The sequence below is a fragment of the Solea solea genome, chromosome 13, assembly GCF_958295425.1.
Source record: "Solea solea chromosome 13, fSolSol10.1, whole genome shotgun sequence".
In the NCBI taxonomy this organism is placed as follows: Eukaryota; Metazoa; Chordata; class Actinopteri; order Pleuronectiformes; family Soleidae; genus Solea; species Solea solea.
Window position 1 is genome coordinate 17,612,574 of NC_081146.1, and position 60,948 is coordinate 17,673,521.

General features: G+C 40.1%; 3 protein-coding genes across 4 annotated transcripts; 1 reads left to right on the forward strand and 2 right to left on the reverse strand.

The window, feature by feature from the left end:
• Positions 1–13,439: 13,439 nt before the first annotated feature.
• On the reverse strand, positions 13,440–18,618 carry tent5aa (terminal nucleotidyltransferase 5Aa). Its single transcript, XM_058648442.1, has 2 exons — positions 17,371–18,618; positions 13,440–16,938 (listed from the first exon to the last, which is right to left on the reverse strand). The coding sequence occupies exons 1-2, from the start codon at positions 17,794–17,796 to the stop codon at positions 16,159–16,161; spliced, it is 1,206 nt and encodes a 401-aa protein (XP_058504425.1). The 5' UTR covers positions 17,797–18,618; the 3' UTR covers positions 13,440–16,158.
• Positions 18,619–26,995: 8,377 nt separating this feature from the next.
• On the reverse strand, positions 26,996–46,505 carry ibtk (inhibitor of Bruton agammaglobulinemia tyrosine kinase). Of its 2 annotated transcripts, none has more exons than XM_058648085.1 (29): positions 46,331–46,505; positions 44,391–45,270; positions 44,065–44,161; positions 42,722–42,846; positions 41,170–41,280; positions 40,038–40,208; positions 39,731–39,848; positions 39,278–39,458; positions 38,491–38,614; positions 38,089–38,266; positions 37,646–37,799; positions 36,611–36,995; positions 36,213–36,472; positions 36,037–36,123; positions 35,840–35,922; positions 35,088–35,125; positions 34,843–34,939; positions 34,638–34,739; positions 34,279–34,396; positions 33,514–33,574; positions 32,901–33,028; positions 32,635–32,747; positions 32,366–32,508; positions 32,077–32,195; positions 31,660–31,758; positions 31,327–31,476; positions 30,806–31,000; positions 28,485–28,617; positions 26,996–28,036 (listed from the first exon to the last, which is right to left on the reverse strand). In XM_058648085.1, exons 2-29 carry the CDS (start codon positions 44,712–44,714, stop codon positions 27,911–27,913), a joined length of 4,020 nt encoding a protein of 1,339 aa, XP_058504068.1. In that variant the 5' UTR covers positions 44,715–45,270; positions 46,331–46,505; the 3' UTR covers positions 26,996–27,910. The 2 variants fall into 2 exon arrangements, with proteins under 2 accessions (XP_058504068.1, XP_058504067.1); XM_058648084.1 differs by having other exon boundaries at positions 32,366–32,511; positions 46,331–46,504.
• Positions 46,506–49,187: 2,682 nt separating this feature from the next.
• tpbgb (trophoblast glycoprotein b) lies at positions 49,188–51,331 on the forward strand. The gene has a single exon (XM_058646730.1). It carries the CDS (start codon positions 49,669–49,671, stop codon positions 50,806–50,808), a length of 1,140 nt encoding a protein of 379 aa, XP_058502713.1. The 5' UTR covers positions 49,188–49,668; the 3' UTR covers positions 50,809–51,331.
• The last annotated feature ends 9,617 nt before the right edge of the window (positions 51,332–60,948 follow it).

Here is a 60,948-nt window from a genome sequence, read left to right on the forward strand (position 1 = left end):
TGACTTTTTTGTCACATTTTGAACGACATACTATAGTATGACTTTTTTTCACATTTTGGACGACATACTAACCTATGACTTTTTTGCCTGTTTTTGGACGACATACTAACCTATGACTTTTTTGTCACATTTTGGACGACATACTAACCTATGACTTTTTTTTCACTTTTTGGACGACATACTAAAGTATGACTTTTTTGTCACATTTTGGACGACATACTAACCTATGACTCTTTTGTCACTTTTTGGATGACATACTAAAGTATGACTTTTTTGTTACATTTTGAACGACATACTATAGTATGACTTTTTTTTCACATTTTGGACGACATACTAACCTATGACCTTTTTGTCACATTTTGGACGACATACTAACCTATGACTTTTTTGTCACATTTTGGACGACATACAAACCTATGACTTTTTTGTCACTTTTTGGACGACATACTAACCTATGACTTTTTTGTCATATTTTGGACGACATACTAACCTATGACCTTTTTGTCACATTTTGGACGACATACTAACCTATGACCTTTTTGTCACATTTTGGACGACATACTAACCTATGACTCTTTTGTCACTTTTTGGATGACATACTAAAGTATGACTTTTTTGTTACATTTTGAACGACATACTATAGTATGACTTTTTTTTCACATTTTGGACGACATACTAACCTAGGACCTTTTTGTCACATTTTGGACGACATACTAACCTATGACTTTTTTGTCACATTTTGGACGACATACTAACCTATGACTTTTTTGTCCCTTTTTGGATGACATACTAAAGTATGACTTTTTTGTCACATTTTGAACGACATACTATAGTATGACTTTTTTGTCACGTTTTGGACAACATACTAACCTATGACTTTTTTGTCACATTTTGGACGACATACTAACCTATGACCTTTTTGTCACATTTTGGACGACATACTAACCTATGACTTTTTGTCACATTTTGGACGACATACTAACCTATGACTTTTTTGTCACATTTTGGACGACATACTAACCTATGACTTTTTTGTCACATTTTGGACGACATACTAACCTATGACTTTTTTGTCACATTTTGGACGACATACTAAAGTATGACTTTTTTGTCCCTTTTTGGACGACATACTAACCTATGACTTTTTTGTCCTGTTTTTGACGTTTTGTGACTTTTGTGTCCCGTTTTGGACGACATACTAACCGATGACTTTTTTGTCACATTTTGGACGTCATACTAACCTATGACTTTTTTGTCTCATTTTGGACGACATACTAACCTAAGACTTTTTTGTCACATTTTGGACGACATACTAACCTAAGACTTTTTTGTCACATTTTGGACGACATACTAACTTATGACTTTTTTGTCACGTTTTGGACGACATACTATAGTATGACTTTTTTTCACTTTTTGGACGACATACTAACCTATGACTTTTTTGTCACATTTTGGACGACATACTAACCTAAGACTTTTTTGTCACATTTTGGACGACATACTAACCTATGACCTTTTTGTCACATTTTGGACGACATACTAACCTATGACTTTTTTGTCACGTTTTGGACGACATACTAACCTATGACCTTTTTGTCACGTTTTGGACGACATACTAACCTATGACTTTTTTGTCACATTTTGGATGACATACTAACCTATGACCTTTTTGTCACGTTTTGGACGACATACTAACCTATGACTTTTTTGTCACATTTTGGACGACATACTAACCTATGACTTTTTTGTCACGTTTTGGACGACATACTAACCTAGGACTTTTTTGTCACATTTTGGACGACATACTAACCTATGACTTTTTTGTCACGTTTTGGACGACATACTAAAGTATGACTTTTTTGTCACATTTTGAACGACATACTATAGTATGACTTTTTTGTCACATTTTGGACGACATACTAACCTATGACTTTTTTGTCACATTTTGGACGACATACTAACCTAAGACTTTTTTGTCACATTTTGGACGACATACTAACCTATGACTTTTTTGTCCTGTTTTTGACGTTTTGTGACTTTTGTGTCCCGTTTTGGACGACATACTAACCTATGACTTTTTTGTCACATTTTGGACGTCATACTAACCTATGACTTTTTTGTCTCATTTTGGACGACATACTAACCTAAGACTTTTTTGTCACATTTTGGACGACATACTAACCTAAGACTTTTTTGTCACATTTTGGACGACATACTAACTTATGACTTTTTTGTCACGTTTTGGACGACATACTATAGTATGACTTTTTTTCACTTTTTGGACGACATACTAACCTATGACTTTTTTGTCACATTTTGGACGACATACTAACCTAAGACTTTTTTGTCACATTTTGGACGACATACTAACCTATGACCTTTTTGTCACATTTTGGACGACATACTAACCTATGACTTTTTTGTCACGTTTTGGACGACATACTAACCTATGACCTTTTTGTCACATTTTGGACGACATACTAACCTATGACTTTTTTGTCACATTTTGGATGACATACTAACCTATGACCTTTTTGTCACGGTTTGGACGACATACTAACCTATGACTTTTTTGTCACGTTTTGGACGACATACTAACCTAGGACTTTTTTGTCACGTTTTGGACGACATACTAACCTAGGACTTTTTTGTCACATTTTGGACGACATACTAACCTATGACTTTTTTGTCACATTTTGGACGACATACTATAGTATGACGTTTTTGTCACATTTTGGACAAAGTACTATAGTATGACTTTTTTGTCACATTTTGGACAAAGTACTAAAGTATGACTTTTTTTTCACATTTTGGACAAAGTACTAAAGTATGACATTTTTTTCACTTTTTGGACGACATACTATAGTATGACTTTTTTGTCACATTTTGGACGACATACTAACCTATGACTCTTTTGTCACTTTTTGGATGACATACTAAAGTATGACTTTTTTGTTACATTTTGGACGACATACAAACCTATGACTTTTTGTCACTTTTTGGACGACATACTAACCTATGACCTTTTTGTCACATTTTGGACGACATACTAACCTATGACTCTTTTGTCACTTTTTGGATGACATACTAAAGTATGACTTTTTTGTTACATTTTGAACGACATACTAACCTATGACCTTTTTGTCACATTTTGGACGACATACTAACCTATGACTTTTTTGTCACATTTTGGACAAAGTACTAAAGTATGACTTTTTTTTCACATTTTGGACGACATACTAAAGTATGACTTTTTTTTCACATTTTGGACGACATACTAACCTATGACCTTTTTGTCAAATTTTGGACGACATACTAACCTATGACTTTTTTGTCACATTTTGGACGACATACAAACCTATGACTTTTTTGTCACTTTTTGGACGACATACTAACCTATGACTTTTTTGTCATATTTTGGACGACATACTAACCTATGACCTTTTTGTCACATTTTGGACGACATACTAACCTATGACCTTTTTGTCACATTTTGGACGACATACTAACCTATGACTCTTTTGTCACTTTTTGGATGACATACTAAAGTATGACTTTTTTGTCACGTTTTGGACGACATACTAACCTATGACCTTTTTGTCACATTTTGGACGACATACTAACCTATGACTTTTTTGTCACATTTTGGATGACATACTAACCTATGACCTTTTTGTCACGGTTTGGACGACATACTAACCTATGACTTTTTTGTCACATTTTGGACGACATACTAACCTATGACTTTTTTGTCACGTTTTGGACGACATACTAACCTAGGACTTTTTTGTCACATTTTGGACGACATACTAACCTATGACTTTTTTGTCACATTTTGGACGACATACTATAGTATGACGTTTTTGTCACATTTTGGACAAAGTACTATAGTATGACTTTTTTGTCACATTTTGGACAAAGTACTAAAGTATGACTTTTTTTTCACATTTTGGACGACATACTAAAGTATGACATTTTTTTCACTTTTTGGACGACATACTATAGTATGACTTTTTTGTCACATTTTGGACGACATACTAACCTATGACTCTTTTGTCACTTTTTGGATGACATACTAAAGTATGACTTTTTTGTTACATTTTGGACGACATACAAACCTATGACTTTTTGTCACTTTTTGGACGACATACTAACCTATGACCTTTTTGTCACATTTTGGACGACATACTAACCTATGACCTTTTTGTCACATTTTGGACGACATACTAACCTATGACTCTTTTGTCACTTTTTGGATGACATACTAAAGTATGACTTTTTTGTCACGTTTTGGACGACATACTAACCTATGACCTTTTTGTCACATTTTGGACGACATACTAACCTATGACTTTTTTGTCACATTTTGGATGACATACTAACCTATGACCTTTTTGTCACGGTTTGGACGACATACTAACCTATGACTTTTTTGTCACGTTTTGGACGACATACTAACCTATGACTTTTTTGTCACGTTTTGGACGACATACTAACCTAGGACTTTTTTGTCACATTTTGGACGACATACTAACCTATGACTTTTTTGTCACATTTTGGACGACATACTATAGTATGACGTTTTTGTCACATTTTGGACAAAGTACTATAGTATGACTTTTTTGTCACATTTTGGACAAAGTACTAAAGTATGACTTTTTTTTCACATTTTGGACGACATACTAAAGTATGACATTTTTTTCACTTTTTGGACGACATACTATAGTATGACTTTTTTGTCACATTTTGGACGACATACTAACCTATGACTCTTTTGTCACTTTTTGGATGACATACTAAAGTATGACTTTTTTGTTACATTTTGGACGACATACAAACCTATGACTTTTTGTCACTTTTTGGACGACATACTAACCTATGACCTTTTTGTCACATTTTGGACGACATACTAACCTATGACTCTTTTGTCACTTTTTGGATGACATACTAAAGTATGACTTTTTTGTTACATTTTGAACGACATACTAACCTATGACCTTTTTGTCACATTTTGGACGACATACTAACCTATGACCTTTTTGTCACATTTTGGACGACATACTAACCTATGACTTTTTTGTCACATTTTGGACGACATACTAACCTATGACTTTTTTGTCACTTTTTGGACGACATACTAACCTATGACTTTTTTGTCACATTTTGGACGACATACTAACCTATGACCTTTTTGTCACATTTTGGACGACATACTAACCTATGACTTTTTTTTCACATTTTGGACGACATACTAAAGTATGACATTTTTTTCACTTTTTGGACGACATACTAAAGTATGACTTTTTTGTCACATTTTGGACGACATACTAACCTATGACTCTTTTGTCACTTTTTGGATGACATACTAAAGTATGACTTTTTTTTCACATTTTGGACGACATACTAACCTATGACCTTTTTGTCAAATTTTGGACGACATACTAACCTATGACTTTTTTGTCACATTTTGGACGACATACAAACCTATGACTTTTTTGTCACTTTTTGGACGACATACTAACCTATGACTTTTTTGTCATATTTTGGACGACATACTAACCTATGACCTTTTTGTCATATTTTGGACGACATACTAACCTATGACCTTTTTGTCACATTTTGGACGACATACTAACCTATGACCTTTTTGTCACATTTTGGACGACATACTAACCTATGACTCTTTTGTCACTTTTTGGATGACATACTAAAGTATGACTTTTTTGTTACATTTTGAACGACATACTATAGTATGACTTTTTTTTCACATTTTGGACGACATACTAACCTATGACCTTTTTGTCACATTTTGGACGACATACTAACCTATGACTTTTTTGTCACATTTTGGACGACATACAAACCTATGACTTTTTTGTCACATTTTGGACGACATACTAACCTATGACTTTTTTGTCACAATTTGGACGATATACTATAGTATGACGTTTTTGTCACATTTTTGACAAAGTACTAAAGTATGACTTTTTTCTCACATTTTGGACGACATACTAACATATGACTTTTTTGTCACATTTTGGACGACATACTATAGTATGACGTTTTTGTCACATTTTTGACAAAGTACTAAAGTATGACTTTTTTTTCACATTTTGGACGACATACTAACCTATGACTCTTTTGTCACTTTTTGGATGACATACTAAAGTATGACTTTTTTGTTACATTTTGAACGACATACTATAGTATGACTTTTTTGTCACATTTTGGACGACATACTAACCTATGACTTTTTTGCCTGTTTTTGGACGACATACTAACCTATGACTTTTTTGTCACATTTTGGACGACATACTAACCTATGACCTTTTTGTCACATTTTGGATGACATACTAACCTATGACTTTTTTGTCACTTTTTGGACGACATACTAACCTATGACTTTTTTGTCACATTTTGGACGACATACTAACCTATGACCTTTTTGTCACATTTTGGACGACATACTAACCTATGACTTTTTTGTCACATTTTGGACGACATACTAACCTATGACTTTTTTGTCACATTTTGGACGACATACTAACCTATGACTTTTTTGTCACATTTTGGACGACATACTAACCTATGACCTTTTTGTCACATTTTGGACGACATACTAACCTATGACTTTTTTGTCACATTTTGGACGACATACTATAGTATGACTTTTTTGTCACATTTTGGACAAAGTACTAAAGTATGACTTTTTTCTCACATTTTGGACGACATACTAATATATGACTTTTTTGTCACATTTTGGACGACATACTATAGTATGACTTTTTTGTCACATTTTGGACGACATACTAAAGTATGACCTTTTTTCACATTTTGGACAACATACTAACCTATGACATTTTTGTCACATTTTGGACGACATACTAAACTACCAAAAAAACAACTGTTCTTGAAATATGACAACCTGTCCGTGCGTGGAAGGAGGAGGGGAGGGGGGGAATTAGGGAGGGGCTTGTGAGTCCCTCTCTCTTCGTTAAAACTTGGTGTTGTAACATCTCCCACAGTTTTGAGAAAACCCTCACACATGTTATGTCATGTTATTGATCTATTGAAAAACTGCAAAAATGTCCATATACATATGAATGGGAAACGGTCAAAAGAAGGAGAAATACCAAGCTGACTTTGGAGTATCACAGTGTCGTCATACTTTAAAGCCCACATAGACCGGAAGCTCCAATTAACGCTGCGTTTGTGTGTGTATCTGCGTCATTACCTCGTTTATGAAACCCTAAAGTTTCAGAACAAACAGTTCAGCAACTGCTGAGAAAATAGTGTTGTATTGTTTTCCTGGGCTCTGCGAAGCGGATCGGCACTTCCTTAATTTGATGTCATCATCAAAAATCCTCACCACTCCTCTCACCACCGTAGCGCCTCCTAGGGCGGGCACTAGTCCGGGCACATCCAGTTGCGTACATTCAACCGCAGAAGAAGAAGAACTACTCTTGTTGTAGCTGCTGAGATGCAAAGCATCCACTGTGCCAGAGGGGGAGCTGTGTATCTGAGAGCTGGCCTATCTATTATGTCACTTCCAGGTACCTGGCCAATCACAGGACAGTGGGAAAGCTCTCGTTGGCTGGCCAATCACAACACAGTCCACGTTCTGGGGGTGTGATTTTAGTCTGAAACAGCGCATCTGACGAGAGCGTCAGTGCGGAGATATTTTGATCGGCTCGTTTGCAGCGATTAGGACGTTTTTAACCGTGAAAACAAGTTAATATATGTAAGTAGACCTCCATAACTAACATATATGTGTGATACAAGCATTCTATTCATTAACGTAGAAACGTGTAACATACAAATAAATAGACATACAAGTGGAGTATTGGTGCAAAAAGTATGTACATATGAAAGCTGTAGTTGTGCAAAATGATATTTATCAAATATGAACAATTACTCTGGATTCTTTCTTTCTGAATAGACCTCATTACTAGAACTAGAGTATTGGAATTGGCATTTTTACATCAGGCATTTTTAATATGAAAAGGCCTTCATTCTGAACACTTATGTTGTCGTTATATAACCCTTTAATCATATAAAATATTCATAACAGTTTACCTACCAAAAATATTTGACGTCACAAATAGGACTGTGTTACAAAACTGTGAAATGTGTGAAAACTGTAGGTGTGCAAAATAATATTTCACATGTGTGGCCAATTACAAATGATTTGACTAGTCTTCTCTGTCTCTTTGTCTGTCTGTGTGTCTCTATCACTGTCTCTGTCCCAGTTGCTGTGGTAGTGAGGAGGACGCTCCTCTCTTCAGCAGGACCAGAGACTTAGATAAGATAAACCCGCTAACCTCAATGTCACTAATCTCTGAGCTGAGAGGATCACCTTCTTCCTGCACTCCCTCACCTTCACTGTCTGTCTGTCTCTCTCTCTCTCTCTCTCTCTCTCTCTCTCTCTCTCATGCTCGCTCTCTCACACACACACGGGTTTCCACGGCTTCAGAGGACAGTGCATTGACTGGAATTCATTTCCTGTAGACTTCCTCTAAGCTTAAAACCATAATTACTACTGGCCTAATCCTAACCTTAACTATTACCAGTTTAAATCTAAATCTAACCTTAATCTAACCACAATTCAATTCTTAGACCTAAACTTCAGGTCTTCTTAGACCTAAACTTAATCAGTTCTGAGGAACTGATTAAGTTCTGCCTCATTAGGACCAGGTTTTGGTTCCCATGAGGACGACTGGTCCTGACAAGCTTGGTGTATATGTGATATAAAAGAACACACGCACACTGTCTCTTTGTCTTTACTTAGTCCAATCTTTTTCCACTTCCATTACTCCCTCCCAACCTATAACCTCAGCAAGGTTCCATGAATCACTCTGCTCCATTCGCTCATCTCAGTTTTTGTGTTTCCTCCTCAGCGATACTGTCAGCTGAGGTTTGCTTTTACTGGAGTTCATAAATCCTCAAACATTAGCAACAACAGGCATCAGTCTCTGACATCTGCTGCTGTGACTTCTGTGTCCGTGTATCTCTCCCAGTGTTGGATTTCGTTTGTGTTCTCACTCAGCACATGGCTGACCACAGGTTAAGACTAAACCAGTGTGACGCTCCACGGCAGCACAATTATATTGCATTACCTTTTGTTCGACACACCTTTTGACACAGATTTTTTCCCCCAGCTCGGCTCATGTTTGCTCCACATTTTCTAGTAAACATCAAGTTGTCACAAGCTGTCACCACAACAAATGGGAAAGCTGATATTTTACCTGACAGTACTTTCCTAGGAAGTGACTTTACATTTTCTCATGAAGCTGGAATTAGGATTCTTCTTCTCAAATGTCCCAAAGGAATGAATCATTCTGCTCTAATTGTTAATAGGTTTGAAGTGAATGACATTCATTAAAATGTGCAGCTCTTCATCAGAATACAAAATACACTATTTCAACTTGATCAATTAAGAAAAGATCAAATTCACGGGAATTGTACGTTTTTGTTAAACTGTATTTGTTTAACTTAATGTCTTTTGCACTCAAACAGGACAATACTGACCTTTTTTCATTTAAGTAATATACTGTATATAATTCAATTATTTGATTTTAATGCTGCATTAACTGGTTTTCTTGTCCTGTCAGTGCACAACAGTACAAACCGGTAACACAAACAGCATTTAAGTGGAGAATCAAATCTGCTTTTTAATTTCTAAAGGCTATTATATCTATTATAGTGTTTTTTTTAGTTACTAGAGTTGAGATTACTGAATGAGTGACACCTGTCACAATGCATATCGTGATTTGACCCACCAATCATAAACTATTGGAACAGTTTTGCTATCAATTTCACATCCTGAAGGACACTGTATGGTCAGAAGGTGTCTTCTTTGTCTTCTTTTCACACCAATAACTGTTACACTGAAACTTTTCTTTGTTCAAAGTCTCCCATTTATTGTCCAAACGTTTTTGTTTTTTTTGAGTCGGCACCGAACACACCAGGGCCTTAAGTATGTCACCAGCCAAGTTTCATGCCTGTGAAGCATCAGTGGATTAATGGAAAGACAGATGTTCCCTAAAGTAACAGAATCAAAAGGATTTCAATAGTTATCATTGTTAAATAAGGTCAATATAACTGTGAAATGGTGTCAGACCAGACCAGATACAGTGATCAGCAGTGAACCAATTACAGGCCTCTTGTGTGGGGGGGTGTTCAGAGGCCCACACCTATTCTTAGATGATGATGTTTTATTAAAAACAGTAGTAGTGATGTTAATCTGTGACGTTAGACTGTGACCTGCAGCTGACTCTCACCTCTCTTGGAAGCGTCTTGTCTCCTGACAGAGTGAAAGTCCCCCACAGTTGTTAACTTGCATGATGAATGGTTCCTTACTGCTTCTACAAACTCACCCCTCTGGAATTTGTTTACAGGCCCTGGGGTTCTGCTCTCTCACTGTCTGTTCAGTGTTATCCCACACTCCTAAAATTAGTGGAAAAAAAAAAAAAGAAAGAGAAAAGATGATGTTAAAATGTTCTTATTTCAGAGATTTCAGAGGCTAGGCCACACGTCGTTGTTAATTGAAATAGCACATTAGCTGTGGTCACTGTTTCCCCACCAGTCGGGATTGGTGTCTTAACCGGACCGACCCCAGCAGCCAGTTTGGTCAAGCCACCCTCCAAATGGTTCTTGCTTATTCCATAAAAACCTTCATCTGGAAAAAATTTCTTTAAAGCAATGGGGGAAAGGGAAAAAAAGAGAGACAGAAATCCCTGCAGTGGAAAAGCCATCAGAGAGCGTCTGAGCACTCAGACGAGCAGGAGGCATGAGGAACGTATGGATCGCTGTCAAAGCATCTCAGCTTTTATTTAAAGGTAAACAGGTAATTATGAGTACATTCACTGCTAAATTCATGCAGCCTCAGCTTTCACCTTCTTCTACAATATTTCATAACATACTCTAACTATAAAGCGAAAGCTCCCTCAAATTAAAAGCCCCATTTCATTTGAGGCTGAATCTCAAATTAAGGAGCAGAGATTTAGGCTCCTTTGACGCTGTTCTTACATCAATCTGACTTCTTTAAACCAAAGCTCAAATGAGAAGAAGGGATTAAGTAAAGCCACGCTCGAAATTAAGTGTGAGAGAAGCAGCCTGCCATTCACCGACAATAATGCAAAGGTGTGGCTCTGATGACTGTTGTACTAAATACTCTATCATGGCTCTAGATGGATCACTAAAGAGAGAGAGAGAGACAGAGAGAGAGAGAGAGACAGGCACCACGTCTGGTATTTAGACTCAGCAGGGTCAGTGCAACAAACTATAAACACAACACTGACTCACATATTATCAGAATCAGAATCAGCTAGCGTGAGTGCATGTACAAGGAATTCAAAGCCAGTTTTTCTGTGTATACTTAACACACAAACATTACACTGAAATAAACATGTTGGCCCCATGCTATAATTTGAAATATTAGCATTCTCGTGGAGGGATGTTTGTGGCCACAGTCTATATTTGTTGTTTTTTTTTTTAGTCTCTATGTGGAGGGAATATCTGGCTCTATGACTTTACTCATCTGAGTCCGTTTTGAAAACTATTTTTTCTCTGCAGCAGGATAAATAGGAAAGGATAAATAAAAGCAATATGACAAAATTAGTTAAAAGCACGAAGCTAAATTGCTGTGCACCAGGTGATAATAATCCCATGGGTTCTTATTTTGAGTAACAGCCTTAAAGATAAATAGATAGTTAATCTGTATAGGTAATTAAAAAATACTGATTAGTACAACTGTTGAACTAATTTTTGTGTCAGATAAGTACAGATGACTTCCTTAAGAGTGCACAAAAGACAATCCATCCATCCATTTTCTACCACTTTATCCTCCACAGGAGGCGCTGTGCCAATCTCAGCTGACATAGGGCGATAGGCGGGGTCACACCCTGGACAGATCACCAGTCCATCACAGAGACACGTATAGAGACAACCAACCTCACACCTATGGTCAATTTAGAGTGTCCAATGTCCCTAATCCCCAAATCTGCATGTTTTTGGACTTTGGCATGAAACTGGAGAACCATATACATAATATAAATAATAAAATGATACATATATTTGTTTAACACTACCAGTGTAGAATGGGACTTGACAACCTGCTCCTGAATCACCGCTTCAGTTGGTAAGCGCTCGGTTTGTCTCCACATGGAGCGTCAGAGCTGTGCTGAACTAACGATGTTTAGATTTGACGGGTTAGACTCTTCTCAAAGCATTCCTGGTTGCAGCAGCTGTTCCCCCCCCCGCCCCCCCCCCAACCGCTCCCCCGGTTCATATATGAGCCACAAATGAATCTGTTCCATAAGTGATTTCAGTGTGCGTCATGGATCAAAGCCACTGTTCTGCTCCCGTGCAGAGACACACTCTGAAGGTCAGCTCTTAATTCAATTTGGTTCCGCTCAATTTATAGTGCCAAAAAATTGAATTGAATTGAAAATCACAACATACACTATCTTAAGGCGCTTCACAGAGTGAGGTTGGGACCTAACAATATGAAAGAGAAAGTTTCCAACTTTTTCCAGCAAGGTTTGGCAACAGTGGACGGAAAAGTCCCTTTTAAGAGGAGCCCAAGGGTGGAGAGCTGAATTAATGAAATCAAGTGGCTCTCCTCCAAAGTGTGAAATTCTGTTTGTATTATTTTAAAGCAGACTCAAAAGAGGGCCAACCTATCCTTTATGTTTAGACAGTTTGATAACAGGATGAATTATATATTAAAAAAAAGGCCAATAAGATATTATTAAATATGCGGCGATGCTAACGCAAAACAACAAATGTCTCTTAAATGTCTGTATGTGCATTACTGTTAAGCCCCAAGCGATTAATCATTCCCTTAATGGCTCAGATTAATGAGCTGTAAATGGGCTTAAGTGAGAGCGATAAAGCCCTTATCGTGTTTGCCATATATAGAACTGTGTCGTTGAGTGAATCTCTTACTCACTCCGTGTTTTCTTCTGTATATCCCTCTGTATCTAGGACAAGTCTGTCATGTGACCTGTGTGGCAGTCAGCTCTGTTGTGGCTCTGCAGGCTGATTATCCATGTGTGTGTGTGTGTGTGTGAGGAGGGGTGAGACATGGTTCTAGTATGAGAGAGACTTATTTTTAAGATATTATTTTGTTTTGGTGGATGCAATTCTCCACCCATATTTATCAGCAGCTCTTTCTTTGTGAACAGGTTTCTGGCTCAGCCTGTAGGGCCCAGCAGGCCATAGCTGGGATTTTCTTTGAATGGAGCGGGGAATCCACGTGAATGCAACTCGTTTCAGTGCAAAGAGATACTCCTGTGAACAATAAAGAAAAAGAAAAAGAAAGAAAACGACCACGCGACCCTCACGTGCGTGAATGAAAGACAACAAATGAGCAGGTTCCCAAAGTGGTGCAGTAAACATGATATAGATTCACTTGAATGAAAGAGCGACATCGCAAATCGGGTTTTCAGATATTTTATTGATGAAAACATCATTAACCTTTTGACCCATTGGACACATGACATAGCAAAAAAGGCTATTGAGAACATATCCGTCGAAGCCCAGTCACAGATTCAAAAGCACTGCCAAATCTGCAGTGTCTGTTACATTTATAAAAATAACAATCATTAAAAAATATACATACAAGACAAGGATCTTTTTTCTTTCTTTTTCCAAAGTGTCGTTTGTAAAAGACTGCGCGAGAGCAGGAAAAAAAGATATTTGAGACGACTCACACACACACACACACACAAGACAAAGCATATTACCCACAATCTCTAAGTGAGAGGCACAATCCCTAACTGACAGGCAGACTGGAGCTAACTAGCTAGTCAGGTGTTATAGACTTCACAGAGTATCAAAAGACAATACATTTGCCTGCACAATCCAAAGGATACCATCGACGTGGACAGTCACTGGTAGAAGGAAACAACTGGACAGTGCAGATGTTATGTGAGACACAGGAAATGCATTTTTTTTTTTTTCCTTTCCTTTTCATGATGCTGAGATGCATTGATGCTGGACGTAGAGTCTAACCTTCGTCTTTATGCTTGAAATCACCATTTTATTTTATTTTATGTTTTGCCATTAAGGAAGGCGCGGTATAGTTTGCAAAGCTATGGCATGTCATTAAATATATACAGTATATATATATACACACACAGTTCTTTAAAATTGGTGTGGATTGAAGCATACATTATAATCATTATTATTACTATTAGACATCATTAAAGCGACATCACAAAGGAAAAAAATAAGTTGTGAAGCTGGTGTGAACTTTTCACTCTCTTTTCTTTTTTTTTTTCCTTTCATTTCAAACAATATTCGGACGATGGAAACAGAGCAAATGCTGATGACAGGATGTTTTGGTGTTCCCTGAAAAAAAGGGGGGTGAGCTGCAGCACCGTGCATTGACTTGCAGTGCGACTGAAACAGAGACAGTTTGTACAGTACAGCATTGTAGCCCTAAAGTGATAAACCCCATCACCAGCTGCACCCATCTCTCCAGACTGACTCACTCTGCCTCCTGCCACATTTCCCTTTCCCTCTCCTTTTCTCTCTCTCTCTCTCTCTCTCTCTCTCCCCTACTCTATCTCCTCGTCTTCTTTAAAGACATCACCTTTGTCTGCAGTGCATCAACAAATGGCTCATCAAACTTTAGGGCTATCAGTGGGGCCACCAAAAAGTTTTGGCACAACAGTTTCTGAACCCTGAACAGAGTGTCTACAGATCAAACTTCGGCTAAGTTTAAGCTCTTCAGCAGCAGCCGAGGAATTCCCTGCCAGGGTGCTACAGCAAATAGTGTCTCATCGTCATCTGCGGTGTCTCTGCAAATATACTTCAACCAGGAGGAAGCACAGGAACACACACAGCAGCTCTCTGTCAGACTCTGAATGCGGTCTTTTCCTCTTATCTTCCGTCATGTGAAGTTTTTTTTTTTTTTTTTTCTCTGACAAGAAGAAGAAGAGAAGCACCACTGTACAAAATCAGGAAAATGTATGAGCTTGATTGAGCGTTTTCTTAGTTGCTGATGATTTGTAAATGATGCCAGTGTTAATTTGGATCATTTGAGCGTCAAAATCGGGAGTTTCCTCACATCCATATGAGCTATTTGAATCTTGGAATTGAAAGAAAACAAACAATCACTTGCACTTTTGACTGCTACTTTACTTGAAAGACAACACTGACTCCTGGTGCTAATATGCATCCAAATGCAAACACTGACTGCACTTGATTTCACGTATACATTCACAAACCTCTGGGCTGCTGATGTCTTGAGACTGGGGCAGATTTGCAAAAAGTCGTATGGCCTGCTCATTTTCTTTGCCCCCTGAGAGGCAATAGGCACTTATTAACACACGTATGTTCACATATACAAATAGACATAAAGTATATTCATATTTTTTGTTTATTTTCTCTGCATCAAAATTGGGTTTTTACTGTTAGAAACGATCAAAAAAATAATAATCTTTGGTCTGTAAACCATAGTTATGTTCAACTGTAAGGCGCTGGTGCTGTCAGCCTGTGATCCAAACGATTTTAGCAGCACGTCACCTTAGTTCATCTGAAGTAAAGCAGTGTAGGGTGCGTGCGGGAGCCCTGCACGCACCTACGATTGCACCCAGAGTGTGGGTGTGTGTAAGTGTGTGTGTAAGTGAGAAACACACTCCTGAAAGTTGGGCTGTAGTAGCTGTCAACTTCAGGACACTGATGTGGGCGTTTGCCCTGCTCACAGGACATGCTGGCTAATGAGTTCTTGGCAGATTGGATCGGTCTCGATGACAGTTCTGCTGCTTGCGTTCAAAAGCCCGTCACATATTTGCATTTAGCCATCAGCCCCCGAGCTACACCAAATAAGTATTTTTCCAAACCTATCCAGCCTGCGCAGGAGTCAGGCGCCACTGGTGTTTCAGGAAATGTGAAACATTCACACTGGAATACGTATTTGGGTTAAAAGCCAGCTGTAATATATTTAGCATACATACTGAATGTATGAACAAAATCACAAGCTTTGATGCAAAACAACATAAAAAGAAGACTCCTTTGGGTTTTTTTTTTTTTTTTTTTTCCTTTCAGCTGACAAACACTGGGCAGGTTTGGGGTGGCAACTATGCTGCTTTATCCTGTTCAAACAAATCACACTCTCTCCCTCCTCCTCCTCCTTCCCTTAGGGCTGTCTCAGTTACAGGGCAGCCAGGTGGAGTACGCAGCCTGCTGGCAAGCAAACACTGGCTGTACCTGCGCAATGTAGTAGTTACTAAAGTTGCCATCTGCCACATAGGGAGCAGGTTGATAGTAACACGTGACGTTAGCCACGTTGGGAATGACGTTCTGCTCGGCAAGCACTCGCACTGCCAGCATGGCGATCAGCCCTAAGGTCTGCCGCCTCTCGTGCCCCATGAGACACACTGTACTCTCGTTGACCACCCCGTGGAGGGTCATCAGGTAGTCGTACTTGCGGTCCTCCAGGCCCACAAAGTGGTTTTGAAGGTATGACTCCAGCTTACGCTGCTGCTCGCCAATGTCAGAGAAGTCAATGAAGAACCGTGAGCACATGTAGCGCTGCAGGGATTTCATCTCGGTCTCGGAAGCAGCCCGGAATCCCCTCACCAGCAGATGACAGTACTTCAGCAGACCCCCACCTCGGATCTCTTCCGGGTTGCGGGTGCAGATGACCTTGTGACGTAGGTGGTCCAGGGCCTCGCTGAAGTCCCCGTATACACTCTCGCCCATGATGGTGGGGTGGAAAGTCTCGGACATGGGGTTCTCTGAGCATTCGTAGAAGAGCAGCAGGGAGTCCAGCTTGATCTGAAAGGAGTCCACACTGAACTCAAACTGCCGCCGAAGAGAGTCCACAAACTTCAGCTCGACGTTCTTCCCCCGGTTGTTGGAGAGGGAGATGAGACTCCATCTGTCGGAGTCATTACACACCTTCACCATCTTCTGCACATAGGCTTCCTGTGTGTGTGTGTGTGTGTGTGAGGATATGAAGCAGAGGGGGGAAGAAAGAATAAACATTTAGTTGACAGCTTGAACGGGATACAATAATACTTTTCAGAGCCACAGAGTATTATGCACATAGGAGCTATTGACACATTTGGCACATAAGTAATATCTACACATCTCTGTGATAATACTGTGATATTCATGTCACTGACTATAGAATGTACTTGGATATAGGATGCATATGGCTGAGCTCAGAATCCTTTCCAAATTGGATTAATTCAATCCTCTTAACTACAGAAAACTAATATTGTACTATCAGTAAACTGATCTAATTGCACATTAAGCTGCGCGTAATGGCCGCTAAGCCGAATTGACACAAATGCAGTTAAATCTTATCACAAGTAGAAAAGTAAACAAGTGAAGCAGAGTGAAGGATACATGTACCTTTAACGTTAACGGTGTTATTTTCTCCTTATTCACACAGTCGGGTAAAAAGTCCAGGAGACAGTCCAAAACTATGTCCTTCACAGTCTGGAATTCACTTTCTCCTTTCATGTCTGCGCAAAATATGAGGTCGAGGTCCTTATAACCCAGTCCGCTGTCCCCGTGCAGTATGTGACTGGCCGCGGAGCCGTTTAACCGCACGTCCCGGACGTGGATCTGTTTCTGCTCCATTCGACTGCGCACCACCTTGACGATCTGCCGCGGCTGCATCTCCAGAGTGGGAAAGTTCCCGCGGCCGTGGATCGGTATGGTCTCGGTTAGGATGGCGTCCAGCCGCTGCACTTGCTCCCAGTTGAGGACGCTGACGGTGCTCCCCTCTGTGTCAGACATGGAGCTGGTGTTGGAGCTGCTGTCGTCCTCGGACATGGCGTTGATGAAAAAAAATTCCACAAATTAAAATCAAATTCTGAAAAAAAGGAACAAAACAGCGGCGGCGCCTTTACGCACAGATTGTGTAAAGTAGAGCGACTGTAACTTCATCCGCGTCAGTGTTTGAAGAATTTGAAATACGTATGAAAAGATGGTCAAATATAAATATATGATTAAAACAAAACAAAACAAATATTAAATAAGCAGCGCAGTTAGTGGCGAAGCCTGTGGTGGAGATCCAGTGGCGCAGATGTCGCGCTGAGGGTTTGAGTTGAAGACGAAGTGCAGCTTTATCAGAACACGCGTGGAGAGAGACGAGTCCGAACTTTCTCTTCTCTGTCTCTGAGCTTTTCAAACGATTGCTCCGGTGCAGCTGTCAGTGCGTCCGAGCGCTGCGCATCACAGTCTGTGAGGGGAGCGAGGCATCCACGAGGGGGTTTGCTTTTCCGCCCGTGACTCCATCGCCAAAAGGCACGCCTACGATTTGATGAATTTGCATGAATACGCAGCTCCTTTTGGTACAATCCTCCCTCCCTCTCCCTCTCTCTCTCTCTGTCTCTCTCTCTCTCTGACGATCGACCTTCTTCTTCCTTCTCAGAGGAATCCTGTGGAGCTATACGCGTATTTTTGATTTCTCCTCACAGCAGCTGCCACAACAAATAACGCGTATGCGCTCAGGAAGTCCAACTCCCTCTGTCTCCCTCTGACTCTGTTCAGTTCGTCTCACTCGTGAGGGAGTTAGTGAGGAGGTCACCTGCCCACCTGACCTGCAGCCTTCTGCTAGAAGTGTCAGCTGTGCTTCATCCCGCTCCCCCCTCACGCACCCACTGTCTGCAGACTCAAGACTCGACTTTATCCACCATCTCCTTGATTTTAGCGTGATATGACACTGATTTGTATGCAAATGCATGTCCAACAACAGTAGTACATGACAAAAACCCTGCTCATGATAGTTGCGCCCAAATTTACGCAGCACAAGATATTTCCTGTAGTTTGGATTAACCCTCTATAATCCAAAAGTAACATTTAGGAAGAACTGAAGTATTTTCCAATCTCTGAGGCTGTAATGAGCTTCCTCCTGGTTGTGGTATGTCGCCCTCTGTGGGCCGGTTCAGGTTCTGGAAATGAATTCATCTTAAAAAGTGCCACATGAAAGCACCATCAAACAAAACAAATACTGTAGATTACACCTGTACCAGCTCAGTCACGTAGGAGCAGTGGAGACTTTTGCTGCTTAAAACAAACGGGAAATATCTTCTCCGTAATCTCATAAGCCTGTTAGACACATCAACGAGCAGCGTAAAGTCCCTGCGTCACTACAGCCACCCAGATCTGTAAACCCTCATTATCCCATTTACTCTTTAATTGCAGTGACTGTGTCTCAATCCCTCTGTGGGGGGACGAGACACAGTCACTTTTTCTGACATTTACAATAACGACAACAATTTTACATCAATATTCCAATAGCTGAGGTTCGACATTTCTTTGTTCTTTGTGGTGGATGGATGAAAGTTCATTGTCTACCTCTTTATTCTCCACATGAGGGTCGCAAGGCTGTTGGTGCAGCTGGCATAGGGCAAAATACGGGCTATACTGGATTGTTCATCGTAGGACCAACAACCTTTGGTCAATTTAGAGTGTCCACTTAAGCTCTGCATGTTTTTGGACACGTGAGAGGAAACCAGAGAACCCAGAGAAAACCCACGCACACACAGGGAGAACATGCAAACTCCACATAGAAAGAACCAGCAACCCTCTCGTGTGCGCTGTGTGGCCCTGATTAGAAAGTAATCATATAACTATTTCAGATTATAGAATAAAAAAATAAAAATAAAAATAAATACTTCTAGTACTATTTCTTGTACTTTGAATAGCAACATGTTGGCCTGTTTTAAGCCCTACCACACCGGCACAAAGTTCTGGTTATCAAACCACATTTTGGTCACGTCATCAGTGGACGTGTCAGGTGTAGACAAGAGAACGAAGGGAGGATCACATACCAGCAAAAATGGCAATGGAAGTAAAGAATATGCACTTGTTTTCTGGAAGAGATAAAATGTTCCAGCTGATTTCCAGCTCACAGAAGCTCCACCATATTTCCACTGTCGGATTTACCTTCTCTCACATTGCGCACTGATTATCGGCCACCGCTGATGAAGTGAGGCGTTGGAACTTTGATTCCACGTCACTGGTGTGAATGAGAGCGGGTTTGTTGAGCGAGTGTTTGCTGGTGTGAAAGCGTAACATATGCTGTGATTTTCATGGACGAATCTGGAAAGTTTCATCCGTAAGCAGCGTGCCATGGACATCCAGGGGTCCCTGAACCCCTATTTGAGAACTAGCGTCTTATTGGACATATAGAGACTATGTTTTCAGCTGCTTTTGTTTGTCTGTCTGTCTGTGAGCAGGATAACTCTAAAAGTAAACGACAGATTTGGATGGATTTCTGTGGGAATGTAGGCTTTGGCCCAGAAGACTGAGGTGGTGATCCAGATATTCAGGATTCAGGATTAAGTGTTACCCTTGCAAGATAGGGTTGATAGTGTTGATAGTGCGTGGAAAAGTGAGCAGCTCTGGCAGTGATTTGCATTCTCTGAGTGCTTGCTGTAGTTTGAATAAGGGGGGAGTCAATTGTTTTCAAGATAAGCCCTTTGTGAGCAGTTTTACAAATACAATTTTGTTTTGTTTTTCATTCTTTACTGTTAGACAGTTATGATTGCAGCCCTCGGAAATTGAGTCCCACATCTGGAAAAATCTTCGTGGAACTCTCAGTCAGTTCCAGTGGGCCGAGATATGTGTTTCCCAGGTGTGGAGGGATGGTGCCATTAACAGTGCAATCAATCTGTGCAGAGCTAAATCAAAGCTCACGAATCAAAGCCGCTGACAGTGGCCAACAGTTGGCAAGCACATGCTGTGACAAAACGTGCAGCTGATGAGCTGTTTGGTCTAAATAATACTTGGCCCCTCATTACACGCCGTGCGGTGGATGACTCATCTTTGATTCTGAAAGAGACGTAGAGAAGCGTAGAAATTAAATGGACACAGGAATTTCAGAGAACATCGACACCTTTGCCCATGAAGGGGCCATTAGAGACATTCTTCAGGATTAACATTCACACACATGAAACAGAATCACGCACAAACTATACCAAAAACACACTCCTCATGAAGTTGTATATGGTCACACACGTGTTTGCTTCTCCTGTGCGGAGCACTTTCTGGACAGGACAGCTGGATCAAAAGAAAAGGAGATTCCTTTTTTCCAGTGCATTTATCTAACTGCATGATTTGGATTTATCTACCATGAAGGGTAATATCCCTCTGCTTTAAGCTTTTTTCCTCTGGTAAGGAATGTGCATTATCAAACCTTTTATCACAGATCCTGCAGCACGGATTTCTTTTTTCTTTTTCTTTTTTACTTTTTATTCTCAGTGCCATTATGTCTTCAAAAATATTTTCAGATAAATCTGATCTTATTGATTATTATCAAATGTTTAATTTAACACTAGATTTGATCTGTGAAATATCATTAAAATGAGTGCAGTTTTAAAATTGAGAACATCTGGACTGTATGATGAGCAGCTCACTCAATTCAAAACTACAATCACATAGTTGTATATATATATGTATATATAGATATATATACATATACATATATATACAAATATATACATATATGTGTATATATATATATATATATATATATATATATATATGTATGTGTTAAATGATAAGTTTGGTGTCTCCACTGAAGCCTCACAGTATGAACTGTCGGTTTCTCCTTTTGTCTGCAATTTTAGTTAAGTCTCAGTCTTACTGTCTTGAGACGATATTTGTTGTGATTTGAAAACTAAGAGTTGGTCCAAGCCACTTCAGAGCCATCCTGAGCTATCAGCTTTATCACTAAGTGAAGTCTTTAAGCACATAGATGAGGGCGTTTGCCTCCTGAGCTGAAACTGCAAGATGATTCCACAGGAGAGGATCTTGACAGCTGAAGGCGCTGGCTCGCACTTTAGGCCTCGCTGATCTGAAGGAGTGGTGTTTAAGGATTGACAGGAAGATTTAGGAGGATTTTGTGCAGATGCTGAATTACTGAATCGACACAAATCAAATGTAAGTGTAAGCTCTCATTTATCACTTACCACAGTCTACAATAATATGATGGGATGATTTTTAGGGACCCAAAATCCATCAGCCGTGGTTGAATGCTGAACAGGGAAGAAAACACATCAACTCTGGCGCATTTGTGTCATGGAACGAAATAGAATAAGGAGCCAATGAACAGCACTGAGTGATATAATATTATATATAACTCTCCTGTTATGATGACAGTGAGACAGACGTTTTATATTGGAAATCCCTTTTGATTCTGCTGCTCGTGTGACCTTGTGAAGACGGTGGAATAACTGGGTGTCAGATTCAATCAGAGGCACCTGACCTCAGATGCTCTGCAGCAGCGTAGTGATGGTCTCACATATGGTGGAGTGGTTTTCGGGGCAGCGCTGCGATGAAAAAGAAGCACGAGCAATGACATCACGAGAAAACAAAGATCTACTCATCGTCCACCCCTCAGTGTCTCCTCTCTCTTCCTTCATGCTCGCCCTCCGCTCATAGAGATAACTGGTTTTCCAGCATGGTCACATTATTTTGTCATGGCTGTCAGGAGAGATATTCCCACTGCTGATGGTCGAGTTAGTTTTGGTTGTGGATCAAGAGGCAAAACAGACAGAAATGGGATTTCCATGCCTTTTCAGTCCAACTGCCTCCGACTCACAGTGACAAAAAAGATTTGCTCCGCAGACATGGAAGCGTAACGTGGGGCTAAACGCGAGTCTGTGGAGTGAAGAAGCAGCAGCACTCACATCAGCACAGAGGATCCCTTTATTTCAGCTCCTCTTTGATCTTGCAAATGTGTGTGAGTTGAAGGTTACAGAGAGAGTCCTGTTTCACAGGCAGGTAGGGAGGCCCACGACGGCTAATCTTCCTTATTATAGGGTCTTTGTCGTCTCACAGTGTGCAGCTCCAGAGACAGCAAAGCAGCTTGATGCTGCTGCTAAAGCACTTGAGAGACTAATAGATGCTGCAGACGTGCTGTGATCTCTGTACTGTACGTGGTGTTTCTGGCACACTTGCCTCCACCTGAAGAGAAAAGCCTCTCCCCACTTCTGTCCAAACCATACTGCAGATACAGAACGCTGGATTACATCCACATCAAACAGCCACACCTTGGACTTCACATCTGCACAAATATATAATCAGACCCTTAATTGTTTAATTGCACCCCGGCGTCTCTCGCAGGTGTGTCCATTTAACCACAGCAATCAGTCGTAAATTAAACAAAAGACGGGGGGGGGGTTCAGTGGAGCCTTTGTGGATCAAACAAATAAATGGTTTGCCATTTTGAGAAATTACAGCAATTTACACTCACTTTCTGCTAAGGGACAAGGAAAAGATTGATAACTTAATTTGTGCCGTTTCCCCCTTGACAGGTCACAGTAGGAAAATCACATGTTCCATTTAGCTTCCTCAGTTTCAAGATACATGCTGGTTTACTATCTCAATATCCTGACTTTAATTAACTGAACAGAGCCGTCGTTAATGTGACCACTAAACATGTGCTTTTCCTGCTAAAACATGGAAAAATGCCTGCTGTGTCAAGGGCCCTTACCCAGAAGGTTGTCTGCATCCACTTAGTTTGACCTTGTGTCAAGACCGCAGGATGGAAAAGCTGTGCTTTCAAACTCGTCGTCAAACTCTCATCAAAAAAAGCTTAATGTTTTACAAAAACACCGGACAACTTTTAAAGGGTGATTATTTGTAAAGATGTAGCAGACCGAGAAAGAAGAATGAGCATTCAGGTTAAAGCTTTGGACAGGTTTAAAATGGGTAAAATCGAGCAAGATTTACTGGTGAATAAGTTTCATGTTGCAGTTTAGAGTCTCCCTCACCTCACACTTCCTTTTCAAGTGTGTTCCAAGTAAAGCGTACTGTACTGGACCGAACCAAACTGTACCGTGAACTCTGTAGAGTTAAATATAAAGAACAGTAGTTCATACAATCATGTGATTCTGCCAAATAACCACAATTCCATCTGACTTTAACACACTGGACCTTTAAATTGACTAATGCAGACAGGTGAGAATAGAATCGTGTTGATTTTTGAAAGTGTCACTCATGAAAACCTTGCAAAACAAATCTCTGTAGACCTCACAAGATCCTATTCTTTGCCAGGACACACGTGGCCACGACAGCGAGCAAAATCCCAGAAGACGACCAATCAGAACGTTCTTGCAAGAAGCACTGCAAAACAAGACCCTTCCTGAGACCCTAATGGTCTTTGTAAAGCTGAAAGAAGAGTGACGGCCACAGAGAGGTCAGATAATCCAGAGCTAACTGGCTCCATGTCCATTAAGCAGGATTGAAAGGGCCAGCAGACCCTCTCTGACTGAGGCTCTGACTGCAGCCGGATGACTCTTTAAGCAACAGGTCAGCGTTTGAACCATAGTACGAGTAACGCTTAAGTAAATCTCGAGGCATTATGGATGACTGGTCCTGCATTTACTGCTGTTTAAACGACCTACTGTTCAGTCTCTGCACTGCAACGTCAACAGAACCTGCTTTTAAAAAGTCTAAGATGATATTTTATTTGGATACTATATATTAAAGGAGATCCAGATTTCTTGGAGTGTTGTCAAAAAATGTGAATACATGTTCCAAAACAAACTATAGTACTTTCCGTGGCTGCTGCAAATAATACTGCAGTCCTTACAAAGGAGAGGCCCCACATCCAAACCACATTTAATAAGAATCAAATGTAGAATCAAGTTTCATGCAGAGATACCAAATATGTCCTGCGGGGACTGAGTCTAAAAATATTGCACAGGACATATAAAATATTTACATTTGTCTGAGTGGAACATTGTTGCAGTAAAAAACTGGTGCATGAAACGAAATGATGAAAATGCACATTGAATGTAAAAGGGAGTGTATGGCGTCAATGCGTTCCGTGGGTAAAAATAAAAATACTGTTTTCTAATGTGTTTAAAATTATGGACACACATGACTGTTTCAAGATTATTTGTCCGTTTAAAAGCTCTGTGTTGTTTTCACTGACTGACTGTAGTAGAGGGCAGATGAGGAAACACATTTTGCTGTTTTATTGTCATTTCAGAAAATTTTCAAAAATTTTTTAATTAAACCTTGAATCAACAGGTTCCAACTTGCTACTTACCAAACCACACAAACACAGAAGGATATAAGGATTATTTTTCAAGAATATTACTTGTCAAAAGTATATTTTTTGCCCTAAAAATGCACTATTTTCACTTGCTGGATGGTACAGAAATGAAGAATCAATTACGCTCACAAAACCCTAACAGACGGCACAGGCAGCGTCCTGATGAATGATGAAATCATTCATAAATGGGTGCTTGACTCCGCTTCGTTTTTGCCTTGGCACTCTCCTCGCTGCAGTTTGGAAGACATAGGGCGATTTCCATAGAGTGTCTGGTACAATCCCCCCTTTTTTCCCCATAAACAAATTAATAGTGAAGTCATCCTCATTGTCTGGAGAACAGCCCTATGACTTTCCCATCTGCCTGACAGGAAGCCAGCATCTCGTGCTCACAGCCCATGGCCAAGTGGAAAGGGAACTTGGCTTGTAACTGGAATGTTGCCAGTTCAAGTCCCCACCAGGTCGAAAGGGCTGGGGTACCCCTGAGCAAGGTACTCAACCCCCATTGCTCCTCAGTGTGGCAGCCCACTGCTCCTAATTCTAGGATGGGTCAAATGCAGATAAATAATTTCCCTAAGGGGATTAATAAAGTATATATTCTATTCTTTCCACAGGAAGAGTATGCTGTTTCATGGACCTCTCTGCCAAACTATGTGATCTACAGCAGCCATTTCCAACCTGAGTGGAATTTCAGCTTTTGCTGATATTTCGATGATTTCATCGAAATATCAGAGATATCAGAGATAACTAAGAATGAGGACAGGCTCACCTAACTAAATAACTGTAAGCCTTATCAAAGAAAACAGCTGTCTGGTTCAATGTGTATGGAAACATAATTGAAATAGGATAAAAATGGTTAAAATTGCTAAATAAACTGGCTAAAATCACTTTAAAAAGCAAACAAAAAAACACGTCCACTTCAATTCCACTGTATAGTACTGTACACATGAAATCCTGACTAACCAACCTAACTAATATTAATTATTTATAACAAAACAGTCCCATTTAGAAAAGACATTTGGAACAATGTTGTTTCACATACACATGTAAAAATGGGTGTGGGCATAGCATCCTAGAATATTAATTAATAAAATGCACAGCTCCAGTAATGAACTTCTCTGCTTCTTCTTAGCAATATCATACACAGACGGGAACACAGGATTCAGCTAAATATCCTTGGTTTGGTTCCGTTAGATGGAGGAAAAAAAGGATTTAAAAAGCTTTTAATGTTTTATACAAAAATATACAGGTATAGAAAAATGATTATGAAATTGAAAATGGGGACAAAAACTGCCCAACAGAAATTGTCAGGAAGATTTACACTGGTCAGGCACATTAGTTGTTCTCTGGCTGATTGGCAAGTACATTAAAGAGGCCATTCTCAAGAACATTAGTAGGCTGCCTTTTCATACTGGTTATATTATAGTCTTAATTTCATTTAACATGTCATGTGGCCCTCCACCTCCACCACACAAAACCACTACATTATGATGCCGGGCACAGAAACTCGGGGTGAGCAGTGTCTCTGAAGTATTACACATTGGGTTCCAGGTTAACCGTGTCAGTCTGACTTAACGTGGCTTGACTCGTGTGTCATCTCTGCACCAGCTAATAGAGCTTAATGTGCAATTAATATTTCCCCCACGAGCTGTCTCTTCTGACTGCAGATACGATGCTCTACCTGCAATTACGGCCAATAAATTCTCTAAATCACCACACTCTCTATTCAGATCAGGGTCATCACTGTTAATCACAGGCTGAGACTCCATAATGGTCCCTTGCTCATGCCGGGCAGATAAAATGTTAGGAGATGTGGAAATTAAATGTTTTCGTGATTAGGATGCAGCGAAAGAGTCACATTTTTAAGTAAAGGGCCACGAGAATAGCCATAAAAAAAAAACAGGAAATAATTGATCATTCCATTCACTATGATCTAAGCTGAAACACAGACCGAAGACAGAATCATTGCACACTTGAGAGCCTTTATTGCATGCCTTTTCCAGTTCATATTCTTTCATCTCTCACACACGCACAAATGGCATCTGTGGACAATATAACATAGTCCAGATCTGACGTACCTGCAAAGCTTCCGCAGGCTCTATACAAAAAAAAAACCCAAAACTAATGGCGGATTAAACTAATGATTGAAACGATGAAGAAAACACCGCCTCCTCTAGAATGAACCAATGATTATGTCAAAGGCTTGAACTCTAGTTCCACAGATCCAACCCCAGCTGAGCATTTCCCCATACACATGTTTTTAAATATGGTAACTGTGCATATTTACATATTCCATCATCACAGTAAATCAGCTGAAGCAAAAAAAAACAACAACAAAAAAACTTTTAAAGCAGGACCATAAAAATAAGCTGGGGGTCCTGCCTTAGAGAACACACAGCTGGGATTGATATTGGCACTGTTAGTCCTTAATCACATTTGAGAGCTTTTATTAATTGAAAAACACTAAAGGTCGGGTTTGGACCCATTTTGCGGGTTTCAACGTCTTCACTTCTTTGGCGACTTTATCTTCATGGAATTAACAATGTTTATTTAGGAAGGTTAATTACTTCAGCATAGCCATAAAGGCACCAGAAAACAAAACAAAACAAACAACAAAAAAAACGTGCATAAGTAATCCCAGATTTAAAGCATCTGTTTGGGACCACATTAATTTAAAACATTACTCACTCTGTTGTGCAAACACAAACAAAACCTTGTGCAGCAATAACAGAAAAAATAACAGAAGTAACACTGTAGAGGGAAGTGTAAGCCTCGTCATTTCGGGGGAAGCTGCAGCAGGAACGCTGCCAACAAGACAATGACATCTCCAGGGGACATTCTCACCTTCATGACATGTCGTGGCTGAGCGGTTAAACATCAGTGTTTCTGCCAGGTTGGGGCGGCCATGGGACCTTTGGAAGACCTCTCCACCACTATCAGCTCATCAGGGTTGTCACACGCATTGTAATGGAAGAGAAGGTCTTGGATGGCGCACTCTTCAATCTACACAAACACCAAAAGGGACAGGAAAAATGAAGGGGTGAAAAAAAAGTCAAAGATGTTGTGGTTATCAAAACCACAATTTCATTTGTGAGAGAGAGAAAAAAAGAAAAAAAATGCTGACACAGAGAGTGTAATGATAATAAGAACATTTTAAAAGAAGCCACTAGAAAAAATGTGTGGTGATGACAGAAGACTGGCTAAAACAGCTAAAGCCCAGCGACAGCTCAGAAAAAAAACTGGACTCACTTCTAACATTTAACTCACCTCATTTCTAAGCAGCACTGCACACACGGTGATGTACATGAGCTTAATGTCAGCCAGATAGGAGACAAACATTTCCACTTGGATGCTGCGTGTACAAGCTATACATTTAGTCATTTACAAGTGTGTGTGTGAGTGCGTGGGGGCGAGTGTGTGAGCGCTAATGCACACAGACAAGATGCCTTACCTGGATGAGTGCCAGCGGCTTCTCTCGGCTGCGGATCAATGCAGCTTCCTGCTTCTTCTCTTCCTCCACGATGGAGGCAAAGGTCATGCGGGAGCAGAGGGGAGGGCTGCCCGCTGCACCCAGCACCCAGGGCCTGAGGGGAGAGACAGGTGACACACACACACACAGAGAGAAAGTGGAGGATGGCTGTCAGTGATTGTGCTGTGATTGTGAAGGCAACAAGTCAATGTGCTTGACCAAAGGTTGAATCAACTACTACTGACAAGGCTCAGCGAGTGAACAGGTCACCTGGCTTTAACAAGCCTCATATGACTGGAGTATAAAGATATCTTCATTATACTGTCTGCACAAACAAACTGAGTACAGCACTCGTTTTATGTTTTCAAACATAAAGAAACACATTTTACCTCGCAGGACATAGGCGTTGCTGGGCTACTGTATTAAGTTTGTGTTTCTTGGGTAAATTTGAATCAAGTCACACATTGAACTACTGATGGAGGCAGACATCGGCCAACAACTGCTGTGTCTCTGTTTTTCCCCATATGGCAGCCATTTTCAAACTCAGAAACTGGCCCATTTTAATTTCCATAAATTGTCTGCGGCCTTCCGACATTTTTCGTTACAACTCTGATCAACTCGCAAGACTATAGGATCAAGTTATTTCATAGCATCAGGCTGGGTTTGGCCATGTCACTTGACATGGTTATTTAAAATTCTTTTAGTGAACTGTGGTTATTTTTTTATTGTTTTATTGAAAATACAGTGTTAACATTGAATAAATTGATGAAAAACTAGCAAAAAATAACAGACATTAAGTAGATACCGATAAGTGAAGTGATAGACCTAGTGTTTGTGTTTAGAGCCAGGGTTTACTTTCCGAATCTCCACTAATGGCCATCAGTCGTGTGATGGAAGTGACTCTGTCACCGACCACAGACAGCACGCACACATCTCGTACCAACAACACACATACAAATACCCTTTTTCCTCTCTTTCTCCTTTCCCGTCACGATAAATAGAGGCCACAACCACCTGCACTTCAACTTACTCACTTTACTGAATTTATCTGGCTCCAACAAACAAAAAAATACAGAATGCATGTAAACTATTTGAATTGGTCTTTTTTTACACGTTATTTTTTTCTCCAGAATGCACAATAAATTATTTCGTCTTTGAATATTCACTTACTGCATGATCTGTATATATTTCCGATTCCACAATGATCCTTAGCATCTATTTTAAATGGCATGCACAACACCAAAGTCATTTCTGAGGAACTGGTTGAGTTCTAAGATTTGAACTGTGGTTAGATTAAGTGTCCTAAGAAGAAAAGCTGTACAATCCTGTATGTGTGAGTGTGTTTGAGTTAAGAGTCCACTGTAGAAGACAAGTAAATAATAAAAAAAAAAAATCTAATTACAAAGGAATCTGATATCTGAAAAAACTGTCCCTGAAGCCAGACATAAAGAAATCAAGGCTGCTGCTGCTGCTGCTTACTGTGCTTTGAGCCTCTCCATCTTATCCAAATACCAGGAGGAACCTGAAACCTGCTCCCTGTTATGTATGATCTGCTTTGACATAAGGTCTGCCCTTATCAATTCTGATTATCATCACTTGTTTCACTAGAGTGACTCATTCAGTTAATCATGTAGAAGTCTGCTCTACAGATTGCAGAATAAGGTGTCTTTACAGAAAAGCCCCGAGACAAGTGAAGAACTGCCGAGATGCTCTATTAAATCAAGTAGTTGATTTTTGTTTTCTCCCCCATCAAAATGTGCATAAAATAAACATAAGAACAGTATTATTACTGCAGCTGAGAACAGACTGTATTTTTGTGGACTGGAGTTGAACTGTATGTGTTTATGTGTACGTGCACTGTGTTTGTCCAGCTGGGGACACTGTAAAGGTCAGAGTGACCTGTGTGTTGACGAGCAGGTCAGAGCAGCTGTACTGGGTCATTTAAAGCTGTTCACCTCAAAGTGACCAGAGTAATGTCTTCCTCAATCTGTGTAACTGAGGAACTCTTCCACAAATCACCCAGTCACGACATAAAAGCTGAATGATTATTAGATTTGTATGGGTTAACAGTCGGAGCTAAACATTGCAATTGTATCCGTTTTCTATTTTAAATTTCATATTTTTTTTATCAGATAAGAACAAAAATAAAAGAAATAGGATGGATAAGTGCTGTTTTTACACAATTACTGCAGCTTTAAAAAAACAGCTCAACAGTGCCACCAAGTGGAAGGACATCAGTTTTAGCAGCAATATCATGCATCTGTGCCTCAGTGTGTATAATTATGTAAAAGTGATATATTCACCCAGCAAGCTTCTCTGGCTCACTGCTTTCACATTTGAACGTGACCCTTCTGGCAGCAGTGGTGGGAGTGACGGGTGAAGTTGGAGCATCTTGGCTCTTCTGTGTTCCCGTTTGTCCCAGTCTGATCAGGCGATTCTCCTCCTCTAGCAGTGCCCGAAATGAGCATGAGGAGGGAGGGGACTGAGCTGCTGTTGCCCTGCAGACAAGAACATGATTTCATTCATAATCATTAGACCAGTGGAACCAATTTTGTAATTTAATTCAATTATGTTCCTATTCAGAGGAAAAATGGAAGACACAGCACAGCGCATATGAGAGGACACTAATGTGATTGGCAGCTGGTATTGTCCAACGGAAGTAATACAAAATTCGACTTATACCAGTACAGACAATACATCATATGTCCCCAAAACATCTGATTTTCTTCATGTACATTTCAAGCTATAAAACCATCCAGAGGACAGGGAAGTTATTTAATGACAGCTGTGGATGACACTGGTCTTCATGTTTCGACCAACTCACCAGGCCTTTCCACTGCTTTTGGATGGGGTAACTGTGGGGGTTGGTTTGGATGCTGTAGACTCCACACTGGCTTCCTTGTTGGCCATGGCCAGCATCTTCCTCTGCTTCTGGGACAGTTTAGTAGGAACAGGGGAGTGCTTCATGGTCGTGCTGACACCGCAAGCAGGAGGGAAAATATGTCCATAGAGCCAAAGTAAACAGAGAGAAAAAATAATGTCCATCAATAAGAAACAGCACAGCGTTCCTTCTTCTTTTGACATGTCTGGTTTCCTATCAACAAACTTGACTGGTTACTGTAAATAAAAGCTTGTTAATGAAGCAGAACTCTTGTACCTTCCAGGGCTTTTAGGAGTTGCTCCGAGAGTCAGCAGAGAATTGGCTTCCATGTCCATGATGGTTCTCAGATCCAAGACAGGGGTTGGATTAGCGGGACTGCAGATCATAATAATGTAGTCACACATATTAAGAAAGTAGGACATTCAGCTCAATTTTCAATCGTTCTTTGTTAACCCGGGAAGAAAGCATTTGCTTCTTTCCCGCAAAACTCCTCAAAATTGGGAAGAAATAAGGTCTGTTATTAAAAATCTTTCATTTCATTCAAACCTCAAAGCCACTTTTCAAAGCATGCAAAATAACTCATCTCTGCCTTATGGACTTTCTGTCCTCAAAATGTTTTATGGAGCAGGAGAATAATAGAAAACTGAGGCTGTAAAGAAAAAAGAAAAAGATGCTTGATCAAGTATATCTTACCAGGGCAGGACCTTAGGGATGATTTGTGAGGCAGATTTGGGGGGAGTTGGGAGATCATTTCTCTGAGAATTTGGGGTGCTAGGCGGAGTCTTTAGCCCCTGACTGAAAGCTTTCTCTTCCTGCAAATGATAAACAACAAAAATCTTACTAATGAGATACTGGATTAGAATTTTCAATGAGAATGTACTTGACATGTGCTTGTGACAGTTTGGTTTCTAAGCAGAATTATTCAAAAATATGTAGCATTGGTTAGTGTCACAAAAGACTTAAGTAGTGGTCAGATATTAACCTCAGCTTTGTCATTGAAGACTGGTGACTGAATGTCTCGAGGACTGCCAAGCCCGATGCAGCTGCTCTCCGAGTCTGATGTGAGAAGCTCCTGCAGAGACTCTGTCGAGTTAGCCTTGCCTGCCTTCATCAGGCACTGGGACACTGCTGAGAGAAAAGAGTGCATGTTAATAAAACCATTACATCCTACATTTAAGCAACCTGGTGCTTTACTTAAGTTGAGCTGATGGATCTGAGATTGTGTGTTATGAAATTTCTTTTCGAGGGTACCTGTAGCAGGGGGGCTCTGGATGATATTGGAGAGAGTGTAGCCCCCTGAGCTGTCAGATCGACGCCTTGGTTTCTTTTTAGCCTTCATCTTGGCTTTCTTTAACAAGACATCTCTGAGGAGGTACAATGATGTGCAATGAAGAGCCGATACTTTAGGAGGAACCACGTTTTAAAAGGGTAAAATAATAATAATAAGTTTCTAAATGACAAGGTCACTGATTATCTCCATATTGATTCTTCATTTGTTTTTATAAACAGTTGTGTACCTGGATGACTGATCCAATACAGTCTCTTGTTTGGGGCTAAAAGCTAAATCCATATCTTCATCCCCAAACACACTGAGATCTGGAATTCCATGATACGGAGTGATAATTCTCTTTTGCATGGCTGGAATCTGGGAAAAAAAAACAACAACAACAACAAGAGTTTGGAAAAAGTTCAGGCAGGTGAGTTATGAATCCTACTATCCTGATATAAGCGAAACATTTTCAGTAACAGACAACTGGGAAAAAACTGCAATCATTGTGTTTAACTACACAAAAGTTTGCACCATGTTTGACTCTTGGGTCCCAAGTATTACTCTACTGTTACTGAGACATTGCTAAAAACCTGAACCAACTGACACATTTCACACATGATTTGCAGTCGATAAAAACATTCTGTACAACTCCCAGAAGCCCTGCAGTGAGTCAGAAGTTGCTTCATTCAGCGAGGAGGCACAGGAGCAAAAAGAACAATTTGTGTTCAAGTCTGTTCATGGACTTCCTAACAAGTTGCTCAAGTAAAAATAACAACTCAAAGCCAAAAGAAAAGCATGCAAATTGTAGAGTCATGGGAGGAATCATGCAGATTTGAGGAGGGGAGGGTGGGGTGACTCACCATTCGCCTGTATTCTGCAGACAGATCCTCAAGCACCTCATCACTGAGAATATCCAGGGCTCTGACGATAACACAGAAAATAAACGGAAAGACACAGTATGAGAGAGATGAGAAACATTTTTTTATTCTTGCCTGCCGTATAGATCAGAATATCCATAACTTCACACTGACTGGATACTAATTATACTGCATAAATTGCTGAATACCATTTCTGTGATCCCACACATATGTGGGATCAGAAAATGTCTAGCATGTCTAATATTGTGGATATTTACACCACTCTCCGGTAGTCCCTCTTGCCTCTCAACTTATTTATTTCTCAATTTAATCAAAACTAAAGCAATGTCTGTAAGTACAGTGCATCTGGCATAGTTCATACATGAATTTAATTGGCAGATAATTCTGTGTCCCAATGTCCAGAAACCAGGTGAGGCCAAGTTAGCTTGCAACATCGATACTATCTGCCTTATCTGTTCTGTGCTCATTGATTAGTGGTATTTTAATCATACTGTGTCTTGTATTGTTCTTACAGTTTCACAAGATTCAGAATCAATTTCATGAAAATCAACACTATGGCATGGGAGCCTTCACAGATCATACAATTTTTTAAAAACAAATAATTGCATTTTTTAAAAAGACAGATTTGTCTGTTCTAACAATTCTATGTGTGAGTGTTATAATGCTTTAATAAACCATTTAGAAAGTAATGCTGAAATCCTTCACCTCATCCCTCCAACAACTGCTAAAAAAAACCTTTATTCTTACTTTGACTCCAACAGGGCAGCCATGTTGAGCACAATAAACTGAAGACAGGAGAGTTTGAGCTGCTCTGCATTGTACATGGTGGCAAACTCCAGCAACTCTGCAGCATTCTTTAGAGTCACTACGAGAGAAAGGAAAGAAGTTAAATTAACAACTCAGGATCATTTATCTTTCTCTATATCTCTAATTTGAAAAGTCGTGCTACATTCACATTATAGGGAGAAAGCAATAGGAGGTAATATGTTCATTAAGTCCATTTTCAGTCTGGCATGAGCACAGCATTCGAACAGAATAAGGAATAGGGGGAAAATAGAATAAGGGAAAACAGAGTCGGTAAAAGACAAACAAATGAATAAACCTACAATTCTCAGTGATGACGACCTCGCAAATTTCCTTAAGCCGTGTGATAAGCAGCTGGTCAGCCACAACCAGTACACTGCAGAGAAACTCTACATTCAAAGACTCTGTAGGGCAAAGGAAGACACAAGTACTGTTAACTGTCCCCTTTAACTATGCACATCAGTTTGGTAAACCGGTGCACAAAAAAAAAACTTGTGGGGAAGCTACCTTTAATGGAAGGAGACTCATCTGTGTAGATATACTCGAGAATGACCTGCAGAATCTCTGAAGTGATAGGCATTTCCAGTGCATTACAGGATGTGGCCTAAAGTGGAGGTGCAAAACATCTGTATTCACTACCATAGAATAGTTCTGGATTATACAAGTTTATACCAGTACAGCTCTGTTTAAAGAATAAAGCTACATCGATTTTTTAGTTTTTTTGGTGTGGGGGGGGGGTAGACATGGCATACCTCAATCCAGGGGTTTCCAAGCATACTGTTGAAATATTCTGCATAGAAAAAAAAGGCATAAGAGATAAATACACAGCTTCTTGTTTTCCTTTCTTAAAAGCAGTGCTGCACAATCTATCACATTTTAATGCCGATGACAAATTTGGCTTCACAAGATTAAGTTAGCACGGTCATACGATGTTAACAATTCATGAGGATATGAACATCTTTAAACATGTAAATAAATAGAATAATTTTCTGCATCGACTCATTTAATATCAGAACATAGTTTGTACTTAAAGCCTTGAGTGTACAGAGGAATGCCTTTATTATATTTATAGAAATGCGCTGTTTCTGTTTGCAGTTATTACAATTGATATTATTTTTGGATGTGTAAATAGTGTGATGTTTACATGACAGTGCAAAAAAATATTTCAAATAATCATGATTCTCATTTAGGCCTTATCTGCACAGCCCTAATTAAAATATCAATTTCATTTTAAGTATTTAAAGTTAAATAAAGTTGTACAAACTGGGCTAATCCTGCAAGTAAATAATACATCAGTAAAAAGAAATCACCCAATATTAATAGTATATAGAAAAATTATAGTAGTATTGCTGCAAAAGAAAATAATGTTAGGTCATAAGCACGTGCTCAACACAAGGTTCTAGTAACCAAAATGGCACAAGAGCTAACCTGCAGTTCCCTTTTTGGATTAATATTTATTATTAACATCTATGTGTTTCTTTATGACGTCAGCACATCATCTTACCTAGTCTTGCACAGAGGACACTTTTGTGACAAGGAAACTCTTTGCCATCTTCAGATTTCAGAGTAACATCACACAGGTACGAGCTGTGGAAACACAAAGTGATAGAAATTTATCAGAAAGTATACACCGTTGTATCAAAGGTGTTATTTACAATATCATTTAAATCTACAAATGGTGATATACACTCATACACCCACCATTTCTTCTGGCAGAATTTGAATTTGTTGCCAGTTTTCTTATTGGTGACATTGATTTTTCCATGTTCATATTTTACTGCATCAAGTCTGTCAAGGACAAAATATAACATGATAAATGACAAATGACACAAGATGTTATTTTACCTCAAGGTTTAGACCATACTTGGGTCTCTTACCGTGCAGCCAGGCTCCCCAGGCCAAGCTTCTTTGCAACACCCTGCAAGGTTTTCACAGGGTTGGCTCCTCCTCCTTCGTTGGCTCCGGCCTTATCACCTTTGCCTCCTTTACTCTTCTTGCCAGGCTTGGATCCCTTGCTCTTGGCCTTGTCACCATCTCCATTGGTTGCAGTAGGAAGGGAGCGATACACCTCAAGAGCTGAACAACCGCTCAGGCCCAAGTCCTGCAGGCTACTGATAAGCCTCTCCTGCTCAGAATCCTAACCAAGGCAAAAGAGACAGTAGGGCAGTCTTCATAAAATAACCTCAGCGGAGTCTGCTGTAACAGTTTATCACAGCTTCTCTTGTATGGGGTGAAGAAACAATATTGACACATAAAATAAGTTGGTGAATCTCACCTGGTTATGTGCTGCCAAAGCCCCTGAAACCCTTGGACGCGTCCCATGCACCAGAAGCTCACAGGAGTCGGTGTAGATGAAGTTGAGGGCATATTCCAGCATGTCGGGTGGGATTTTTTCAAAAATGAGTAGACTGCAGCCTACAGCATCTTCGCTCTTCTTCAGATCTGTATCAAGTTCCTCATCAACCCTACAATGTGAGGACATGAACTGCTTCCGGAAAAACTCTGACCTCATGGATAAGATGTACTTGTGAGCTGGGAAGGTGTGATTAGCGGCCTGAAGCGTCACATCATGGATGCTGTCCATTTCATCTGCCTCTTCCAGAATGCTCCGGAAGTTTTGGGAAAAAGAGGATGGAGAAATGCTGGGGATCTCATACAAGCTGGAATAAAGACATGGGTGGACAATGGACATCAACACACAGTAATCATTAAATGTCAACAGAGTCCATGCTTGAAAACCAAATAACAACGTAGTGTGTATTATCAACAGGGTAGAAGTGGTATGAATGAAGGTAGACCAAAATTGTGATTAATCTTCCAATGTTTTCAGTGAAGTTTGACAAAAAAATATCACTGTGTCCACGGGGAGAATCCAGGTTACCACCACCAGATGGCAGAGTTACTTGAGAAATTGTGTGTTCTTTATCTTCTAGCAAGTTAGCTGTTTAAACAAGATTTTTTTTAACACCATACAACACAGTTAGCCAAAAGGATACAGCAAGTCCAACTTCAGATTACAATACTAAAAAAAATCTCTTTTTACCTTAGAGTGGGTGATAATGTATGACAAACTTGGCTAAACTTAGATAAAATGTAGCCTCATCAATACATCTATATATGCATTCACCTAATGATTGATTTCCACCATTTACATAATTTCTATTGCCAATTTATTTTATCTCACATCTGAGACTGGATAAGGTAAAATATTTTAAGTCTGCACTTTACAGGTACACTTTCGGCCAAATTCTGCAGACATATAAACAGGAGGGGAAGCAGTTCATTTTCTTCTTTAACAAACATCTCACACCTTGTTTTGGGGTCAGCCTGAAGCACTCCAAAATTTCGGCCATTCGAGTCCATGGTGACGCAGACAGCTCTGTGGACATACGGGAGTCTCTCCAACCGGATTCGCTCATATGTTGTCCCGGCATCTGAATGGCCACAAACCTCTAAACTGACCTCTGTAAGAATACAAAAAACATGTAGATCAGATTAGGTAATAATAAAAATGGTCTTAATCAAAATTTTAAACTTTTTATTTTACAAACCTGCTTTAATGAGGCATATTTATAAAGTTTGCCTTCATTATTACTAGCTTTGTTGGAATATGCTGCCATTTACTTTTTATAAACTTGTAATAAAGAGTATTTTTCATTAGGATTGATTCAAATAATTTGTAAATTTCAGGTTATTTTGGCAAAATAGCAAAATTAATGATTCAGGATATAACTTGTTCCGAAAAATCCTCACCTTTCTTCTCACCAGATTTCTTATACTCTCCAGCCCACACGCCACTGAAGCCCTCACCCTCCTGAGTCACAAACATCATGCTGTTTTTGCTGAGAGCTATGTCCGACATGAAAACCTGACGTCCGTACGCCCACCGGCATTGTCTCACTGAGCTGCCAGAGGAGCGCCAGCAAAACACCTGACACAGTATAGGAGGGAGGAAATGCATGTCTTACTCATCATTTTCTCCATATAGATCCAACGCTGCTTTGTATAACATAAGTTAAATAACACAAAAAGTAAAAGGAACTTTACAAAAAAAAGAAAACAACAACTAATCCACACCAATTTTATTTAATGTCACATTTAGGTGAAATTAAGGAAACATTACACACTATTCACAACAAAGTGAAATGCACTTACCCTCCCAGCTTCATCTAATGCCAAGATGACTGCCTTTTCCCCTCCTCCCTCATTCAGGATCTGTGGGTCCACACGGTGGTCCAGACTGCCGCCACTGACCACAACCTTCTTAATGTTGAGCTGCCTGAACACAAGAAAACAAATTGGGAAAATTACAAAATCATTATGTTAGGCTCACATTGAATTTGCAATCATAATGTTACAATAATCCATTTGTCTATTTATAAATAGGACTAGGTGGATTTCGTTATCACGGCTGATTCGTAGACCTTCAGAATTCAGGTAGATCCAAAATTTCATAGGCACCCAGCACTGAGCTCTGTCCTTTCAAATCAACTCATATTCACAGATCAACACTATGCAAAGCAGAGATAAAGATAAACGTTTCCAATTTCCTGGCTGATTTACCCTTAGCCGTCATTCACACTTTCTGATTAGAATATCAGACTGACTAACAAGATGCAGCCTTTTGTTATTTACGAATGCAAACTGAGCTTCAACAGAAAATGTGTCCACAATCGTAGAGTTCTGAGACAACTTGCTCAAAATCAATGTCGTTTTTAACTTTTTTGAATGTGTAGTAATTATGGACTAAATTTGAAATATATATATATATATATATATATATATATATATATATATATATTAAAAAAAAACATAACAAAGATGGACATGTGTTTAGAATTTTAACAGCACAGTATTTCATTTCATTAAAGGAGATTGAAGACCAAGTCAACGTTACATTTTTGCAGTGTAATTAGTTGAATTTTATTTGAATTTTATTCACCTTGAAGCAATTTTCTTGCACTGGTAGTCAGCCAACAAGTAGACATCCCCCCTCTCCGTCACCACTACTGTTGCTCCATTACTAGCTGCTGCCACAGCAATGGTAACATCTTTGTGGTGCAGGGCTGATACTTGCCGTGGGGCAGTCACACACTTCTCCCCATTTGGATCCAAGAGGTAACCTGGATATTACATCACAATTAGTATGAAATATACTGTGTAGTAATATACGACACTACCCTCAGTTAACATGTATAATACTTAAAAATATTACATTTTTTTTTTTTTTTTTTTTTTAAACTTTCAAAATAAAAAAATTACAATAGTAATGTTAGTTTGCATATCCATAAGCACACATTTACCCACAACATGTCATTCATATTGAATGTCTGAGGTGCAGTGCAATTTTCTCCCATAACACAGGCTGTGCTGACATTTTAATAGGGACACTTACCCAGCTGGCCTCCATTTAGTCCCATTGTATAGACAGCCTCCCTGGTCCACAGAACAGTGTGGAACCTTCCTGCTGCAACTCCAATAATTGTCCTCCCTTTCAGCATCTTGGAAAACACCTAAACAAGTAATTAAAAGTTACTTTAGTATTGTACTGTACTGTGTTTAATATTAAATATTTAAAAAAAGAAGAAGCTTAACTTGTATTAAACTGACAGTTCCCTAATTAAATTGTTATTTTACAGAAATAATGTTTTTTCGGCACAAACAGTGCACTGCATGATGTCATCAGCCCTGTTGACTCCTACCTGTTTAGGGACATATGCTGAGGTAGGAGGAGGAGAAAGGCCAAGCTGATGGAAGGTGTTGAGGCCAAAAGTGTAAACGTATCCTTCTTCTGTCAGAACCACTGTGTGGTCCTTAGCTGCTGCCACTTGCGAGCAGTGGTGGGACATGAGACCCTCTACCATCCGAGGAACCTGAGGCGAGTGATTAAAGTGGCAAGGATTAGGAAAAAAAAATACAGATCTGTTAAAAGCATTATAAACTCGGTGTCAGGTATTTAATAGTATCAGGCTGATCACTATTTTCATGTATTAAAAGGAGACAGCATTGGCTTATTTTCTGCTCCTCTTTATTCATTTGCTGATTTAAGATCAGGTTACTGCTTAGAGCTACTGTTAAGCTTAGTATTTATGTCGACAATAAATACATTTTGGCTGTAAATTCTGTATCATTGGGATGAGTTACAATGCATGCAGAATGTTGATTTAGGAGAAACATAAATGAGAATGGCTTAATATTGGTTTCTAAGTAGGTGCTCATTTCGGCCTCATATATCCTGTTGACAAATAATCAACACGTGTGCAGAGAGGAAGCCATGGTCTGCTTCACTATTTAATAGACTACCATAATCTCCACATTAAGTATCCCATCCATCAGAAACACATTTCAATGTCTTTTTAGAGTCCGTGGTGTGAGGCATTGTACCAGAGAGGCAACAGAAACAGTCATTTTGAAGCTTGTGCTCATGTGGCTGGGGCTAGGGAGGAGCCTTCACCTTTATCAGTTCAACACAACATGACTGGCTGAATTGATTAATGAATATTCAATGTCAGGCCCTTTAAACTGTGACATGTAAGCAAACACAGCCTAAATTTAAGTCAAAGGATTGGAGTCAATATATTTTAACAGGCATTGTCATGAGTAAGGCATTCCAGACGCTGAAGCAATGAACAAAAGCACAAGTACCAATTCATTAAAATACAGCTATACTACATCTGCTGATATCCCGTTTATTTCTGGCTTTGTCTTTAATTAATCACAATTTAGATCTCATCAGTTTCAAAACACTGCTCTTGATGTGCATCTTTCTTGTTGTGTCCACTCTACACTGCACTACAATGTTGTCCCAAAATGTTGCACAATAAAGAGCCTCACCAGATAAGTTTGTTCATCCCCGTGGCCAAGTCGTCCTCCTTGTCCATGGCCACAGGTGAATACCTGGCCTTTCTGAGACAGGAACACAGAATGGAATTTACACAGGACCACCTGAAAGGGGAGAATAGGACATTACACGTGAACATGTTGGTGATTATTATTTTTTTTTATTTTTTTTTACTGTTGCCATTGTTAGAGAATCAACTATTTTGATCTATTGGTTTGTGCTGGATAAAGGCTCTTGCCATTTAACCTTTGACCTCAGAGCAGAGGCTGTGATGCATCTCTTTCCATGTCCTTTAGCCAAGCCCTCTTGTAGTGATAGTAAAACACTGTGCCAATAAAGGCCAAGGCACAAGTGGAAAAGTAAATATCATTACTAATACATTGGTCCCCTCAAGCTTTCAATGGAGCGCAGGGATGTTTCCCTAAGTATCACATTGATGTGGACATTCACACACATGCATACACACCAGTGTAGTTCATTTAATTAAAAACATGTCATTGTGGAATTAATATTTAACCTCTTGCATCTGCTGAATTAGGCTGGGATGACAAAGACTATACACTCTACCACTGGGTCATTGTGTGGTCATGAAATCAGATCCACCTGTCCCCCACCAGGCTTTATGATATTGCCAAGCATGACAGGTTGTGCAGGTCAGACAAACATTTTAAACAGAGTTTTCTGCTGTGATCAGCAATAATAGAGTCACAAAGCATCAGATTAATGGTTTCTAACCAAATACAGAAACCAGCTTTCAAATGCAAAGTGTTAAGAATAGACTTAAATGACCACTTATCTAACACAGTCATTCTGTATTATGTTTTCTCTACTATAACTAGCACCTGGTGTGTGTACACACACCACTGGGGGGGTAAATGCACTGATGCCAGCAGCTATATTAATCACACTAAGAGCATCTAAATGACAAACCCATGAAACTGTAGCCTGTCTGGCACAGTATGGCCATGCACGGAGTGGCTCAAAGTCACGAAATAAGAGTATATATGAGATGACAGAGCCAATCACTCCCCGTCTGACACACAACTATGTCTTATTTCACTGAAAGACATCTGTGCTGGGTTGTATTTTTTGTATTTTAATCCTAACATCACCTCCTGCCAAAACCCAATTTAACAAAAACATATCTGTGGTTTCACTAGAGCATGCATAATAATATGATTGGTTAAAAAAAGCTTTGTTTAAAAAGTAGAAGCAACATTTTACCAGCTGTTGATCCACCAAGTTAAGCATGTGCCATTTTAAAAAAACATTTTCAAATGCTGATGTCGCCTGAGGAACAGGTAGTGTAATACATGACTCTGGGGAGTGACTGTTTTGCTGGTTTACCCAGGTGGTCTGCCTCATGTACAGTACACATGAGCATTGATTTTTATTTTTTTTTTCATAAAACACATGTTGCCATAGAGATGACGCATGAGGCTATTACTGGTGTGAAGCACACAAGTGGGGTTTTCAGGGTAGGGAAACCCTGCAGGGAAACTCTTATTTCCCTGGAGAATAATGGTAACACTGTTGTTAGCCAACCTGCTTGATGTAAACTCCAGTCCTGGCAAACACATCCACAAGCTCAGGGTGCTGCCGGCTCTCCTGATTACCATGGCCCAGACTGAAATTAGTGTTGTTTCCCCATGTGTATACTTCAGTTGGATCTGTAGTTGGGGAGAAAACACCATTACTATTACAGACACAACCTCCACTTGAAAAGTGAAGCCTGATTGATACCATGTAGCGCCAACACCTTAAAAATGTGTAGAGGAGCAGAGATTACCTATTTTAAACCGATAAAAAGTGTTGCAACACTTGCATCTCATGTGACACACCTGAAGAATTTTCTGGAGACATGGACACCATCATATTTTAAACACACCATGTGACTGGACCAAAACATATTTTCCTTGTTGCACTCTTGTTTATTTCAATGGATGCATAGATTCACCCTCCTTTTCTCAAGCTCCTGTTGTCTATAGTTATATCTCTTTCTCTTCAGTATAACTTATCCAATCAAACCCATTCATTATTGTCAGTCAGTCATCATCTACCGCTTTATCCTCAACCAGAGGGTCGCGGGGGGTGCTGTGCCAATCTCAGCTACATCGGGCGATAGGCGGGGTACACCCTGGACAGTTCGCCAGTCTATCGCAGGGCCACACACAGATAGAGACAAACAACCATTCACTCTCACACTCACTCCTATGGTCAATTTGGATTGTCCAATTTACCTATCCCCACATTGCATGTTTTTGGACTGTGGGAGGAAGCCGGAGTACCCAGAGAGAACCCACGCACACACGGGGAGAACATGCAAACTCCATGCAGAAAGGCCCTTGTTCCAACCGGGGCTCGAACCCGGGTCTTCTCGCTGCAAGGCGAGAGTGCTAACCACTACACCACCGTGTGGCCCATTCATTATTGTAATTTAAAAAAATAACACAAGTATATGTATAAACAAGCTGACAGGAGGATATAGCAATCAGAATGATATTGGCATGAAGTAAACAAAAGAGCCGAGTGTCGATAACCTAAAAATTACTTCAAGATTTTGACAAAGCATCATTTGAAGATCTAATAGTTTTGGTCTAGAGACGGTTAGCAAAAGTGTCAAGCGATTTCGTATAAATCGGGCTTCACTTAACCTACTGCCATTAAAAAAAACAATGTCACTGAAACACAGACTGAAGAACGTCATGTTGCAGAGAAATAATTAAAACCTGAACAAATAAACCACATGTAAAGTGCATAATGAAACAGAACTAACCATCATGAGGCTTGAGAATCTTGACAAAAACAAAGAGGTAACAGTTTCAGCATCAAGTGTCACATTCATGTACAGCATACCTTTAACTCGAGAAGTCATAAGCTTTTCTTACCAGTTTTTTTGAACACAACATGGGATGGTCGGTCCTTCATTGTCAGGTCCAGAACAGACAGTCCATCCTTGTCTTGAGTGGAGAGAAGGCCGCCATGCTGAAACAGAAATTTAAACACAAATTTAATTTTTGACAGGGACTTCATTCACATTACTTGTTTAAAAACTGAAACAAACCAAACAAATTATGTGTTTGTTGAACTTGATAAATGGCAAGGAATCACAACCAGCTTCTCCTGATATTGGACAAATCATAATGTTCTTCATCTTGTTGATGCCAATAACAAAATGAGCAGCACATTACACATACCATTATGTTACAAATACCTTGATTAGGGATATGAGACAGTGGATCTGTCCATAGAAGGTGCTGCGATGCAATGGGGTCCAGCCTGATTCCTTGTCCTTCACCATCAGGTCAGCATTCTTATTCTCCAACAGCCACTCCAGCAGGACCTTCTTGCCCACTGAGGCGGCCATATGCAGGGCTGTGCGGCCAAACTCATCCCGCAAAGTGCCCACATTGTGACAGTATGAAGACAAGAATGCCCTTAACTGCCCGTCAGAGCCACTCGTCAGAGCTGCCACAATGTTCTCAGCATGCTGCAGTGAGCGGCATTTGTGGGTGCAGTTCAGTGGTGTCAAACTCATACTGACCTTCACACTAACTTCACACTCCCTTATGTTTCACAAAGTCTATCTGACAGAACCACTAACTAGTGCAAATAAACCAAAAACAATATATCAGATAACAAACAAAAAACACACAACTAGAGATGCTCTTTAAGAGGCAAAAGATGCATAAAGAAAAAAAGAAGTTGCATCAACAAAAGGTCGAGATGGTTCGGAGTGCTAGAATTGTGCTTGTGTTGAGGTTCCACTGCACCCTAGCGACCCCAGAGCCTCTGTGTGACTTGTTTCAGTCCACCATTTCGGCCAAGACCTGAACACAAACTAAGGTGCTTGCAGCATACATTGGCATTAGGATTTCAATAAATACAAAACGTCTTCTTGTGTTTTATACAAACATCTACATTTCAGTTTTTACAAAAATAGATTTTCCTCTGCTTTTTTACAAAAGGTAACAATGTCACAAAGCCCTGACCTTCTAATTCAGGAGTCCAACCACCAAACTTGAGGGGAAAGGCCCCCCTTCCCCTCAAAACTCCCACTCTTCCTTTTAAAACTCCATAATTGTAGGGTGCACCTAAGGAAGAAAAGGTGAGAATTTCTCAAAAATAAAATAGCAATAAAAACCAACAACATAGGTTTGTTTACACACAATCTGTAAACCTCAAGTCTTGCTGTGCCTTACTTTAACTATGTGTGAGACCTTTTGTGTGTTTCCTTTAATGATTTTATGTTGGTGGACAACCAAGTTCTATTCTATTCAATTCTATTCCAAAACCACAAGTACAAAGGTCAGTTTGGCCCTGGACAGGTCACCAGTCCGGCACAGGTCAAACATATAAAGACAAACAACCGTTCACTCACAGATTCACACCTACAGACAATTTGGAGTGTCCAATTACACAACATGCAAACTCCACACAGAAAGGCAACCAGCAGAACCAGGATTTAAACTGGTAAATGGCAACTCTTCTTTCTGAGAGTGCTAGACACTATATCGCCATATGGCACCTAATCTTAGTTGTTAATTTTCATTTTATACTCAGTTCAAAGGGGAGTGGACAGACTGTGCAGTAACTGACACACAAACAGACAGTGAGAGACTGTATTCTGTATTGTACATGGCTATTGTATTGTAACTGCTGGGCTGTTTTTGAACAGCTCTCCCTTGTCAAAGAAATGTCCATATCAAGGGACGTCCGAGTAATACAAGGGCAAAATATTAATATTAATAATAGTTCTTAATATCAAATTAACAGCAGGGTTATGTAAAAGGCTAATTTGGCCAGATACCATGCGCTGGTTCGTTTTAGTCCTATTCAACCCCTTAATGAGTTCCGAGTATAAGAAGTAGGCCGTTAGAGTTAAATAGCCTTTAGAAGATTGACATCTTCCATATAAGGCTATATGTGTGGATAGCAAACTAAAACGCTATGCCCAGTGAGAATAACGTTTCATATGCACTGTATGGCCACATAACGGCTGGTATATATCCAACATGGGCACAGAAAACAACTATGAATGGTACAGGTTTGTAAACATTGTTCGGTAATTCTATGTTAGCAGCTAGCGTATCTGACACATCATCGCAAGCTAGCGTTTGTGAACATGAAATTAGCGCGGTTGTCGTTTCTTACCTCCCGCTAGATGAAGATGAAAGAGGACATGGAGTAAGTGGCATCAACGACAAATAAACACTGTGTCATTACTACAAACATGCGACACTTTACAGTCTTCTGCAGAAAAATGTGACAGTTTACTGAAGCCCTGCAGGCTAGCCAGGTCAGGAAGCCGAGCTAGTATCGAGACCTCTGATTGGTCAGTGCGTATGCATGCTTCTCTCCTATTGGTTGGTTTTTGAGGGCTTTACTTGGGCCGCGTGGGTGCTGTCACTGAATTCTTTATTTTTTTTTTGGATAAGGATTTTATTATTGACATACTTTGAAAAAGGACATTTAGAAAATAACAGAAATAGACAAAACATGAATTATATAAAAATGACCTGACATTTTAATGTCAGATAATTGTCCTACCAAGATCTGTTTTCCAAGAGAGACTTGAGAAAAAGGATTCATTATAAAATAAGGATAAAACAATAACCATTAAAAAAGGGGTGAGCAAAGGAAAGAGAAGGAAACCAAAGAATAATACCTGTCCCCATATAAATGCATTCTAATGTGCCTTTTTTATTTTTATTATTTGTGGTTTTGTTGCTGTATTTATGTTTGATTATTGCTCTACATATCTTGGAGAAGCTGCGCTCTTTTGGTTTTTTTAGGGTCGAGTGACTTTTTGAGTTGATTTAAAATAATTTGCACAAAAAAAATAATAAAATAATAATAATAATATTCCACCCAAACACTTTTGTCTATGCCACAATCAAAGTAATGTGAAAGCTGCACTCAAGGACATTATGTTTTTATTTTGTTTTATACTCAAAAGATAAGACTTTGGGTGCAGTATCACTTTCAGCCTCAATCCAAGTGTCATGGAATTACCGAGATGATTGCCACATTGACCTGGGTCAAGAATGGGACAGGGTCAAGGGAGGGTAAAGCTAAGGTTACATTGGGATCCACAGAGGGGCTTCCAAATATGACATATTGATGAGAACACACCCTCCCTGCCATACAAACTCAAACATCTTTTCTTCTCGGCAGCATTATCCATTATAATCCAGTAGATGCTTTCACCACAGGGTCACTACTAAAGTCTTTTATAAAGAGAAGATATGGAAAATGTTTATCCAACATATTCAAGTTACCTTATCATACTGTATACACAAACTGTGTAAACAATTAAAGGAATCAGGGGATTTTATTGTTTTCTGTCAGCTTTTTGTCAAATTTATTCTCTTTTTTGTCAAATGTATTCTCTGTTATACTCTTACTGACTGGTCAATTTCAATAAAAATACGATTGTCTGTATAAACGTTAGGAGACAACAAATAAATACCAATGATTCTGTAAGACCCAGTGTTTCATTTACCAGTTTCCTTTCGGTTCCAGCTGTGTTCTTCCACTAGGGATATCATTTCTCAAAATGTGTGTTTTGAAATTTGACTGAATATCAAATCATACAAAAGTCTTATTGCTCAAACGGATTCATCCAGGGGAATCCCCCCTTCCCATCTCCTTACGCGAGGACTCATTTCCCCACCAATTATCCCTGAAGGTATTTCCATTCCAAAAAGTAAATATATTATGATTGTGATTTAGTATATAAGTCAGTTTATTATACACAATACACAATATTCATACGATCAAACAAAAAGCCGAGAAATGAAGATTGCATTCATCAGAAAATGTAAAAGTAAAGAACTTGTGCAGTCTTTTATAAAGCCTGGATCTAAGTCTGTGATACAATAGACAATAAAACAAAAAGGCCATTTTCAACATTTTCCAAGATCACACAGCTGACATTTTCCTCTGAAATTGGGTCAAACACATCTGGGGGGTTTTTTTGCCAGAGGCAAATTATCACATCTGAACTGAGAAAAGACGGACATCTGAGCTCTGGTCACGTTACAGGTGACATACAGTGGCTCTGGGTGGTTTTAACAAAACGTCTATGACCATTCCTATAGGCCTATTGTTTAAATAATATTGTTTTGGTTTGTCTAACACACCATGATGATGATGCTGATATGAAATTATTTTTATACATGTTTCCTCTTCTTTCTATATTATTTCTTTCTTATTATGGAAAGTGCCTTGGGATATTGATAATGCTGTATTTGATTTGATTTAAACAGATGCAGTTCCCAGAATATACTCCAGCAACCAAAAATGGAATAGGGTGAAACCCATGGGGTATTCTTTTATATCTCTATATCTCTATATACAATCCATAAGGTAGCCCATCAGTATCGGGCAAAATGGAAGAGAAAATTATTTGGTTGGGTAAGATGGATAAGATAAGATAAGATGAGATGAGATGAGATGAGATGAGATGAGATGAGATGAGATGAGATGAGATACGATACGATACGATACGATACGATAACATAAGATAAGATAAGATAAGATAAGATAAGATAATAGTCTTTTACAGTCCCACAGTGAGGAAATTTTATGGAGTTACAGCAGCACAAATAGTAAAAAAAAAAATTAGAAGGTAATAAATAGCCAACCTCAAACATCTGGAAATAAAATGTATAGACAAAACATCAAAAATATTAGTAGTTAATTAATAACTAATCTATATTGCATATCATTAATAGTATATGCAAGATAGACAGTGTGTAACCAGAATACAGACAACAGATGTGTGAGTGTCCTGTTTTATTAAACATACTTAATACAACATTTTATTTTATTGTTTCTCTGTAATGGTTTGATCAGATTATGTGGATATTTGACAGTGAAAATTGTAATTGGTCTCAAGTAAACTTGAGTTTTTTGGTCACCCCTCCATTTTCTTGAATGATGGTATGATCCCACCTACCAGTGGTTTGCTGCTCTCTCTCTCTTTCTCCACACACACACACACACACACACACACACAGAGAGAGAGTAGAGATAGCAGCATTCTGGAAGTGCACATGAAACAGGAGGAACCTTCGGGAGACTGTGAAGTGGGCTGTGTGTTTTGGAAACAGTAACCCGAGCAAGTTACCCGCCGGTACTACACTTCTTCAAAGAACTCGACTGTTTTCCCCCAGCTGGAGAAGAATAAAGCCGCATTTCTTCCCTTAAAATCTGAGGTTTGGAAAAGAAACGTGGAGTAGATTTTTTTTATCCGAGAAGTTTGCACGTTTCCCCACTTCCACCTTCATCCTCGTGGACATATAGACTAAGCAAGAATGGTGTGGGGGTAGTTCATATATGGAGCCTTGGCTGCAAGTGGGAGCAGTTTTCGGGAGGATTAAGGTGGCACACACACACACACACAGTTGAAAAACTTTCCGCGAGGCGGCAATAACTGAGCTGGATCTTTACGCACGCTCTGCGCAGACTGATTTGTAAAATCCAAGATGCGCTCCTTGAGAGAGTCGTGCGGATGTGAAAGCGGAGAAACCCGGAGTGGAGCGCTCAAGTCGGGTATTATGCGTTTACTTGTTCTCCTCCTAGTCGTCCTGTCCTGCCACGGTTGTCCGGACAGATGCCTGTGCTCCTCGCAAACTGTAAAATGCCAAAACCAGGACCTGGACAATATCCCGCGTTCTCTACCGAGCAATACCAAAATTCTGTTTGTCACGGGGAACAACATATCCCGCCTTACTGAGGACTCTTTTCCAAACAGCCTGGAAATGTTAACCGACCTCTATCTCAGCGGGAATGAGTTGGAGTCTGTGGAAGAAATGGTATTTGACAACTTGCCAAACCTAGTGCGACTGGACCTGAGCAACAACAAATTCCAGGCTTTCAGCGACAGAGCTTTCCCTGATGACAATAAACTTCAGATGCTGAACCTCAGTAAGTCTTTCCACAATCATTCCTCCGTAGAGGTGGTCCTAAATGTCCTGCAGAGTGGGAAGCTCCTCATGCTGAAAGTCTTGGATCTGTCCAACAACAACTTCCTGATTCTTCCAGAGGACACATTCAGGAGCCTCTCCAACCTGGTCAACCTAAGCCTGCAGAACAGCTCCATCATCTCCATTCAGAACGGGACACTGAAGGAGCCTCCACTGCGTGACCTTGACCTGAGGGACAACAGTCTTAAGTATCTGCCAAACACTGCCCTGGCAGAGTTCGACCTGAAGCCTGGTCTCCGCATCTGGCTGGCAGGGAACCCCTGGCGCTGCGACTGCATCATCGAGGACATGCTGATGTGGCTGAATAATTCCTCTCAGGTCGTTGATGGGCACAATCTGACCTGCACAGACCCCGAAGCCCTGAGGAGACGACGGCTCCTGCAGGTGGAGCCATCAAAGCTGAAGTGTTCGGGGGACATGGAGGGCGTGCTGGAGACGTCTTATGTTTTCTTGGGGTTGGTGCTGGCACTGATTGGCCTCATATTCCTGCTGGTGCTCTACCTGAACAGAAAAGGCATCAAGCGTTGGATGTACAACATCCGGGATGCTTGTAGGGACCACATGGAGGGGTACCATTACAGGTATGAGATAAACTCTGACCCACGTTTGGCCAACTTGAGCATCAATTCGGACGTGTAGATCCAGGATGGGACATGGTCTGGGACCCTGCATTGAGACTTAAAACGACTTAAACTATCGACATTTGCATGAGCATCTTCCTCTCCTTTCCCATTTACCCCCATTTACCTCCATACAGCCACGGCTGCATGTCTTCAAGGAAGCTGTGTCGTCAACTGCATTTCCTCCGTGCAACATTTCACGGACAGCGATTCATGCGGGAGGTTTTCAAAAAGAGTGATATGTTCTATTTTTACTTTCCTGAAGGATAAATGGACGGAGTGCATTGACTTTGAAGTGAAAGAATACCTGGGAAAAAACGTTGCATCCTTCTCCTGTTGACTCTGCTGCAGAGAAATGCTATGCTGCTTGTTTATAAGTTTGTTCATTTGATTATGTGAATTTTGTGATTTTAAGTATGCCATTCATTTTTGGACGATTATAGTGCACATTGCATAGTTTGTGGATTTAGTCGGTGGATGTGATAGCTCCCTTTTTCTGTCAAGATATTCAGTTCAAATAAAATGCGTCTGGATTGATGATATCCATCTCGGCTAAGAGCTTTTAATCTCAAGACTGACAATTCAAAGGCCTCACACACACACACACACATATATACATATATACACATGCACTAATTCCTCAAACACATGACAAACACTAAACCTCACTTCAGCTGTCGGCATGTTAAACAATGTGTGAAACGTCTGCACCTCTGCTGTGCCGCTTACATCCAAAGTGTCTCAGCTGCGACGGGGCGAGTGCCGTTTGAGCGAGTTGCTGCAGGAATAAAATGAAGTTAGATTAAGAAGTTGAAAAGAGGCCATGCTGTCTGAATTTAAATGAGCGTGTACTGTATCTGCAGGTCTTAAGGTAATGATCATCACCAGCTGTTATCGCTAGTCCAATTTGCTTCCTGCTGAGAATCTGATAAACATCCCAGACTGCACAGGAAATTCCCCCGCCCAAATAATGTAGGCGTAGGGCAGGCCTGACATGTGCCCAGAGACTTCGGTGAGTATCTGCAAAAATAAAACGGTTTAGATGGTACACGCTGTTTCATGGCACATGCAAATGAAGGCGAACTGAACCCAAGATTCTCATGGGGCACACAGAGGTTTTATGGAAATGAGCTTAAGCGTCTTGGCTTTTTTTATGTCACCCTGTTTTTTTGGGGGATAAAAGCGTTTCACTATTACTATTTATATTTGTCAGTTGTTATTTTTCCTCTTTTCCAGTATGGTATAGATTAATCATTAATAATGAATGTATTCTTTTGAAGACTATAGCGTGCATGTTGCCACCTCGCAGTCTAAATTAATGAAATCCCGCGCAAAACAATGACTGCGTCCTCCCTTGGCTGTTTGAAGAACATCCAGAGATACAGATTTCCACTCCCTCACACACGCGACACGCCTTAACAACTAGTCTCACACAGCCTGTAGCTACTTGTAATCTGTAGTACAACTGCGTGGCTCATGCCCAGATTTGTTTCCCAGTTTTTTTTTTTTTTTTTTGTCAGGCCTGCATCTCAGCTGCGATGAGGCCCGTCTTCATATCTGACACTTCTTTGTATTTCAGTACGAAATGTGTGTTCATTATTTTTTTAGCCAGCTGCAGCTGCTGTAATTCTGCCATAATCGGACACATTTCTGGAGGTGTCTGATTATGCCCAGTTTGGCATCAGAAAGGGAAGCGATGTGTAACACTATCTGTTCTGGTCTGATGCTCTGGCTGGTGTTAATGCTCTCCTGACAAACACAGCAGCTGCGCAACTGCCTCTGTGGACCAAAGCCGTGCTGTCACAACTTCAGTCTTACACTTACCACCTGAAAATCTCCTTTTCTCCAAGGCATGTGTTCCAAAACGGGAGATGGCTGTAATATTGCTGCACCTTTAATAGGTTTCTTTCCCTAATTGGCTTCAAGGTGTGTTGCTCCAGGTCTTATTATGATGATCACAACTTTCCTTGGTGATTTGATCTGCACACAAATTAAGTTAAAGCTAAAAGACTGTTAGTAACAGGCACTTGTTTCTTCAATTTGTAATTGTTGCAGGTTGACTTTTAAAATGGATGGCCTCTCTTCACACACATAATTCCCCAGAAATCTCTCTCCTCACCGCTCCTGTCCCAGGAGGGATATGCAGGTGCAGGCTGCTTACAACCTCATGTTTCCACAGAGACCAATGTCTTATTCCTCACACACACGCACACACTGGTTTGCACAGCTATTTTTTTTAGGACATCATAGTGACTTACAGTTATTTGGACAGCTTAAACAAAGCCTTATCCCTCACCTTCCCTTAAGCAGTTCATACCTAACCTTAACTGTCCTAAAGAGGTAACAAATGCAAGCGCGCGCACACACACACACACACACACACACACACTGCAGATTCATATATTCATATTCATTTTTGCTGGGCCACTCCTCAAGCTGTGCTTGACAGAGCCAGTGTAATTACAGTGAAGGGGGGAAAAACTTAGGAAAGAGTGAAAAGTGGAAGAGGAAAAAAAAAACCAGATGAGTGAAGAGACTGTTCTTCGTTCTCAAAGCACCACCACACCTTCTCTGGCTCACTCAGTGGCCCCTTTGTGCTTGTTAACACTAGTCTCCAAACAGCTCTGACGTCTAAATAGCCAGTCTTTGACTTATGGCATCAGCCGAGGTCCAGTGAGGCAGCGGCATGTCTCTGTGCTCAGCTCCCTGGACCCTCTCTTGTCTGTATTAAAGCCTAAAGCTCATTGCCACCACATGAGCGCGACATATTTGTTCTTGTTGATTTTATTGCAGCTCCTGGGAGCTCTGGGAATCAGACAGTCAACAGAGTTTGTTGCACTCTGTTGTTCTATCTTTCCCTCCGAGACTCGAGCTAGGCCGAACAGGAGTATTGTTTTTATTCTATAGACTCCCTTGTCTGAACAGTCCCTCACCTGAAGGTAAATAAATAAATAAAAAACTTTATGTGTATTGTTTATTGTTCATGAGGAACCCTCAGCTACTCCTTCTGGGGTCCACAAAAATCATAAAGGCATGTTAAAACAAAACAAAAAATGCCATGACATTGAAATTGACTATTAAAACTAAAATTACATAAAACTAAACTGGGAAAAAGTTTTTTCTTACTTATTGATGCTTGTTTTAAATAAGTGATCTTGAAACTCTAAAAAAGTGAGTTGGGATTTATGAAATTGATTTGACAGATTATGCATGACTTGGCTTTTTTATGTAGGTTTAAAGGGGTAGGTTGAGACTTTTTTGAGAGTTTTTGCTCACTAATGTTATCCTTGCTGCGGGGACAAATGGAGTGTGTAACTTGACTTTAATTGATAGGTGTCTGTGTGCAAATAAAAGTTACACAAATTTAAAATGACACTCTTAGTATTTGTCACAATGCTGGGAAAAACACTAATGGTTAGTATAGCATTAAAAACACAGTCAGCTGAAGCTTATCTTAGCTTCAACTAGATATATCACACCATGTCCATGTACAATCTTTAATTGAAATAATTATAAAAATGATTTATAAAGCACTTTTCCAACGTGCTTTACTAGATGAAATGATAAAAGCAATGCATTGCTGAACAATCAATCAAAGGATGCCAAATAAAGAACATTATAAATGACTGAATTACTTTAACAAAACAGAGATGATAAGAATTGTATGGTTTTGATTGCACCTGGGAGACTTTTTTTTAAATGACTGGAGCCGTTAAAGCTGTGCATACACTCTTGGGTAAAGCGCCACCTTCAGGATAGACTGTAGAAAGAAAAGCCTTGCCTCCTGCTATCATTCATTAACATGATGGTTAGATGAGACCAGTAAATAAAGATACAAACAAGATGGAGATGCTTCCTCAAAACTGAAACCTGACTACCAGGACACACCGCCGGCTCCGGCTCAACTTTGGAATGGAATTTTCCACAGAGCAAGGTCTTGTGTGTGTCTCTTACTTTGGCATAAACGGGACATCAAAAGGCTGTACCCCGGTGCACTGCACACACAGACACACACACACACACACTGCTCCCTGCTCACAACCGTGTTTGTAGATTTTCATTTAATATTCTGCTGCACTTTCCTGGTGCTGAGAGACAGAGACTGGCAGGTTATCAGACTGCCAGAGTGCCGTAATTACATTCACCACACTGTACTGGTCTGCTGCTCTACAAACACCTGGCAAGCTGCCCCAGCCACTGACCTTTCCCTGAGAAAGAGAATCAGGCTATGTAAATGGCAGTCATACGGGCCATGCTTCATAGACTGTGCCATCGTTTCTGCCGATCTCTCGGATACAGTGGCTATGTCAGCTTTTTATCTGTATACGCCGTATCCGTATCCATTTGTTATCACCAACGCGCCAACGTCTCTCCACACGAGATGCCTTGTCCTCTCTAATGTGGATTTATGATTGCCGAACATGAGCGCGTCGTTGTAGCTCACCTCCTGTTGAGCCGTGTTGGACTTAATGAACAGGCTTATCTGCAACGAAGACAGATCCGAGCTGACAGCACCGCTGCCTCTCTGAGTGAGAGCGGTCATGCAGAAGCTGCCACATGTGCTCGTGGGACAGATAGTGAGCGAACACGGGGATGAGGAGGCAAAGACCCAGCCGAGAAGACACCAAATCTGCCAGTTTTACTCAAAATAATAAACACAAAGGAAGGCGGCATGATACATGTAAAATATCAAAACACATACTGAGAATGACCTTTGCGCGTAGAGGGTCGTCCGAGGTTACTTGTTTGTTTTTTAACGGAATGTTGACGTACTGCTTGGAAGTTGAGGATGTAAAATGTTAATAATATACGGACCTTTCCTGAGCGACCTTTACAGAATAGATTTAATGATTCGAAAAATACGTCATTTGTCATTTGCATAAGATTTCCCTCCAAAAATTCCCCGCTGTTTAACAGATTTCATGATTTCAGACGGATCACATGCTCTAAAACTGGACTCAATAAGTATCTAGAAAAATATTGTCACCACAAAGCAAGTTTTTCATGTCTGGTTTTGTGTAGTAAAACGCATGAAAAAACAGGATGCCATTTAATATGTAAAATAAATACTGAACATGGATAAATGTGCTTTTTGTCTTATTAAATATAACCCACATTATCTGTATCCAAAGGTCAGACCTAGGTCCAGCTTTAGGCATGATTTGCTGCAAATGCTTCCTTCAACTGGACCACCAACGCTTCCTGCTACATCCCAAAATTTAAAAAAATAGCTGTTAAGTGTTCTATATTATGTATTATTATTGATTCTATGGCTTTACTTTTGGATACATACAATATAAAACTGCATGCTACATCGAATAAGACCATACAAGGTCATTGCAATGAGTGAGAACTTGGGCGTTTTGATTCTCCCAAATGTTTCAGTTTCCAGTGTTGTATCAGAAATGGAGGACAAAGATTCTGTTTCCGTGGGCGATGAAGGAGAGGATTTCACAGCCAAGGAAGTGGAGGAAAATATGTGTATGATTCAAACTGTTGGTCACACTTTACTATGAATGTAGATAGCAGGGCGCACGCATGAGTAAACAAGTAAATTGGGTGTGAATGGGTGAATGGCAACACTGTTGATGTAAAGCAGTTCTGACTTCCTCATCAAGACTGGAAAAGAGCGATATACAAATACAGACCATTACACTCTCATACTGTTCCCCAGTAATGACACATGTCGATTTAGTGATCTTGAAGGACCCTCACTTTAGGATGTCTACACTAGAGACCTGAATCCCGGAGGTTTTCATGTCTTACAAGCCAGTCTTTGCTCGTCCATAGGAGATGGTTAATGTTTCCTCACAGCACACACAACAGCTAACAACCAATCGACCACACGTGTGTTGAGATTTGCATTGATTTCTCAGCGGATCAATGAGCCAGTCCCAGAAGGAAGTGCGGTGTTTCCCCTTCTTATACGAGCTCACACATGAAAACCTGGCAAGGCCTGTAACACGGGAGACAAAGACTGACTTTCAGTGGCATTTAAAAACCAGGAGAGACTCATTTGTGGACAAGGGCATCTGAATTCTGGGATGAGCCGCGGAGCTCACTTTGTCTGTGCTCTTGCACAAAAAGCGAGACGGTTTTACAGCGGCTTTCACTATCCGAACAATGCGGCGCTCCATCAAGATGATATGTGGTGTTTGTGTAGAAGAGAAAGGGGAAACTGCCAAGTTGTTAGAGTAACTGCTTCTCTGCTTCACCTTCAACCCTGAGCTCATGGAAACATGTCACTCCTCTGGTATCTTCGTGTTTACACTGGGTCAAAATTACATCCACGCAGCTTTGAGTCGACCAACACGTCGCACAGTTGCCATTTTGGCTCTAATCCCACCGCTTGAACGCAGATTATTTAAACACTTAATTAGTCAGGCTGCGAACCCTGGGTGTTTACAGGCATTCAATCAGATGCAGCGCCACAATCATAACAAGTAATGGGTGTATTATCAACACGTGTTTTAAAGAGATGTAAATACAAGACCATGCGTGTTTATATTTTATTACTTCCACCATTTCTGTGTTGACGTTATTTATGATCAAAATGCATATGTGCCATATTTGACATTTCGTATTTACAATAAATGACATAGGCCGTTGATATTGTTTTATCCCTCTTGTATCAACTGTGAAATGTTAATTATGTACTGATGTGAAGATTAAACTGGACGTGGCACATCTTCTCGTTTGATATTGGATCATTTCCTCCTTTTCGTTTGTTGTTATAAAGATACCAAGCTCTTTGTTATATTATTGTTATGTCTTTCGAAGGTTAACACCGACCAGTAAAGAGGTCCACGCTAAGATCCATCTTCAGATCCATCACAAGACTGTCATGAGCAGATGGAGATTCCCCCACTGTCACTGAACAGTACTGTTCATATTTACTCAAAAACAGAAGTTCAGAGTTAACACTTGACCTTCGAAGAGCCTGTGAGGTAAAATACAGAAGGATTCCTTCAAGCTCCTGTTAACAAATAGAAGTTTGAACTTCCATAACATTTGTTTTGGCAAACCTTTCTCACGTTTTGATGTACTTGGCTTAAATTCTTTTAAAAAAATAAATAAAACATTTGATATTTAGACAGGAGAATACTTATCCACTGGTTAACTGAACATACAGCGATGACGGGACTAAATTAAGGAGGCCACTGCTGCACTAATCTAAGAAATATTCCAGTCCATAACGTCCTCATAAAACCATGACTTGTAATTTGTTGTCAGGATCTGAATTATTGAGTCAATGATTGTTCTTCAAAGTTGTTGATAGCCAAGCTGGATGCAAAATTAACCACCTCCGAGCTGTAGCGTTATTTTTAGACACAGTATGTAAGCATATAACTGTCAAGAAGTAAATAAACCAATTCCCCAAACTCTTCCTTTAATGTCAGTGTTTATGATACTGTCTTAATCATCTCCCTTTAAGGAAGACATCAGGGCCTAATGTGCTAAAAATAAAACCTATGCAGCAAAGAAAAGTGCGTTGCGAAAAGGGCAACGCACTGAGGTAGATTTTTGTTTCAGTTAATCCCCAAAAGACACTTTACACTCCATGCTAACAGACAGCACACATGTTAACTTATATCCATAGCAACGCATATTTACAGCAGTGCCTGTAGTCCTCTTTGCTGATGTTTTGTGTGGTCACACCGTCAGCTGGGAACTGTATTAAACACTTTGGTTATACGATGTAGATGGACGGAAGGTGTCGTGATGAGTAATGACCTCAGCAGCACAGCAGCAAGGCGACACTTCTTTACAAGGTCATTTGGTGGCTCCATTTAAAACGAAAAACAAAACATATACTTTATATTCATCCAAATTAGAAAACTCAGCAGGCCTTGTAGAAACAGCATAACAAGGTCCACACAGAATACTAAACCCATCCACTTTCCATTAATCTGTTCGTACAAAAGGTGCTAAAGTGGACACAAGGGTACGGCTCTAACTGGAGGAATTTGTTCCGTTGCCTGAAATGATACTGTTTTTCATAAATCCCCACACACGGCAGAGCGGGTCCAATGACCCCCCCTCATTCCTTCACATGCATCCTTCCCCTCTTTATGACTATTTCACAGCAGATCTCACATATTATTTAGTCTGGATTATGCTCTCCAAGGGGATGTTCCCGTAAAAAAGCACGGAAACAATAAAACCCTGCCTTGTTACGGAGCCGCAGCTGATGAGACGTAGTATGAAGACCTTCCTCTCTTTGGACTTGAAAAATGTGAACCTCCCAAATCCCAGCTGCAACAGTTTTATAGAACTGTATTCTACTTTACATTTTACACCTTTAAGTTTCAATGTCATATGTTAGATTCCGATCATTCATAACTGCTATGATTCTAAGGTTTCTATTCAATTACTACGTCTTTTAATGCCATTGTTTGTTGCTTTTACTCCTCCTCTTCCTCTACTTGAAACGAAAAATTGTCAGAAATCCATCCATCAATTTGTTTTCTACCGATTTAACCTCCACATGAGGGTCGCAGGGGGTCGCTGTGCCAATCACAGCTGACATAGCACGAAGTGCAGGCTACACCCTGGACAGGACGTCGGTCCATCGCAGGGACACATACACCTACTATGGTCAATTTAGAGTGTCCAATTTGCCTAATGCCCAAGTCAGCATGTTTTTGGACTGTGAGCTAAATGATCATTCTGATCTCTCGCTGCCAAATTTTGTCAGCTCTCCAAACCATACATGTGTATAACATCCAAGACCTCAGACGGTGCCCTCTCTCACCGGAGCCTCCGTGAACGTGGAAATGCATTCACGTGTCTCCAGTTACAATCTCAGGCCCCCAGTTGTCAAGTGTGTCGTTCTGCCCTCTTGCACTCCATCTTGTCATTTTCTATTCTCTGTATGAAATGAGTTGAGCCGCCATGCCAGCAAAGTAGTCTGGCAGCAGCGCTGGAGAATAATGAAATAGGCTTCAGATACAGGCTCAGACAGACAGCCCCTCCACAAATGAAATGCAATATTCCTAAAGTGCTGTGTAACATGAGCTCCATAAGTCCGTATCGGATAGTACTTCACGATACCTCCATTACATCCACAAGCCAACGCTTAGGGCAATTATGATCTCTCCGGTTACTGTGCATGAGCCAATCCGAGATGAGAGGGATAAAAAGTCAATTAGCCTTTGTTGCCCACTCTGTGCTTACATAGTCCATACTTTCTATTAGATTAAACACAAGGGTACAACTTTTCCCACTGGATTATTGTCATCACTAGGCCTTTGTAGATGAAAGTGTGATTCCTCCTGGTAAAACCAAATTTCTGCAAGTCACCGATGTGTGCAAAAACCTGAAAGAGTTTAAGACGGATTAATGTATCATGCTCTCTTTGCAAATTCCCTTAACAATGTGAGGATAAACATGGACAAAAACCGGACCTTTGGTTTATGAGTGGGCAGCCAAATATAGGCATCAACTCCCAGACCAAAGGTATGTCGAGGAGTCTCTGCATGGATGAATTAACTGTGGTATTTCTGCCGACAGGTTTTCTTCATCTTCTTCTTTTTTCTTTTTCTTTTTTTGCCTCAGAGGCACTCTCTGTCAAAGAATCATTCATTTGAGATGTATCCTCATAAATCAGAAATATCTGAATTACAGCCCGCGTTCTGGAATGATATCTGTGGGGCATTGTTCCTCCACATATGTCTCTCTGATTTGACGGCAAACACGCTGATGAAAGGCAAACCAGCTGTGTTAATGTTAGACTCGACTGCAGCCAGGTCTCTTCCGGTTGTGCTGTGTGACCCTCTCGACCCACATTCGTCTGATAAACATCTCTTGGCCGCCTCAAGTCCGACTTTGCTTTCAAGCCGTTGCATTTGCATGCAGTGAATGTGCTGCAATCACACGCTTGATTACTGGTTTGTTCTCACACTACTGAGATATAAGTGTCACTGTTACTTCAATCAATTTAAACAATACTAATGTAACAAAACCAAAGTAGCCTTTAAACCTTAATGCCTTCTTCTTGATCCTTCAAGCATGTAAGCCTGACCAGAACAAGTAACCAGCAAGTAAAACTACAGTAATTAGTAAAACTGGATTGTGCATAGCACTGGGTGTTGATTAAAATATTTTTCTAAATATGGAAACCATGCATGGAAATATGGTTTCTATATCTGGACTTTAA

Excerpts from the sequence above, each read along its gene's own strand:
- tent5aa (XM_058648442.1), bottom strand. The coding sequence starts at position 17,796 with ATGTCCGAGGACGACAGCAGCTCCAACACCAGCTCCATGTCTGACACA. Across the intron at positions 16,939-17,370 it reads TAACACCGTTAACGTTAAAG|GAAGCCTATGTGCAGAAGAT; the intron begins GTACATGTATCC and ends ACACACACACAG.
- tpbgb (XM_058646730.1), top strand. The coding sequence starts at position 49,669 with ATGCGCTCCTTGAGAGAGTCGTGCGGATGTGAAAGCGGAGAAACCCGG.
- ibtk (XM_058648084.1), bottom strand. The coding sequence starts at position 44,714 with ATGAGTTTGACACCACTGAACTGCACCCACAAATGCCGCTCACTGCAG. Across the intron at positions 40,209-41,169 it reads GGGATGAACAAACTTATCTG|GTTCCTCGGATGGTAGAGGG; the intron begins GTGAGGCTCTTT and ends CACTCGCCTCAG. Across the intron at positions 38,267-38,490 it reads CATTAGATGAAGCTGGGAGG|GTGTTTTGCTGGCGCTCCTC; the intron begins GTAAGTGCATTT and ends ATACTGTGTCAG.